This window comes from Vicia villosa, unplaced genomic scaffold, assembly GCF_029867415.1.
Source record: "Vicia villosa cultivar HV-30 ecotype Madison, WI unplaced genomic scaffold, Vvil1.0 ctg.003070F_1_1, whole genome shotgun sequence".
Lineage (NCBI taxonomy): Eukaryota > Viridiplantae > Streptophyta > Magnoliopsida > Fabales > Fabaceae > Vicia > Vicia villosa.
In genome coordinates, this window is record NW_026706106.1 from 87793 (window position 1) to 159881 (window position 72089).

Below are 72089 nucleotides of genomic sequence, written 5' to 3' on the forward strand. Positions count from 1 at the left end.
AGATTTGGCCGCAAACTCATCACTCTCCCAATATTTAAGAAGTTCCCGAAAGATTTCTTCTCCTATCCAACTAGGACGGATGCCATGAAGTTCCCAACGCTTTCTAACACGTCGTAGCATGTCAGAAAGTCGTCTTGCAGTTCTGCCATAATAATTTTTTTTAATCTGTCTCTCTTTCATTGGTTCCCACACACATTTTTCCTGCATTAAAAGTAGATAAAATAAAAGTTAGATAATTGTAGTGAAAAAGTTATTTAAATAACAATAACTTAAACAATAAATTAAGTATACCTGAAATTTCGCAAACCAATGATCTCTATCATCGCCCTTAACATCTTTAAAAGTCTTTATAAGCTTTTTATAATTCTGCTGAATTATATAACTTATAACTTTGGCAGCAGTCCGACTCGGCGTGAATCTAAACAACATTAATTGAATTAACATTAATTATAAAGTTATAAAAAATGGAAATGTATACTTAAAAAAAATTGATAAATAAGAAACTTACGAGCTTCCTTCGGGCCTAATAAAAAATCTCCCGTCAATGATATGAATCTGACTCGGATCATCATCCCCTCGAAGATCACTCCCATCCAACTGATCATCCGCAGTCTCATCCTCCGCAGTCTCATCCTCCGCCTGATCATCATCCTGTGGGGGCACATGTGGGGGATGTGGGGTGGGACCAGTCTGTGTGGGAGGTGGAAAACTAGATCCTCCAGTCTGCTGGAAAGATGAGGGACCAGTCTGTGTGGGAGGTGGAAAACTAGATCCTCCGGTCTGCCGGAAGGATGGGGGCACATGTGTCTGCTGGAAGGATGGGGGCACATGTGTCTGCTGGAAGGATGGGGGCATCTGTGTCTCCTAGAAGGATGGGGGCATCTGTGTCTGCTGGAAGGATGGGGGCATCTGTGTCTGCTGTAATTTTTGGTAGCCCACAAACTTTGTCCCATACAGCACCTGGTGACAATCGGGGCGGAGGCATATCTGTTACCTGTTTGTCTTTTATGAAATTTGTCTTGTTCTTTCTATACGGATGATTTTTTGGTAGAAATCTGCGGTGACAGTCAAACCACGAGCTTTTCCCCCCTTTATCCAACGTAAACGCCTTCGTCTCTTTCATACAATGCGGGCAACCCATTCTGCCATGTGTACCCCAACCAGACAACATGCCATATGCTGGAAAGTCGTTGATGGTCCACATCAAGGCAGCTCGCATAGTAAAATTTTGTTTACGTGATATATCATAAGTCCATTCTCCACCAATCCACAACCTCTTCAAATCATCAATTAAAGGTTGTAAATACACATCAATTCCGGCTTTTGGACTCGAAGGTCCTTGAATGACGCACGTCAAAAACATATATGGTTTTGTCATGCACATCTCGGGAGGAAGGTTGTAAGGGGTTACAATAACTGGCCAACAAGAATACGCACTTCCCGACGCTTGAACATAAGGAGCAAAACCATCTGAGCATAATCCAAGCCTGACATTTCTAGGTTCTGCGGCAAAATCAGGATGTATTCGATCAAAGTGTTTCCATGCCTCGCCATCAGATGGATGCCGCATAGTGTCTGGACTTGTTTTGTTTGTATGATGCCATGTCATCTGACTTGCACTGTGCATTGAAACAAACATTCTTTTTAACCTTGGAATTATCGGAAGATAAAACATGGACTTTTCTGCTACACGGTCTTGATTAGTGTTAATGGCTCTACTGCGAACTTTATATCTTGGACTCATACAAAATTTGCATTCCTCCAACAATCCATCTTGAGTACCAAACTCATTGTCATAAAACAACATACAACCATTAATGCAACAATCAATCTTTCTTACTCTTAAGCCCAACTTCGACACCAACTTCTTTGCTTCATAAAATGTTGTAGGTAAGTTGTCTTTCATTTCAGTTGAGTCCAACATCATTTTTACAAAGAATTTCAAACACTGATCAGGAACATTCCAATTTGACTTGGCGGCCAATAATCTCACACACATTGATAACTTGGAGTCAGACGAACCGTCAAACAACGGCGTATTCATCTCATTCAACAATTGATAAAATCTCTGCGCTTCTTCGTTCGACATCTCTTCCCCATCACAATCTTCAGGTTGATCATAGGTCACATTCACACCAAAAGCATCCTCAACCATGTCATCGATCTGATTAAAGTTTTCCTCATATTTAATAGGCGGTCTTTCCTCATATTCCATTGACGGACGACTACTTGAAGCATGCGTACTGCTAGTGTCTGGTACGTTACTCGGCAATTTTTCACCATTATACGTCCAGACCCAATAATTTTCCATGAAACCCCTTCTATACAAATGCCTGACCACTTCATCTGGGTCACTAATTATAGGTCTACATTCACATTTAAGACAGGGACACCTAACTCCTCCTTCGCTTCGACAACATTCTTGAGCAAACGCCCACGTGATAAACCCGTTAACTCCTTCTATAAAATTGGGTTTAAGTGCACGTCTTCCTGGTTCCACTCAATCGTACATCCAACTACGATAATACAAATAATATTCCATACTGCACATATATCCAATCATTCTCTTTTTTAGTAACAATAATTAAACATTTACTTATATCAACTATAAGTAAATAATTTTCTACAATATAATTTTCTAACAATATATACATTCTAACAATATATACATTCTATAACAATCTAAAAATATTATATACATTCTAACATTCTAACAATATATACATTCTAACAATAATACATATTATATATAATATTTCCATTTTTTAAAATCTATAATTATAATGACATTCTAAAAATTATACATACTATAAATAATATTACATTCTACAAAATTATTATATAATCACATAAAAATTAACATTCAATAAATAATATACATTCTAAAAATTAATCTATATATATACATACTACAAATAATATACATTCTAATTATTATAACATTCTATTAATTAACAAACTATAACAAATTAACAAATTATACTACAATTTATACTACAAACTACTACAAATTATAACAAACTATACTACAAATTAACCTATAATCACATCAAAAAATAAATAATACATACTATAAATAATACAAACTATAACAAATTATAACATATAACACAAATTATAACAAATTATAACAAACTATAGCATATATATATATATATATATATATATATATATATATATATATATATATATATATATATATATATATATATATATATATATATATATATATATATATATATATATATATATATATATATATATAAAATCAGAAAAATCACATAAAAAAAATCATCTAAAAAAACATAAAAAAATCACAAACTATAACAAATTATATATATAATCACATAAAAAAAATCAGAAAAATTATATAAATAAAATTGAAAAAAGCATACCTTAATGAAGTTGAAGAATGAGTGAGTTCTTATACTAGAATCAAAATCAAAAATCTTCACCTACACATATTAAATCAAAATCAGTTTCTTAACAAAAAAATTAAAAAAAAAATGGACAAGAACAAGTGGAGATTGGTTGCATACCTGAAAATGGGAGATTGTAACAAAAATAGAGGATTGAAAATGGTGGATTATGGAGGAAGTGGAAGAAGAGAGGAAGAGGGTTTGGGGGAAGAGGAAGAAGAGAAAACGCAGAAAGGGGGTTTTGGGAAGAGGAGCAAGACGCGAAGACCTATATCAATATTAGCGACGTGATTTTCACGTGTCTAGGTTGCGAAGTGAAAATCACGTCGCAACACCCACACAATAATTAATGTGTCAGTCAAACTGTTGGCGTGGAATTCTAAACACGTTTGCGACGTGAAACACACGCCGCAACAAAAAAATATGAAAATTTGAAATTCCCCCCTTTGGAATTCCCCCCTTTGTCAGACTAATTTATCTGTTTACATTTTTCTTTTTTTTTATTTAAAGGTTGCGACGTGTTTTTCACTTCGCAACTTTTTTTTTAAAATTAAAATTTCTGACACCCCATGTGCCAACGTTGGCTTTATTTTTTTATGATTAAAACCTGATAGTGACGTGATTATCACGTCGCAACTCACTTTTTGGAGCCACGTGATAATCACGTCGCAACATTACGTGGCTACATCCAACTTTTCTTGTAGTGTATGTCAAAATTGTTACAACACATAATATACCCTCAAATAACCTTGAATCCAAAGTACACCCAAACTAAGTGCATTTTGTAAAAACAAACTTGAATCCTATATATAGCCTCGGAGTCCCACTTCCATCACTAAACTAAGCGATGTGGAACTTAGAAGAACTTTCAATCCTATATATAGCCTTGGACTCCCTCTTCATTCACAAAACTAATCAATGTGAGACTTCTTCAAACATGTATATTTTCAATCAACTAAACAATCTCCGCCTTGATTGAAAATAATACATAAGTTTCCATTGTCTTCACCGACAATCATACACCATCAAAAAAAGTATCAACATGTATATTTTTAACCAATCTCAACAATCTACACCTTGATTGAAAATAATACATCAAATTCCAGTGTCTTCACCGACAATCATACTCCACCATAAAAAGTATAGTTACTTGAAGCTACACCACTCTAAAAAATTTCACATTGTCTTCACCGACAATCATAGTTTTAAAAACTATCATACTCTCTCATGAAAAATATATTTCACTTGATGCTAAACCACTCCAAGAATTTCACATTGTCATCACCGACAATCATATACTTTATCATAAAGAATAAATTTCACTTGAAGCTAAACCACTCCAAGAATTTTCACATGCCGAAAACTAGGTTGAAAATTTATGGTGTAACTTCCTTGTTGGTAGGAAGCTCTTCAACCACCGACATAATCTTGAACCTTGTGTAATCTTGATTGTAGCAACACATCTTTGACTTAAACTTTCAACAAGTCAAAAAACAGTTCTTCCATAAATTTTCTCACTGCCCTTCATTTTTTGATGTGGAAGAACAAAATAACAACACAAGAGATTAACGTGGAAACTCCAAAACCGGAGAAAAAAACACGACATAATATACCCTCAAATAACCCCAAGTCCCTAATACACCCACATAAAGTGCTTTTGACTGGTGCATCTTGTAAAAAAAAACTTGAATCGTATATATAGACTTGGATTCCCACTTCCATCACTAAACTAAGCGATGTGGGACTTAGAAGAACTTTCAATCCTATATATAGCCTTGGACTCCCTCTTCATTCACAAAACTAAGTGATGTGAGACTTCTTCAAACATGTATATTTTCAACCAACTTAACATTCTCCACCTTAATTGAAAATAATACATACACATCCATTGTCTTCACCGACAATCATACTCCACCAAAAAGAGTATCAACATGTATATTTTCAACCAATCTCAACAGATATGATGAAATGAAAAAATAAACTGTAACCATGTTTTCCACTTCCATTGCATCAGTAACCATGTTGTTGATGAAGATGATGTTGTTAAAGAAAATGATGTTGTTGTGTGGATGGAGAAGAATGATGAAGTAGTGTTGTTATTATGTCCCACGTCATTTAATTTAATGACAAATAATCAATGTTTATAAAGCTAATCCAGACAATGTGTTTGAGTTTAAAAGTGAATGTGTAAACCAAAAGGGCTAGGCCCGTAATATTTCTTTAAGTATTAATTATTAATAATTTACTAGTTAAATAATAAAATAACTCATTCACATCCCAATCATTACTGATATGTTAGTAAAATTGGAGGGGACCATCAAAATTTCATATTTTAAATAAAATTGGAGAGGTATCATGAAAATTTTAAGTGAGGTAAAGTTTAGAAACTTAAAAACTAGATTTTAAAATAAGGAGATTAAAATTTGAAAAACTTAAAAATAGAAGGAGAAAAGTGTATTTAAGCAAAAAAAAATAATAATATACATTTGTATTTACAAACGTTTTTTACCTTTACACATTGGAAAATTGAAATCTTCCCGCCTTATATCTATTGTACAATTCAATTAGAAAACAAAAAGTCTTCCACCCTCATATTTCAATTTTCATTCCACCATGTTGTTCTATAAAGTCAATCATCAAACTGATAGCTTCTTCAGTTCCTAGACTGTCAGGTCCAGATAAGATCTATAAGAAAGTATACATTACACATACAAGAAAGTACATTATCAAATAAATCAAAGTTAATAATCATTACCCAAAAATTAATAATCATTACCAAAAAATTAATAATCATGTTGCTTACACAAATGAGTAAAGAATCAAAGTTATGGACAATTTTGAAAATACCGGCTTGGAACAAGGATAATTTTCCTTTAAAGCAAAACTGGAGGCTGAATATTATATCTGTCATGATACCTATTCAAAATTTCAAATACCGGCGTAATGAACACGTGTCACTATATAAAAATATATGATATTCCGGACATATTACCAATATATATTATTATTTAGCAGAATTGTATTGTACCTGAATGCATTTGACGAGTGACCTCAATATTATTGTAGTAACAACCCTATCAGTTTCCTGCATATGTTTTGAAATGACAAGAAATAACTCGATGCATAAACTAACAAAATAAGACGTTAGAAGGATAACCAAATACCTTCTTCAACAAGTCAACCACAGATCGCACAATGAAGAAAGTCCGATAACTTTTAATGTCATTATTTGTGTCTCCTACTTTAAGTGAGAGTAACAGGTTTGGAAGACCTAGAAACAGAAGGTGAATTAGTTTATCAAAAATGGCTTAATCACAAATTTCAAGATTTTAAGCTGAACTCGAAAAATTTAAATCTATATTAGCAGTCTTACGAATTTGAAAGTTAGAACATTCAAGAAAGCGCACAAATAATATAACAACCTAAACATTTAAATACATGTTTTATTAGTCACATGTTTGTGTTTTAGGTAGACACAAACTTCAGATCTATCAAACCAACCTTGCTTATGTGGGGGGGAAAGTTTATAGCAGACCGAACAGTATCTGGCCCAACTTTCCTTACAAGATATACCATGCATTCTAGATATTTGGCAAGGACCAACAGTCTAGATAAACTGTACTTATTAAACACAATGACTTTCAGTGCTTCCATTGTTGTATCGTAATAATTTTGGCGAAAAGTTATCTGCATGCAACAATTACATATCAAATCACATTAGGTTAACTGTTTACCTTTCAAAGCATATAAATTAAAACAGCAAAAATAAGCAATTCTGTACTAACAGAGGTCAAGCAGCAAGCGGCATTAATATTTTGTACCTGTACATGGGCACAAGAGTAACTTCTAATGAAGGGAACTAGTTTAGCCAGTAACTTCTTGTGATACAGGTCATTCATTAATAGTTCCTTATATTCAGTCACACACTTAATTGCATGCATAGTAGCGCAAAGTACTCGGGAGTCCAGATCATCTAGTGATTTAAAAACCAAGATTCACAACTTGGTCAAAGTACTGCACTATGTCCTGTGGTGGCAAAAGGGAAGAGAGAATCATATATGAATGAAATTGTTAGCATCATAATTTACATGATATGCATGAAATCAACAAAAAATCATTTTTTGGCACTATTTATGCAGAGAAAAACTTGCAGTTGCAACCACACATCATGACACCTATGTCATGATTAGGTTTTACATCTCCCACAACTGTAATTGCAGCTGCAACATAATTGTTTTCCTAGTTCCGGCAGCACACGGCAAGTCTCCGATTTTCATGATATTAAGGATCACAGCGCAATACGACTGCAGACCTGATTCAAATCCTTTATCACGATATACCCTAGCTCGCATGGCATGATAACAATAATGAAGGGGAAAAGAGTATGATTCTTCTCAAAACAATGTTCTACAGAGCAGACATAGAAAAATTACATGACATGATTGCTCTTTCTATAAACAAGAGACTTTAAAGCTCATTCAATAAATATACATACCACACTGATGTTTCTCTCTATGATCCAACCAAAGGCAAGCATTGCTGCATGACGGAGGCGCCAATCAACATGAGATGCATAGTGCATCATTATCGTCTCAGTTTCCGTGGGAACAAACACACCTTCATCCCCATCTAAAGAGAGTGAATCGAACAAGAAGACCCCATAGTTGAAAGCATCTGTCATCCCACAGTCATCACAATCCTTATTGTCATACCAAAGAGGTTCATCATCATCATCAACACACGACAAAAGGCTTAAAGTGTTAGAAATTCGGTATGATAATTCTGGATAACTTCGAAGAATCGTGTTCCTACACTTTTCGAACAAAGTATTTCACCCTATTTTGGCATGGGTTCACGAAATCTTTGTGGGGATTATTCTCGAAGAGCAATCTGTTTCTAATAATAGAGAACATATCAGGAATGTAGAGAGGAAGTATTATTTTCGTGTGCCAAAATCGAGGCCAAATGACTCCTTATATAAGAGATCAATAACAGAAACCGAAAAGACACACCTATTCAGAAAAAACAGTCATGTCTGTTGGGAAAGGGTACCCCGACGGGGCGCTGCCCCGCACCCCGCCAGAGGCTCTTCCCCTTGGACCCCGACGAGACGCTGCCCTGCACCCCGCCAGGGGCTACGCCCCTTGGAACCCGATTTCAATTATTCGTATTCAATTACACGTTTGGCTTGACGAGCGTGCACTCCGCACTACCCTAACTCGTTTCAAACTTAACGCATAATTGCATCGGCCTATAGTAAATCACATTACTACCAAAATACATAGATGATACTAAAATCACCAACATAAAGAAACTGCAAGTACCCTCCTCATTTCCTCATGAGAAAGATTCCCAATCATATTTTCCATCTCTTTCTTATCCACCGCATCAAGCTCCTTGAGAACGTTAACTGCAACAAGCAACAGTTCCTCGCTCACATTTTCTATCTCTGCTACTCTAATCATGCACCAAAACACTTCACCGTGTTTCCCCTAAAAAATATAACCATCTTCCAGCATTACTAAATCCTTCAAACGTTTAACCCTATCCTCCGGAACCTCTTCTTCCCCATGTTCATCAATGATACTCAACAAAATCGGCAAGAGAATGTCACGTATTTCTGTTCTCCGAAGACCTTTCGACAGTACCATCAACGAATTCGCTACATTGTATGCCAATTTCTTCAATTCCCGATCCATCGAGTATATCAATTCCAAGATGTTTGAAAAGACGAGATCAAACCTCCCTTGATTCAACCAGAACTACCTATTTTTAAAAGCATTCCCTGAAAGCTCCGTTAACAATAAAAGCCCTTTCTTAATATTCGATTCCGCTTCTCCAGAAATGCAATTGCAAGCATACTGAAGAAGCTCTTCCCAACTGCCGAGAGCAAACTGATGCAACCTATCAACGAGGATGTCAATCATTTCGCATAGCGAAGGAAACACAATTTCTTCAGATTCCACCTTGAGTGAATAAAGAAAAGGCTCTTTGAGTTGAACCAAGATAAAGGAATGCATTGAACTGTTTAGCCCTTTAGGAAGAACTTCAAGAATAAGAGAAACGATTTGCATTCGCGTTCGAAGAAGAGGGTGGAGTTTAAGGATTTTGGCGTGCTTGAATCAGAATGCATTAGGGTAATTGATCGGTCACCATTTTACACTCAATTTCATCATGAATTCGACACACGATCGTCATGTTTGGTAACACTTTGTGTTTGTTTTCCAATGTTTTCTTTAATTTATCTAGTTATAAGTTTATTTGTTTGAAATTTGTTTTTGTGTCGTTCTCACTGTCAATTAGGTGCTTTTGATCTTGTTTGTTAATGGTTTTAGGTTAGCTTCCGATTGATGGAAGATCGCATGTCCAAGAGGTGTGCAAAAAGGAAGCAAGAAGCAAAAAGGAGCAAGGAGGGAGAGGCGGACACGGTCTGACCGTGTCACCTGACACGGCCGTGTCAGGCCTCCTGAAGAGTGGTACCCCTAAGACCAGAAGCTGACACGGTCTGCCCGTGTCAAGTGACACGGCCGTGTCAGCTGTGCGGACAAAATTTCTGAATTTTTGGTTTTTCCAATTTTTAAAGTTCCAGGGGCAGTTTGGGTATTGCAGCTGAGATCTGAAAACCTAGAGGGATTAAAAGAGGATTGAAAGACAAGGAGAAGAGACTTTTTATTGTACGAAAGAATTCCAGAAGAGGGCAAGATAGCTTTATCAAGGTTTTGGAAGACGAAGAGATTCAACGGTGGACACCATTGAAGATCAGAGTTCTCCTAATCTTTGTAAATGTCTAAACTTTTTGATTTTGGTTTCTTGAATATTATGAGAGGCTAAACCCCCCAATGCCAGGGGGTGTCCCTGATTTTAATTGTAATGACTATGATCTACGTATTTCTTTAATCAAGTATTCATGTTTTGCAATTTAACTGTCTAATGTTTTTATGCTTTCTTTGTTGGACAAACAAAGATCGATCTGCGGTTAACAATTCGTAGGACTATGATTGTTAAGGTTTTTAGACAATTGAATCTGAGATATCACCTAGGACTAGGGATACTGTAAGGTTATTTGAATATTCTTGATTATTTATATCTTTGGTTCACAAACCTTTGTTTCTAAGGACTTAGGCAATAGGATTGCAAACCAAAAGGTTTTCACTAAGTGTTATACCCCAAAATTGTCCCGCATCTTTTTTCAAGAAGACTTCTATCTAAAAATTAAGAGTTTCATATAATCTTGGATTTTTATCCCATAAACATCCTGATTTATGAATACTTGGTTTTTAGAATTTTTTTTCTTATACGATATTTTGGCTCGCTGTTGAATTTATTCTTACACAAACGCCAAGTACTGTTTATTACTTCACACACGCTATTTATTTGAGATTTATTTACAGATAAATAGTACTGACGCAATTGGTATAGAATTAAATCTTTTGCAGGCGCAGAGTCCGGGGACTCAGACTGTACTGGTAACAAGTAAATTATTATTAATTTTTGTTTCCCACTAATTTTTGTACTATATTCCATTATTTTCAAAATCTTTTCCTTTCTTTTCAAATCTCTTTCTTTCAAAAATCAAATCCTAACTTTATTCTATACATCTATCTTTTTTCCAACACTATCATACACTTTCTTTCAAATCCTACTTCCACTCAAATTTTCCTTTTGTACGGAATCACTTCATTCCCCAACGTCTCTATCTTTCTTTTCATTCTATAAATACCTCTCATTTTTTCCATAAAATCTCACATCAAATTCTAATTCATCTCTCAAATTTCTACTTCATATTCATTCTCTCTTCTTCCCCGGCAAAATGGCGAAGCGGATGGAAACGTGTTTTCTTATGGTCATCACTGTCGTGGTGGTAATCATGTCCTTCTTCTGTCTGCATAGTCCTAAAAAATGTGGACCTGGGTTGTTTACACTCCCAATCATCTATATGTTATTATTTGTAGCATGGGTTATTAATCGTCACTCTTAAAGTTGTCGTATCTTTTATTTTTTAATAATAACGTACCGTTCACTCATCGTACTGTTCATTATAGTATGTAATATTTGTACTGTCAGTATTAAATATCGTACTATCTGTCGTACTGTTGTTTAAATATTAAGACAATATTTTGTGTGTTTTCTGCCAGTTAGATATTTATTTTTCTGTGCATTAAATGTTTTTCAGGGTTATTATCGGTAATTTTGCTCGCATACAGTATATATTATTTATTTATTACGTCTGTGTTTTTTTAACAAGTCATGTAAATAAATTTTCACCATTAACATAACAAAAAACAAAAAAAAGAAAATTAACTTTAACTGTTGAATTTTCACCTTAACTGCTATATTAATACCTGAACAGTCAGTTGACAGTCAAACCCGCTGACAGTGCAATTCTCCGTGTTTTGTACCAGCAATCAAATCAAACTTTTGCATTTCAAAATTCCAAGATTTTTGTTCTAGAAGTCTTATGAATATCACATGATTAGCATAGACTCAGCACTGCACAAAAATCAGGTATGCTTAACTGTCTCCTATACAAACAGTCCCTAACTAGGGTTTCTTGTTTTTTTCAGGAGAACAAGTTTTTGAGACCTCAAATGGATTTCATGGACCTCCATATATCTCAAAGTACCACCATACAAAATAAACACTCAAACACAATCCTTAAGCATCACTGAATCTATTCCAATCAGTTTCAAGCTTTGAAACTCAAAAAATCGAGCTCTATAGCTCACGTTTTGTTCAAACATAAATCACTTCATACCTGATCATTCATGCATTCTTAACAAGATGTAGTCATATATTTGGATTTAGTTCATTGTTCTAATCGTTTCTGGATGATTAATTGAAGTTTGAACGTGTATCCATGAAGATACCATTTTAGGGTTCTTCAATTCAATTTTAGGGTTTTTCTTAAAAGGAAAAATTAGACAAAATTAAGGGCATGGTTGAATTCAGTGAATCATGATGAATCAAATGGACAGGTCGCGAAAAATTTCTATGCTTGTTTACCCCTATTCGCTATTTTGCAGGGATGAGTTTCATCTATTACAGCGCTTCTAGGCAAAAAACGCTGTTAAAAGTATTGGCTGGAGGTTGAAGACGAAGGCGTGGCACCATCTGATTGGCCGGTTTGAAAAGCGCGCGTTTTGTCTTATTATTGGATCCGGTGCTTCGCTGACTAGACTGTTGCCATGTGCCACGCATCTTTGTCCATCATATCATTTTAATTATCTAATCTAACGCTTTTTGACCTGCAGGTTCACCATAGACCCTAGGGGTTTGCCACACATGATCATTATTTTATATATTTTCTATTTTATTTTATTTTCTTTACAAAATTAATTTAAAATAGTTTCAAAAATCAAAAAAATATAATAAAAATATTTTTAGGTTTCTAAAATAATCTATTATTTTTTGACATAAAATATTTTATTTTTTCTTAAATATTAAAATATTTTGTATAATTAATTAGTATATATTTATATATTTTCTTTTTAATTATTTTAACTAATCAAAAAATCAAAAAAAAATGTTCTTTATATTAAATATAGTTTATATATTATAAGCTAATTTTGTACATATTTAGGACAATTTTCTCTTTAAGTTTTAATTATTTGTGCAATTATTTTTATAATTATATGATTATTTAACTTAATAATTTCAAAATCAATTTCAAAAATTCCAAAAAAATTAGTTTTGTTTTAAAATTAATTGACAAGCATTTTGAACATATTTTAAACTTAATTTTTAGGTTTAAATTTTATTTCTACCTTTTTTCTCATTTTAATTAAATTAATCATGCATTAATTCTAATTAAAATCAATCATCAAAAAATCCAAAAATATTTCTTTTATTTTCTTGCAATTTAAATTCCTAGATCAAGTGTATAGGTTGTCAAATTCATGTAAATAGCATAGTTTACATTTCCCGCACAATCGATGTAATAGCGTAGATTTACTTTCCGCATTTTACGTTTCCACATTTTAATTTCAGTACATATAAAACTGCGTGTATGTCAAAGATAAAAAATTGAAGCGTTAGGTCACTAACTTCAAAGATAAAATATCTGAATCAAAACACAAATCACACCTGCACCTCTTAGGGTAATCCCTCTTTTACTCTTTTCAAAATCAAAATCAAATTCTATTGTTTCAAATGCAAAATCGAACTTTCGTTTACATCCGGTAAAAGGAGAATTTTCTAAAGGAAATAGGAAAAGACCTTATAACTTAGGGTAGACCTCCTAATTGCTTGCTCAAATCAAAACAAACAAATGTCTCATATATCATTGTTTTTCAAAATAAAACTTTCAAAAAAAGACAATACTTGGTATATATCCAAACAAGGATCATTACGAAGTTAACGTTCTTTTTTTCAAAACATCTTTTGAAAGATAAAACACTTTGTATACATCCGCACAAGGATCATTACAAAGTCAATTTACAAAGGTATTTGAAACCACATACAAGCATTTCAAGGCAAGAGAAAAGTGATTCAAAACAAGTGAGCTAAGCAAATTAAGAGCCCATGGATAACCATGGATACAAAGGGTGCTAACACCTTCCCTTTGTATAACCTACCCCCTTACCCAGAATTTCTTAAAGGTCTTTTTTCTGTTTCTTTTATAAACCTTTCCTTAATTGGATAAAATAAAAGTCGGTGGCGACTCTCTGATTTTCAAAAACACAAAAGCAGAAAGAGAAGAGTCAGTTCGTGTATCTCTCCACGAGAGGTACGGTAAAAAACCGAGGGCGACACTAAGGACTTAGGAAAACACCCTTAAGAACAAATAGTTGCATCTCATGAACTTGTTGAAGAGATCTTTTTACAGAGTCATTATAAGGCAAATCATACACCTACCTTGGCATTACTCTAAATTTATACACAAATGTCCATTTTAATTTCAGCTTATTTATTCTAAGTTACTTATTTCATTATAATAAAAGAAACACTCCTATGCTATTTTGTTTAATTGACTAGTTACAAAAACTTGTATTTCCCACGCAATCCTCGTGATCGATACTTGGGGTAAAACCCATTATTACTACATCGGTGAAGATAGTACACTTGCTATTTTTCCGATCAAGTTTTTGGCGCCGTTGCTGGGGATTGCCAAAATATAAGTTATTTTTCAGTCAGTTAAAATTTTATTTCTTTTGCAAAAATTTGATATTTATTTACTTATTTATTTTTATTGTTCACTCCCAACTAATAACTGTCTAATCTTGTATGTGAGGAAAGGCCTCATCTGAACTTCTTTTTGACGCAGAACCCGAAAGATTATTGCGAGCACGACTCCGAGAAATTAAGCGAAAAAGACTAGCATCAAAAGAAGAATCACCTGTAGTTTCAGAATCAGAAGACGAAGAAGTAATATCTATTCAGTCCGAGCAGTCAGATTCTAAGCCTGAAACTATGGGAGCTGATCCACCTCCTCCAGAGAGACTTTTAGGTGATTATGGAAGGGATAATGCACCGCTGGGAAGAATGACCATAGTAAATCAACCGGTTAACGTGGCACACTTCCAACTACATCCTTTCACTATCCGTCAGTTAGAAACTAAGCCTTTTGCTGGAAGAATAAATGAAGATGCAAATAAGCATTTACAGAGATTCCTCACCACAACAACATCATTAAAAATAGAAGGCCATTCTGAAGAAGCCAAGAGACTTGTGATGTTGCCATTTACTTTATCCGAAGATGCGGAAGAATGGTTTTACTCATTTCCAGCTGGAAGCATCACAACATGGCAACAGATGGAAACCGCCTTCTTGAATGAGTATTTCCCTGCTTCAGTCTTCATTCGAAAAAGATATGATATCGTAAATTTTAAGCAGAAAGAAGGGGAATCGCTGGGAGATGCATATAAAAGTTTCAAGAGGTGTTTGGTTGCATGTCCTACTCATAACATGGACCCAACCGAGTAACTGCAGACTTTTGTTAATGGTCTCCGACTTAAGACAAAACAGCTTATTGATACTGCTGTCGGTGGCTCAACAAATTTTTCAACAGCCACGGGTATCAAGAGAATCATAGAAGCTATTTTCGCTAATGAGCACATTGAGTTACATGACCGTGCAATGAGCCAACCGGAAGGTAAAATTGATTTGAAGCTTGCTGATCAGGTATTTAAAATGGAAGAACAAGTCGCGGCTGAAGTAGAAAGAAGATTGAAGAAGATGAATATTAGTGAACAGAAAGTAGCACAAGTTGAGCCAGTCGCCTCAGTTGTTTGTGAAATATGTAGTGGACCGCATTTTGCGATGCATTGTGTGGCAACGCAAGAACAGGTGGAGCAGATTCATATGTTTAGGCAAAATAATCCATATGCCAATACATATAATCCAGGTTGGAAAAATCATCCTAATTTCGCATAGAAGGACCAACAAGGAAACGTTCAAAAGCAAGGACCAACCCAATTTCAATCTCCAGCTCAGTCACAACAATATAGACCTCCTCAACAACAACTTCCTTACCAACAACAATTTCAACACCACCCGTAACAGTTCCAATCTCAAGCGCCTCAACAATTTCAACAACAGGTACCGAAGAAAGCAGATTGGGAGATCGCTATTGAAAAAATGGCAGCTCAAAATTCTCAATTCCAAGAAGAAACAAGGAGCAATCTGAGGAACACAGGAGCATCAATCAAAAATCTGGAAATTCAAATGAGTCAGATTGCACAACAAATGACCAACACTCAACCACATGGGGCTCTACCCAGTGCCACGGTTACAAATCCCAGAGACAACAATCATGTGAACGCTGTGATTACCAGAAGCAATAAATCCAATGAAAAACCTGAGAAGAATTCTGACGAAGAAGATATGTTGATTGAAGTGGATGTAGAGATTAAAGAGAACGAGGTTGTAAGTCAAGAGGTCAAGGGGGATGAAAGGGTGGTAAAAGAAAAAGTGGTTACACCTAAACCGACGGTTAAACTCCCTTTCCCCACAAGAAATAAGAAGAAAGAACAACATGAGAAGAATTTTGAGAAGTTCTTAGAGATGTTCAAGAAGCTTGAACTGAACATTCCCTTCTTAGAGGCACTTGAGCAAATGCCAACCTATGCATAGTTCTTGAAAGATATTATCTCAAAGAAGTGGACCATTGAGAGTGATCCGATTATTCTAACTGAAACTTATAGTGCTATTTTGCAGGGCATGAAGATTCCGGTTAAAAAGAAAGATCGAGGTTCAGTGACTATTCCATGCACCATTGGTGATAGGTCTTTCAAGAAAGCTCTTATTGATTTGGGAGCAAGTGTAAGTCTTATGCCATTATCCATCTACAAAATTGGGGATAGGTAAAGTACAAGATACACGAATGACACTTCAGTTTGCCGACCAATAAGTGAAAAGACCGTACGGAGTGGTAGAAGATGTGTTGGTGAAAATCGACAAGTTCGTATTCCTTGTAGATTTTGTTATTCTAGAGATGCCCGAAGATGAAGAGATACCAATCATTTTGGGGAGACCATTTTTAGAGACCGGGAGATGTTTGATCGACATAGAGGAAGGTACAATGACCTTGAAAGTTTATGATGAGGAATTAAAGATTGATGTGCGAAACACCATGAAGTACAAAGATGACATTGCCACAAGTCAACACATTGAGGTAATTGATCAAATTTGTGATGAAGGAAATTCTTTGACAACACAACAATTACCGTTGGAGAGAGTTTTGAGCTTATCAATCTTTGGAGAAGAGGAGGCAGTTGATGAAAAAGATAGTGAAGTTCTAGCCATGATGGAAAAAACATCATTTGTCAAAAATCCTCGCCAAAACCGATGGGAGGAGCTAAGGCAACCATTAGTGGAGGAAAGAAAGAGATGAACCAAAAAAGGGGGCTGAACTAAAACAATTACCGGAGAACCTCAAATATGTCTTTTTAGACACTGAGAGTAAATGCCCGGCCATCATAAGTTCTCACCTTGAGTTCCTTCAAGAAGATAAACTTGTCAAAGTGCTTAAAAAGCATAAAAGCGCTCTTGGATGGTCCATTAAAGAGTTGAAAGGAATAAGTCCAACAATTTGCATGCACAAAATCCTCATGAAGGATGATCACAAACCAGTTGTCCAGCCTCAACGACGACTCAATCCAGCGATGAAGGAAGTGGTTAGAAAGGAGGTGGTAAAACTTTTGGACGCAGGGATGATCTACCCAATATCTGACAGTTCATGGGTGAGTCCAGTTCATGTGGTTCCAAAGAAAGGTGGAACTACCGTTGTTAAGAATGAGTTGATTCCCACAAGGACAGTTACAGGGTGGAGAGTCTGTATTGACTACCGAAGACTAAATCTGGCAACAAGAAAAGACAACTTCCCGTTGCCTTTCATCGACCAGATGTTAGAAAGGTTAGCGGGTCATGACTATTATTGTTTCCTCGATGGCTACTCGGGGTACAATCAGATAGCTGTTGCACCTGAAGACCAAGAGAAGACTGCATTTACATGCCCTTTTGGTATTTTTGCTTATAGAAGAATGCCATTCGGGTTATGTAATGCCCCGACCACATTTCAAAGATGCATGCAGTCTATTTTTTCCGATATGCTTGAGAAGCATATGGAAGTATTCATGGACGATTTCTCGGTTTTTGGTAAGTCTTTTGATAATTGTTTAACTAACCTTGCTCTTGTTTTAGAAAGATGCCAACAGACCAACTTAATCCTCAATTGGGAGAAGTGTCACTTCATGGTGCATGAAGGTATAGTCTTGGGCCACAAAATTTCTCATAAGGGGATAGAAGTTGATCAAGCCAAGATAGAAGTCATTGCAAAATTGCCTCCTCCCCTGAATGAAAAACGTATCCGAAGTTTCTTAAGGCATGCGGGTTTTATCGTAGGTTCATAAGAGACTTCTAAAAAATAGCAAAACCTTTAACTACACTTTTAGTTAAGGACAAAGTTTTTATTTTTGACAAAGAATGTGCCGTAGCATTTGATACACTAAAGCAAAAATTAGTGTCGGCACCAATTGTTGTAGCCCCGGATTGGTCTCTACCTTTTGAGATCATGTGTGATGCAAGTGATATTGTAGTGGGGGCGGTTTCGGGACAACGTAGAGAAAAATTGTTACATGTTATTTACTACGCTAGTCATGTGTTGAACCCTGCACAGATGAACTATGCAACTACTGAAAAGGAGTTGTTAGCGGTCGTTTATGCCTTTGATAAATTCAGGCAATATTTGTTGGGTTCTAGAGTCATTGTTTATACTGACCATGCTGCCTTGAAGTATCTTTTTGCTAAACAGGACTCTAAGCCAAGACTGCTAAGGTGGATCTTACTCCTTCAAGAGTTTGATGTAGAAATTCGTGACAAGAAAGGGTCTGAGAACACTATGGCCGATCACTTGTCTAGAATGTCACCTATTGAAGACACAGAAACCACGTGCCCAATAAAGGATGAGTTTGCAGATGAACATATCCTCGCTGTTATTGTAGTACCTTGGTTCGCCGACTATTCGAACTATTTGGTAGGTGGTATTATCCCTGATGATTTTGACTATAACCGTAGAAATTTTTTTTATATGATTGCAGGTTCTACTTGTGGGATGATCCTTTCTTATACAAAAAGGGTCTCGATGGTTTGATTAGAAGATGTGTGCCCGAGGAGGAACAACGAGATGTGCTAAAAGCATGCCATGACTCAGAATATAGCGGACATTTCAGTGGTGATAGAACGACTGCAAAGGTCTTACAATCGGGTTTATATTGGCCCACATTATTCAAAGACGCTCAAAGCATTGTGAAAGAATGCGACAGGTGTCAGAGAACGGGGAATATTTCAAAAAAAAAATCAGATGCCTCAGAAGGGTATACTTGAAGTGGAGTTGTTTGATGTGTGGGGTATTGATTTCATGGGACCTTTTCCACCATCATATGGGAAGAACTACATCCTTGTAGCGGTGGACTACGTCTCTAAATGGGTTGAAGCAGTTGCTCTTCCTACAAATGATGCCAAGGTGGTGGTGAATTTCCTCAAGAACAACATATTCTCCAGATTCGGTGTCCCCCTGTAATACGGTAAACTGACTTTATTTGAAATGTGCAGATAGCAAGAGTCGCCACCGACTTTTATTTTATCCAAATATCGGAAAGGCAAAAAGAACAGGAAAGACCTTTGAAAGATTTTGAGTTCGGGGGGTAGGTTATACAAAGGGAAGGTGTAAGGCACCCTTTGCATCCATGGGTATCCATGGGCTCTTAATTGCTTAGCTCACTTTGTTTGTTTGAAATGTTTGAAAAGATTTTGAAAAAGAACTTTAGCTTGTAAATAAGCGTAGTCTTTTTGAAAATATTCTTTGAAAAGAAGTAGGAAAAGATTTTGAATTTTGAATTTGAATAGAGCAAGCAATCACGAGCACCTACCCTAAGTTTGAAAAAACGTTCTTTTAGCTTTTCGGATGAAAGGATCTATCCATACCATAAGAGGGCAGGAAGTCTTTCAATTGGATGTGCGGGTTATCGAAGGGTCGTCGTGGATAATCATTCGCCACAAGACTATCCCTACCATGAAGAGGGCAGGTAGTCTGAGGGAAGGATATAATAGTCATTTAAGCAACAATAAGGATACCTTAGCAATCGAAGGGACTATCACCATTTAATCGAGGGACGAGATCATATTTATCGTAGGCAACTCGAAGGGACTATGATCTTTTATCGGAGGGACTATGATGATTTGAATTTGTAGGCAGCATATGCTAAGGTATCCCTACATCCGAGGGACTTGACTATTTGATCGAAATTGAAGGCAACAGGCAACAAGAGAGGTACCCTAAAGGTGAGTGTGTGCAGCAAGCATGTGGGTTCAGTTTGAATATTTATCTTGTATTGTTATGAACTACGTTTAATTATTAGTTGTCACTCCCTATTTTACTAACCACGCAAGTAATATCATACAAAAAATAAATTGCGGAAAGTAAATGTTCTATGCTATTACATTTTATGGGATGGGGGATACAAGATAAAACCCGGGGGAATTGCGAGAAAGTAAAGTGCGGAAAAATAGAGGCCTAATTACTATTACATCCAAAAAATGTGCAACCTATACACCTTCTAATATTTAAATAACAGAAATTAAATAAATAAATAGGTAAATGGCATAATTAAAAAGGAAAATTAAAATGAAGGCAGAATTAAATAAAAGGCAAATGATTTAAATAAATAATTAAAAAAACATGCGACATACATTAGAATGGGAGATGAGAAGAGAAGTTCGCGAATAAGTTTGTTTAGAAAAATCAGGGTTAAAAGCCTTATGGGGAAAGCCTAAGCCTGTAGTTAGACAACTCTTACATTATTGAGACAAACCTACCCTACAGGTTTCTTTCCCTTAGTTATCTATAGTTTTTAAGGTTAGAGGAAAAAACCTAAACACACTAATTTAAATTATACCTAAAAATTAATCAAAAATTAGTTAGCCTAAAAATTAACCTAAATCAAATATTATCTAACTATCCTAATCTAAATTCAAATTAAATCTAAAGATAAACCTAATTATATTATTCTAACTAACCTAAGTTAATAAATTTGTTTTTATTATAAATGGTTTTTATTTTATTTATAAAATAGATATGTAATTAGTTTTCCTAAAAAAAGAAAACAAACAAACAAAGGAATAAAGCAAAATAAATAATAAAAAAAATAGAAATAGAAGAAACCTGGGCGCTGGGGATTGAGTGTGACGCTCCCTTGAGGCTACACCATGGGACTGCCCGCTGTAACCTTCGGATTTGGCTCTGATGAGATCCAAGGGCAAGAGACGAGGGCGCATCATGAGTCCTGGTTGACCGTGCGTACAGGATCCGTGGTTGAATAATTGCCAAAATAAGTGGCGTCGGAGAGGTTCGAACCCCTGCCACTATGTTTGAGTTATTCACGTTACCAGCTGGGCTGAAGATTTTTATTATAAAAAATGCAATCGGAATAAAATAAATATAAAGAAAAGAGTCAATAGAAAGAAGTCAAACAATCCAGCGCGGATCCCACTAATGCGACGACGAGCCAATTGTGGGAGGAGAGAGAGAATGGAACAATTGATCATCAAATGAGACAGCGCCACGCATGGTCAGCCCTTCAACGAACACTGTTCATTATCTTCTTCACTCGTACCTGCGACTTTTCTTGCGGAAATTGCCACGAAGTTTCCTGCGGATTTTGCTTGGAGTTCGTCTTCTTTGAACCTGCGAATCTGAAACACATACAAGCAACGTTCCAGACAATCACCAACGCGCCCAGATTTATTATTCACCTCTTTACGGCCACAAAGGTGTAGTTTTCTGGGCTTGAATCGCCCTATAAGCATGAATACGAAAATACATAACCTTGTGCCCTAACCATGGTGCCTTACGTTATGGACTCCCAAACTCTCATGTGATGCATTCATCCTACCCTAAACAAACTCAGTAACACATTAGCACCGTTAGTTCTTAATAAAACGAGAGATAAACGCGAAAACGAAAGTTATTCATACATGAATATAAAAACAACGTGAGGTACACGTTCCATGTTGTTTCAACCATGTCTCACGACCTCTACCTCCTTTTTGACGCCTTGGGAGATGATTAGGATGGTCCCTCTGACTTGATAACGGCTGCAACCATCAATATCATGTGCCCTAATTTTTGAACTTTATGGAGGCTTTGAAACCCTTGTTTCCATGGCTGCAAAACGTGTCCCCATGCATTCTGAACGATTGAGTATATATATTGGAACTTTAGGTGAAACATTGGGCTTGGACCTTATCTTCTTAGGTGACTTGGAATTTTGAAGAAAATATTATGTAATTCCTTCTAAATTTGGTCAATACCCCTCCCTAAGTGTGATGGAACGAATTTGGATCTTATTGTATGAGTATTTGGGCCATTAGATGATTAAAATTGGATCCATACAATTTATCTTTATTATTTCTATAATTTTACTTAATTTATTTAGCTTTATAATAAATAAAAATCCAAATAAATTAATTAAAGGTCATAAAAATATGAAGACAAAATTATAGGTCCCTTTTTATGTCACAAACATGTTTAGGATCCAAAACCCAGGCCCATTGAATCAAAAACACAAAAATAAGCAATTAGGGTTTCACACTTTTCTTGAGAATCGATCAACTTGTACGAGCCATAACTCATTCAATTTTTATCGTATGGAGATGATCTAGGACTTTTTGGAAAACCCAAGATGTCTTCTACAAGCCACTTTGGAACATATTTTCCATATGGAGGTTTTATCTTGAAGATATGGCTCCTGACAAAAAACTGCTTTTTGCGAGCTCCTAGAAGGACATGTAATGTATTGGCTCCTATCTCTTAAATGGTGCATTTTTGGACTTGGCATGTGAGAGACAAAGTTGTAAAGAATTCAATTTCCTTCAAAATGAGCTTTGGATGGGAAATTTTTGATGTTCCATGTGAAAGTTATGGCCGGTCAAAGTTCTGTTGACTTTCTTCTAGAAAACCCTAATTTAGAAACTTTTTGTTTTGTTGATTTTTGATCTTTCCTTGATGAACTATGATCAATTCTTGATCAAATGGTGAATGATACTTCAATATGAGGATCTTGACAAAAAATCAGGAGTTTTGACTTTATTTTGACCACAGTTTGACTTTTAGGTCAGTCAGTCGATTATTGATCGTTTGGGTCATTGAGTGAGCAATCTTTTGAATCAGGACTTGAAACTTGTCATAGGGATGATGTGAGACATATTGAGCCATATGAGATGCCTTGGGGCCATTGATTCACTGATTTTCCTTTGGGTAAACCAAACCCTAGTTTTTGAGCTTTGCATAGGAGAGTGTGTCTTGGAGCTTTGTGTATTGATTTGACTTTGTATACGAGAAATAGTATGGGCAAATTTTGGGGTATGACAGCTGCCCCTGTTCAATTTTCTTAAACCTGAGGATATAGAATGGTTTGTATACCAGTCGGAATCTGAAGGTGGAAGATGATTGAACACTAGAATACCCAAGAATTTGCCCTAGCTGCTGATGAAGGGACTTTTGTCGGAGATGGGCTTGAAGATGCCATCCAGTAGGTCATGCATTTGAAGTGTTTGAGAAGTAGTTGTTTGAGTGTTGATCGTGTCATTACTGTTCGTAGTAAATGAATTAGATCTTTGAGAGTTTGATCGTGTCAGTACCGTTCGTAATACCTGAATTAGATCTTGGAGATATGATCGCGTCTATACCGTTCGTGATAATAGAATTAGATCTCTTGTCGTGTCAGCACCGTTCGTGGTAACCGAATTAGACTTTAGAAGCAGTTGATCGTGTCCACACCGTTCGCGATGATGGAATTAGATCTCTGAGATTTGATCGTGTCAGCACCGTTCGTAGTAACCGAATTAGATCTTGGGGAGATAATCGTGTCTACATCGTTCGTGATGATAGAATTAGATTCTCTTGTCGTGTCAGCACTGTTCGTAGTAACTTAATTAGACTTGGAAGGTCAGTGATCGTGTCTACACCGTTCGTGATGATAGAATTAGATCTCTGAGAGTTGACCGTGTCAGTACCGTTCGTAGTAACCGAATTAGATCTTTTGTCGTGTCAGTACCGTTCGTAGTAGCTGAATTAGACTTAGTTGGTCATTGATTGTGTCTACACTGTTCGTGATGATAGAATTAGATCTCTTGTCGTGTCAGTACCGTTTGTAGTAACTGAATTAGATCTTAGGAAATGGTTGATTGTTTAAGGAACCGTCTGAGGTATCGACTTAAATTTGAAGGTAGATTGTTTAAGGAACCTTCCGAGGCATCGACTTAAATCTGAGGGTAGATTGTTTAAGGAACCGTCTGAGGTATCGACTTTAAATCTGAGGGTAGATTGTTTAAGGAACCGTCTGAGATATCGACTTTAAATCTGAAGATAGATCATTTAAGGAACCGTCTGAGGTATCGACTTAGATCCGAAGGTAGATCATTAAGGAACCGTCCAAGGTATCGACTTAGATCCAAAGGTAGATCATTAAGGAACCGTCCAAGGTATCGACTTAGATCCGAAGGTAGATCATTAAGGAACCGTCCAAGGTATCGACTTTGATCCAAAGGTAGATCATTAAGGAACCGTCCAAGGTATCGATTTAGATCAGAAGGTTTTGAAGTTGTTTATTTGACTGCAGCAGTAACCTGAAAAAAAGTAAGGTTAGTTTTTTATGCCATGTCATGATGCATGTAATGCGTTTATGTGACGGGATTCTCAAAATAAATGACAACCTTGCATGTTATGTACGCATTTGTCGCGATGCATTATGTATTATGTATGAACATGTATGCAATTGTATGAACATGTTTATGATTTATGACGTATGACTATGATTTATGCTATTTGACACATCTTGATTGAGAAGGTGGATCTCCATGTCATTGTAATTTTGATGTTTGATCTTATCTTGAAGATGCTCAGCTGGGGATTTATGATTTCTGCTTGGGGATGATCAGTAACTTGATGTACCCTGATTGGGAATTAGAGATATTAATACACCATGTTGGAGAAGAGCAAAGTGTTGGAGAACCGGTAACGTTGAAGGTGTAAACTCTGTTGGGGAGTCATGTCTTTGTCGGGACGAGTATGTTTGAAGATGATTACTCTGCGGGGATATGATCTTGTGAACCCGGCTCTATGGGGAGACATGGGCGTCTTGAAAGTTTCCCCCAGTATTATAGTAACTACCATTCCTGGATTTGATTAGGACACACCACTGAGTATTGATCAAGATGTCTAACTGGACTTGCATAGGCTTGCCCCTGGTAGTAGGGACTTTGGAAAGATTTGTCTCGCGAGGACTTTATAAGATGTGCACTATGGGTGACATGCCCCTAGTAATCATAAACTTAGGATGATGCCCCTGATTGTTTTGGCATCCTTGAGGGATTCTCAGAATCTTGACTTGATTGCCCCAGATGGATCAGGAAATAGTTTGAAACCCACTTGGGATGTATGCCTTCAATTGTTTGGCGTTTGAAAGATTCTTGGAATCTTGACTTGGTTGCCCCGGATTGATCGGGAAATAATATGAAACCCACTTGGGATGTACGCCTTTGACTTCTTGGCATTTGAGAGATCCTTCGCTTCTTGACTTAATTGCCCCAGATTGATTAGGCAAAACGTGCCATGCCCCTTGTATACGTAGGAGACATTGCTTCTTGGAGTAATCTGTGTTGGTCGGGATAACTTTGAGTCATTAGCCATACCATGTGCAAATTCTTCCTGATGCTAACATTTGAAATTATGTAGCAAAATATGTTTAATAATGAATTCATGAGATGCAATGCATACGTCTGTCTCGAGTTTTTAAAAAACATTAAAACAAGAGATGTAAAAGCGCGATATTTGTAAAGACATGATATTTGTAACAACGTGACATTTGTAAAAATGAAATATCAACTAAGCATTTTTGGTAAACCTAAAGGAGTCGGGATACCTTTTTGGTGACAGTATGCTTTCGAACTAACCATGCTTCAATTAGGACTTTCAAGGGTTGTAACGTGGCTTGGTTCACGGTTTAAGAAACAAAGGATAAAGGCTCAAAATTTGATTGTACCCATCCCCTTCGTGATGATCTTCAGTCCTAAGCTCAGCTAATTCAACTTATGCATTCAGGTTCCAAGAGACTTTTTGGATTTGCACCTTTGATAATGATAATGGCTCACAAGCAAAGAGAAATTTTGAGATGACAGTCACTTCTTCCTTTTGGTAGTCACAACATTGTGTTGTTCAGGAATTTATTAACTTCTCTTTTTTTCATTTTTTTGATATCCCTAACTTTTGCCTGAACTGTCTATTTTGAGCTTACAGTCAGCGGGATGCCTTGATTTTTGCCTAAGTCATCTTTTGATTTTTGACTTAGCAGGCTTTTCTTTGTATATATGTTTTTTCATTTTTTTTCTTTTTCAAAGATATTGACTGCCTCGCTTAATGATTGATGAACCATCATTGGCTTTTGATTGACATCTCCAACACTTCTTTGATGTGTGCGGATGAACGCTTGTGGTTGAAACCTTTGTTGAAAGGTGTACCGAGTGATTCTCTTAAAATAGAATGCACAGGTGTTACCCCAGAACTTCGACTTACCAATAAATGGGCAACTGGGGCTCAAAATTGGTAATTGGGCCTCAATTTGGTAAAAAGGCCCTAAATTGGTAATTGGGCCTCAATTAAATAATTACATTGCCATTTGGGTCGAAGTGGTTCGACTAAGTAATGCTTAGTAGTCGAAGCTGTTCGACTAGAAAGATTATCAGAGGCTTCAGCGTTCGACCAAAAGTATGCGAAGACTTAAGAATTTTGCTGCAGAAACTGAAGTGGAAGTCGAGAGGTATTAGAATTTAAAAGGAGACGGTTTTCAGCAGTTACGAGAGACGCGTGGAGGTCTCATAGTTGAAGATCTTGCATGTCGAAGACACGTGTTGACTGATCATCACTCAACCGTTATTAGTAGTTATTTTATCTTTACTATTTAAGCAAGTTCCATAGGAACAGTAGAGGGGTCCGCATTTTCTACATAAACACAAGTAAACTCAAATCTCTATGCAAAAATGAGTAAAGAGTGCAACTTTGGAATGTACGTATGCGTACCAGTTTAATTAATGCAATCATTTTACGTTATATTTCATCTTTCAGTGCACATTTACTGCACTTTTATTGCTTTTATTTACTTTAAAGCCTTTAATTTCAGTGTTTACTTTTTCTTTAAAGTCACTGTTGCATTCAGTACAAACCAGATACACATAATATAACAAAATAAAGCAATTAGTCCTGGAGTATTCTAGTTGATTCCGCAAAAGTAACCTTTAAAAAGGAAACTAGCGCTTGTTTACCATTTTTCTAGGTAAACAAATTGGCACACCTGGTGGGACACGTCAATTGCTGTTTGTTTTATATTTGTTAGTATAATAGTTATGTATGATATTAAGAAGTGGTCGGAAATTAACTAACATGGCTGAAGTTAATACAAATGATTCTGATCTTTTTGGAAATCAAGGGGATGTTCTGACCGGAACAACACCACAAAATGCCGCAAATTAATCCCCAGTTAGAACCACAAATACTGGTGGATCGACGGTAGCAATATTGGTATCATCACCAACGAATGTACAGTCACCTTTAATCCATTACGACCGCCGTTTCATGGAATGATGCCTCCACCAGGTTTTAACCCTCAGTTTGGAATGCCCACGTCTATGATGCAAGGTTTGCACACAAATCCTTCATTATATTCTGACAGCATGATGGCTACAAGCACATCAAATCCAGGGGGTCGACCTATAGGCATAGGATACAATAATCAGGCTTTGCCATCTCTAAGTACTACGTCAATGTTGTCAATTCGACAACAAATTGACGAAAGCAATCATGAAATGGTAAACGCTCTGACTCAACAAATGGGAACTATTTTTACTCCCATGATAAATAACACGAATGAAAGTTATGAAATATTGGCTGGACAAATGGCCAGAATTGCAGATTTCTTTGGAGCGCCCCCACAACCAAACCTTTCGACTACTCAAGGGTCGAATGTGAGCGGGGTCGAACCTATAGGACAAGGAGATCAAATTGAGCAAGAGGTCCCTAGAATAGTACAAATGCATCAAGATGCTGACCAGGTTCTTAGGAACATCCAGCAAGATGTCAATGTTGGACACAATAATATCTCTAATGTAGTCGAACAGATTTTAGTTCAGAATGGAATAAATGTAGGTTTGCATAGACCAAATTTCGTTTCCCCGTTGTCAGAATACGTAAGGCAAACAGAGTTTCCTAGGGGGTGGAAAGTCCCAAAATTCACCAAATTTGCTGGTGATACTGGCGAGTCGACGGTCGAACATATTGCTAGGTTCCAGACAGAGGTTGGAGAAATAGCAAACAATGAAAATCTAAAGATGAAGTATTTTCCAAGTTCTTTAACAAAAAATGCATTTACTTGGTTCACGACCATATCTCCCCAATCTTTGTTCTCATGGAACCAATTAGAACGATTGTTCCACGAACAATTTTATATGGGATAGTCGAAAATTAGTTTGAAAGAATTAGCTGGAGTTAGGCGAAAGGGTACAGAACCAGTCGATGACTATCTAAACCGTTTTAGATTACTGAAAGCTAGATGTTTCACACAAATTCCTGAACATGAGTTAGTCAAAATGGCTGCAGGTGGGTTAGATTATGCCATAAGGAAGAAATTAGACACCCAGCATTTGAGAGATATGGCACAACTGGCAGATAGAGTACGCCAGGTCGAAAGGCTAAAAGCTGAAAAAGCCAGAGTTAGTAAATATCATAAGAAAGAAAAGATAGCTTATGTTAATACAAGTGAGTTCGACTCTAATAGAGATAGTGAATACGAAGAGGGAGAGGTCAACGTGGCTGAATTAAAGCCAGGGCCACCATATATCTGTAAATTGCTCAAGCCCTCAAAAGATAAAAATCTGATTGAAAGTAAAAATGAAAAATTTTCTAGTAAAACGTATTCATTTGATATAACAAAATATGATGAAATATTTGATGTGTTGGTTTCTGATGGGCAAATCATAGTACCCCCAAGACTTAAAAATCCTCCTCTTGAACAAAAGAAAAAAAGAGGATTTTGTAAATTTCGTAATTTCTTGGGTCATAAAACTTCTCAATGTGTCCTTTTCAGGGATTTGGTGCAAAAAGCTTTGAAAGAAGGAAGGCTACAGTTTGGAGAAAGGCCAAAGTCATCAATGCAAGTAGATACTGATCCTTTGCAAGTCGAAGAGGCTCACTATACTGAGCTTGCTGATGTGATGATGGTCGAGACTACTGATGGTTTCGTTAGAAAGCAAAACGGCGCTACTGATGGCAAAGTTTTGAACATGGTTTATCCTGAACCAAAAGAAAGTCTTTTGAAATTCCTTGAGAGATGCCAAAATAACAACTCTCAAGTTGGATTATGCCCAAGGTGTGATGCTGTTTTCAATGTTGATGCTGCAAACAAAGTGAGGTTCGACCCTCGTCGAGGCAAGAATCGTCAATTCATGTATACAGGAGAAAACAGTGGTCAAAGGGCTGGAGAATACAGGAAGATGTTTGAAAAACCAAGGACTTTTCGTCCCAAGACGGATGTCCCTGAAGACAAATGGGTGAAACCCATTAACTTCAGAGGTAAACGTCCAGAATGGTAGATTCAAGGCGCTGGAACCAATGCTGAAGGCTCTTGGACTGATAGTGGATCCAAAAGAAAAGATTACATATCTCCGAATTACAAAGGAAAGAATCCCATGACTCGAACGCAGTGGAGGCGTTACCAAAGAAGTCATAAGAATGGACAAGAAGGTTCGAAAATGGTGCAGGCAGGATTTTCTCACTATCAGTCAAAACCTTTTCACAGGAAGTTAACTGAGGAGCAGGCTAAAATAGCAAATGAAAGATTAGCTGCTGGAATGATACTGGGGAAGAAACTCATCAAAGAGTTAGTTGATGATGATGCTCCGGCTCCCAATACAGGGAACGAGCCTGAATATTCTCCACTGTCGGACGAAGAAGTTGACGACAACTTTGACATAGAGACAGATGAGTTGTTGATTGACTGTGGAATCGTCTCAGTACTTCCAGCAGAGTTCGACAGGGTATCTGAGGTATCTGAGAACGAAGATGATTTTCTTCCTGACGAGAATGTGGAAGAAACGCCTGTCTGTTACTATGTAATGGGGAAAGGAGTGGTAGAAGAACAAAAGGCTGTGTTTGAGAGGCCAGGTCAAGGGATGAAGTACCACTTGAAACCCCTATTCATCACGGCAAAAGTGGATGGGGTACCGGTAAACAAAGTGTTTGTCGATGGTGGAGCTGCCGTGAACCTAATGCCTTACTCCTCCCTCCAGAAAGTGGGAAAGTCTGATAAAGACTTAAGACCCCATAATATGGTACTGTCGAATTATGAGGGCAAGACAAGTGGAATACTTGGAGTAATTCAAGTAAAACTAGCTGTTGGTTCGACTGTCAGGTCAACCATCTTCATGGTGATCGCATCTCAGGCAAATTTTAAATTGCTCCTGGGTCGGGAATGGATCCATGGTATTGGGGTAGTTTCTTCCACCTTACATCAGCGTGTGGCCATTTGGAGACCAGATGGTATAGTGGAGAATATTGAAGCTGACCAAAGTTATTACAAAACTGAAAGTGGTCGCAGACACTTCGACCAGCATTTGGCAAATGTAGCTCCTTGCTACAAAGCAGAAGATGTATATCCTTCTGATGAAAGTGTGTCTAAGTATCTGAACTTAGACCCAAATTATGGTTTCATTTGGAATAAAGAAGATCCTAATGAACCATTGAATCAAGAAAGTCCTCCAGAGCAGAGGACAACAGTCAAAGATGATGACCACTGAGTCAGAATACCTGGCTCGAATAACGGCTTATTTGGCCGAAAACAAAGAAAGAACGACTTTAGAAGCAGAACTAGAGAAAAATATGGCTATTGAGGCCATGATGGTAAAAAATGAAAATAATCAAGAAGTTGATCACCAGGTCGAAAGATTTGATGGAATATACGATGACGAGCCTTTAGGTTTCGAAATGGATCCAGCAGGATCAGTAAAAAGAATACAAGCTCAAGATCCCCTGGAAGAAATCGATCTGGGTGATGGAATCAGTAAAAGGCCTAAATATGTAAGCACGAAGCTTGCGGGTAATCTAAAAACCAAGTTGATTCGACTCCTAAGAGAATACAAAGATTGTTTTGCTTGGGATTATCATGAAATGCCTGGTTTGGGTCGACAGGTGGTGGAGCATCGACTACCGTTAAACCCAGGTAAAAAACCTATCAAGCAGCTTCGTAGAAGGTTTGCGCCAGAGGTTATGGAAAAAATCAAAGTAGAAATTGAAAGATTGCTGAGAAGCAAGTTTATTCGAACTGCGAGGTATGTCGAATGGTTAGCTAATATAGTGCCTGTCATAAAGAAAAATGGTAGCCTTCGTATATGCATAGATTTCAGAGATTTAAATAAGGCTACCCCTAAAGATGAATATCCCATGCCGGTTGCTGAAATGTTAGTCGACTCCGCAGCCGGATTTGAATATCTCAGCTTATTAGATGGATATTCAGGTTATAACCAAATTTTTATAGCTGACGAAGATGTACCTAAGACGGCGTTTCGATGCCCAGGTGCTTTAGGAACTTATGAATGGGTAGTAATGCCCTTTGGTTTAAAAAATGCTGGAGCTACATACCAACGAGCCATGAATTCCATGTTTCATGATTTTATTGACAAGTTTATGCAGGTTTATATTGATGATATTGTAATAAAATCTAACTCTGAAAATGGTCACTTAGACCATCTTCGACAGTCTATTGAACGAATGAGAAAATATGGGCTCAAAATGAATCCTTTAAAATGTTCTTTTGGTGTACATGCAGGGGATTTCCTGGGCTTCGTGGTTCACAAGAAAGGCATTGAGATAAACCAAAATAAGACGAAAGCAATCTTGGAGCTAAAGGCGCCAGAAACAAAGAAACAACTCCAGTCATTGTTGGGGAAGATTAATTTCTTGAGGAGATTCATATCAAATCTAAGTGGCAAAACGAAGATATTTTCACCACTTGTGAAGCTCAAGAATCAAGATCAATTCAAATGGGAGCAACAACATCAACAGGCATTCGACCAAATAAAAGCTTATTTAACTAAGCCTCCTATTTTGTTACCCCCCAATAGGACAAAAAGTATGAAATTGTACATAGCTGCATCAGTCTCGACAATTGGGAGTATGTTAGCCCAAGAAGATGATAATGGCGTCGAAAGAGCTATATATTATCTAAGTCGAACCCTAGTAGATGCTGAAACTAGGTATAATGATATTGAAAAATTATGCTTATGCTTGTATTTCTCATGTAACAAACTTAAGCAATATATAAAGCCTGTTGATGTGTATGTGTCCTCTCATTTTGATGTTATTAAACATATGTTGTCTAAACCAATTTTGCATAGTCGAATTGGTAAGTGGGCCTTAGCGCTAACTGAATTTTCCTTAACATATGTTCCTTTAAAAGCTATGAAAGGACAAGTTGTGGCTGATTTTATAGTCGACCATGGTTTAGTCGAGTTGTCTGTAAATTAAGTCGAACGAACTGACTGGAAACTGTTTTTTGACGGTTCTAGTCACAAAAATGGATCAGGCATTGGAGTCTTGATTATTTCTCCCAAAGGACTTCCAACAAAATTCCATTATAAATTGAAAGATGTATGCTCTATTAACGAGGTCGAATACGAAGCCTTAATAACTGGTTTGAAAGCCTTAATAGACTTGGGGGCAACTCGAGTTGAAGTTCGAGGTGACTCTGAGTTGGTAATTCGACAAATCAAGAAAGAGTATAAATGCATAAAAGAAAATATAATAATGTATTATGCAATTGTGATACGCTTATTAGAAAAATTCGAATATGTTGAGATCTTGCATGTACCAAGATCTAACAATTACATTGCCAATGAATTGACACAAATTGCTTCTGGGTATAGAGTTTCTAAAAACAAGTTAGAAGATATGGTCGAGATCAAGAATAAAGAAACCCATGAAGTGTTAGACAAGTTAGGTCAATTGTCGACGTCAAAATTCGAGGGGGTAGGTGATAATGTTGAAAGTAAAGTTGAAAGTAAAGATTTGTATGCCTTGGAAATTTTTGCAATCGACAATATGACTGATGCTGATTGGAGAAACCCATTGGTCCAATACCTAAATAATCCAGTAGGAGGAACTAATTGAAAGATTAAATACAGAGCTCTAAACTATGTGATATTAGGAAATTATTTATACAAGAAAACAACTGAGGGTGTATTGTTGAAATGCTTAAGTGAAGCTGAAGCATATTTGGCCGTGCCAGAGGTTCATAGTGGTGTTTGTGGAGCTCATCAGTCAGGCCATAAGATGAAATGGCTGTTGTTTAGACAAAGGTCTATATTGGCCGACAATGTTAAAAGATTGTATCGAATATGCAAGAGGGTGTCAAGAATGTCAGAAGTTTTTAGGCATTCAACATGTTCCAGCCAGTGAATTGCATGCCATTGTCAAACCTTGGCCTTTTAGAGGATGGGCTTTGGATTTAATAGGAGAAATCAAACCTGCATCTTCTAAGCAACAAAGATTCATTTTAGTAGGAATAGATTATTTTACTAAATGGATAGAGGCAATCCCACTAGTTAATGCTGATCAAGAAGCAGTGATTAGTTTCTTACAAAAACACATTATCTACAGATATGGGATTCCAGAAACTATTACTACTGATCAAGGATCAGTTTTTGTCGGTCGAAAGATGCAAGCTTTTGCAGCAGAGACAGGATTTAAATTGCTAACATCTACTCCATATTACGCTCAAGCAAATGGTCAGGTCGAAGCTGCTAATAAAGTTATTATAAATTTGATAAAAAAGCATGTGGGAAAAAAACCAAGAAATTTGCATCAAACACTCGACCAAATCCTTTGGGCTTGTCGGACGTCACCAAAGGAAGCAATAAAGACTACCCCATTTCGTTTGACTTTTGGGCATGATGTTGTGTTGCCTGCAGAAATTCATCTACAGTCAACAAGAATTCAACGACAAAACAGTCTTTCGTCTGACGAATACTGGAATATGATGCTAGATGAATTAGTAGAATTAGACGAAGAACGATTAATAGCGCTGGATAGGTTAATAAGACAAAAGGAAAAAGTGGCGAAAGCTTACAACAAGAAAGTCAAAGAGAAAACATTCATGGTAGGTAATTATGTATGGAAATTTATTTTACCCATGGATCAAAGGAATAAGTTATTGGGTAAATGGTCCCCAAGTTGGGAAGGACCGTTTAAAATTTTGCAAGTGTTTTCAAACAATGCATATGAAATTGAAGAACTAAATTCAGATGGTCGAATCTTGAGGATAAATGGTAAATATTTGAAAAAATATAAACCTATACTTCAAGAAATTTGCATAAGAGAATAAAAACTAAGAGATTATATTAAATGGCCAAAACTTGGCCAATCATTACAAAAAGTTCCTTCATAAAATGCATTGTTATTACAAAATATAACCAGCCAGTCGAAAACAAAATTACAGAGTTGGAAAGTTGTTCCTAAAATAGGCTAACTTGGCTGACTTAAAGTCAATCTTAGAATCAAGTCGAGAGAAATTTTGCCTAAGCTGTCGAATGCTGCTTTCCAACTTGAGATCATTTTCACCATGACCAAGTCCTTTCAAGACTTCTTGGTTAATAACTTCAGGCGAAGGGATCTCTTCAGTTTGAGCCAAATTGGTTTTCTCTTGTTCAAGATCTTGAATCTTCTTGTTGAGGTCATCAATTTGAGCCTTGTAACCAGCAATCTTGTGGTCGATCTCTCCCTTTTTATCAGAAAACTTTAAAGTTTTCTCCTGAAATTCTTCAACTTTTTTGGTCGAAGCTGCACTGGCATCCCATTCCCTTTCCATTTCACGCTCTTTGTTCTTGGCCTGACGTGTAATATTCTTCTTCGTCATAAGGTCCCTCCAGAGCTGGTCGAAGTACGCCTCAAAATCAAAGAAGAATTGAACAACAACTGCTGGAATAGAAGCTTTGATTAGTAAGTCTAGGATCTTACGAATCTCTCCACCAAGATGTTCAGAACTCTCCAGAACAGCGAAAAACTCAGGTTCGTTCAGATGGGCTTTCAGCTGGCATATAGCTTCGACAAGAGAAGCATCAATCTCAGCATCAAGATTGGTCGATTGAGCAGGAATCTCAAAAGAATTTGGTCGCAGCTTCTGAAGTCGAAAGAGAGCTTCTAAAGGATTAGTCTTCTTCAAGTCTAGAATTTCCTCCTGGCTAAGAGAACTATTGGAGTTAGAATCGTCAGCAATGAGATTTGGTTTTGACTGAGAAGCTGCATTATGTTCGGGTCGAGGGACATCTTCAGCATTTTTTGTGATAGGAATCTGTTCGACGATGGGTTGGTCCTGAGGATCTGTTCGACTTCGACCTAGAGTGTTAGCCAAATCAGTGTTGCTTCCAAAAGCATCAGTCCTTTGAGGGCTAAAAGGATTGGAGTCAGGAGTAGCTTCAGCAGTTTTTTCAGCAACCTCGACAATTTTTTCCTGAGTATGGTCGACAGTTGGTGCATTCTATTCAAGAAAAGTGTTAGAAAACAGAGATATTGAAAGAGATATATTGGAAAAGAATGTTAAGTCACCTCAGTAAGAATTTGAGACGAAGAAATTGTTGGAGTTGTTTGAGGTTCGACAACCACTTTGGGAATGTTTTTAATAATCTCTCGTTTCTTTGATGGAGTCGGAAGCGGGGGTCGTGAAAAAATGTCACTATCTTGATTCGGTAGAGAGGTAGTTTCTTCTAAGTCAGCAGAGACTATCAACTAAAGAGAAAAATGACAATTAACAAAGGTTGAAATAGTATTGATGGAAGAATAAAGGTCAAGACAAATACCTTTCTAACAGTTTTATTTTTCTTGGTGGTGGTGGTGTTCGACGTACTGGGACGCTTTCGACCTGATTTAGAAGCAGAGACTTCGACTTGAGTGGTAGGATCAGGCCCTGAAAGGTATAAATTTGAAATTAGAACATTGCTATTAACAATAAGGAAACGAAAGCAAACAAAAATACTTACTTATCGTAAGTTGATCCTCCAACTTGTCGAATGCAGTATTCAGTTTCTTGACAAAAGAATCTCCGTCAAAAAGCTGGTTATATTCAGACCACCACTCACTAAATTCTTTAGTGGTGAAATAGGAGTTTTGGAAGGTAAATGTTGGGTGTTCCAAAGATTGTCTGTTGTGAAACTTTAAACAGTCAAGATGTTGACGAGCTACGAACGGTCGACCAGAATAACAAATGTCATTGGCATGGAAATACAGGCTTTTGGGCAACATTTGACTTAAACCAAATTGTCGAGAGACCAAATTTGGTTGATAACTTACAAACCCATAGCACTTGCTTGTCGACTCAATGCGATGAGAGAGAAGTGTTGGGGTCAGAAAAGCAGCCCAAATAGCATTTAGTTGAGCTCGAAGGGTTGGAGTGTTCCCAGGGAAAACAACTTTAAACCAAGATGGCCCAAAACATCTGTTGGAGAAAGGGGCCATTGAAGCAATGAATGTTCTGCATTCAGAAAAAACCTTCACATACTTAATAAGGTTGGTCCTGTTGGATTCATCTTGAGGGGTTTGGAAAGCGAGTTTGACACCTTCGACCCTCCTATCATACATGACCTCCAGAACAGAGCGAGAGACAGTATAACCAACATTTGACTCGAAGGTGGCATTCAACCAATGTTGTAAGAGCCAATAAGGTCCCGACAGAGATAGCTGTTTTGGGGTTTCATGAAGGCGTTTGATCCTTAAAGATGCTAAACCCAAATTATGATAGAGAGAAGCAAGGAGAAGCTTACCTAAAATGACCTTTCGACCTTCATGAATTTGGATAGACAAAGGTATGTAAGATTTAGCAATCTGAACTGATCCTGGACAAAATAGATAGTATGAGAGCCAGTAGGTGAGGAAAGCAACATGCTCTTCGTCAGAGACTTCTTCTGTCGACTTGTCATAATGATCTTGCATATATTTGGTGATGGTAGCGTTGGTGAAGTTGAAATTCATTTCTGTTGGAAGAGTTGGGTCGAAGAGCTCACCCAAAGGCGAAAGCCCTGTGATGGCAGCCACGTCGAAGAGAGTGGGAGTCATCATTCCACAAGGAAGGTGGAAAGTGTTGGTCGAACCTTCCCAGAAAAATATTGAGGCAAGTAGCATTGGAGGACAAACCCTATGACCAGTTCTGGATAACTGTATGACGTCGAAGATGCCCAATTCTTCCCATCTTTGTTGCTTCTTTGCCTGAACTTTGTTAAGCCAAGCCAAGTATTCCTTGTTGCCAGGAGCTGGAGTCGAACGAAATACCCTAAGCGAAGGGTCCATAAACTTCAAGTCGAGGATACGTGGTTTGTCGAAAGCTACAGGCATGGTGGTTTGGAAACAAGGAAAGAAACCAGTGGTTTGCTCTGGGTGGCAACGATGGTCTGGTAATGGCCCTTAGAAAGCCATTAATTTATCAGTAATCTGAAAAGGGATTAACATCTGGTTTTGCCAGATGATGGCTTTGGCTTCAGTAATGTTGGGTTGAGGAATGAAATCTAATCCTTGTTCTTCTTCTTCACGGGACATAATAAACCCTAAAGGGTTCGCACCCGTAGCGTATACAGTGGTATTGGTGGTTGTAGCTGCCATTGTTGTGTATGAAAGGAAAAGAAGAAAATGGGTAAAAGTTAGAGGAAAAGAGATGGTTCTTTCTGAAACGTTGAGAAGAGTTGAAAACGAGGAGAAAGAAAGAAAAAGGAGAAAGAAGCTGTACATATATATAAGCTGGTGGTGACGTCATCATAAATCGTGCAAAAAGAAGTTGTGAAATCAAAGGTCATGTCAAAGAAACACTTTGAAAACTGGTTTCAGAAAGTGGGAGCAGTTATAGCCCATTACCTAGTGTTTAGGTAATAATTAGTGCCTGGGAAAATGAAATGTAATCATGGCGTAATGGGAAGTAAGGAAGTCGAAACCTGAGAAAGAACTGAAACACCATCTTTCCTCTTTCCTAAAGTTAGTCGAAAGAAGTCGCTTGGGGGGAAATTTGTTACCCCAGAACTTCGACTTACCAATAAATGGGCAACTAGGGCTCAAAATTGGTAATTGGGCCTCAATTTGGTAAAAAGGCCCTAAATTGGTAATTGGGGCTCAATTAAATAATTACATTGCCATTTGGGTCGAAGTGGTTCGACTAAGCAATGCTTAGTAGTCGAAGCTGTTCGACTAGAAAGATTATCAGAGGCTTCAGCGTTCGACCAAAAGTATGCGAAAACTTAAGAATTTTGCTGCAGAAACTGAAGTGGAAGTCGAGAGGTATTAGAAGTTAAAAGGAGACAGTTTTCAGCAGTTACAAGAGACGCGTGGAGGTCTCACAGTTGAAGATCTTGCATGTCGAAGACACGTGTTGACTGATCATCACTCAACCGTTATTAGTAGTTATTTTATCTTTACTATTTAAGCAAGTTCCATAGGAACAGTAGAGGGGTCCGCATTTTCTACATAAACATAAGTAAACTCAAATCTCTATGCAAATATGAGTAAAGAGTGCAACTTTGGAATGTACGTATGCGTACCAGTTTAATTAATGCAATCATTTTACGTTATATTTCATCTTTCAGTGCACATTTACTGCTCTTTTATTGCTTTTATTTACTTTAAAGCCTTTAATTTCAGTGTTTACTTTTTCTTTAAAGTCACTGTTGCATTCAGTACAAACCAGATACACATAATATAACAAAATAAAGCAATTAGTCCTGGAGTATTCTAGTTGATTCCGCAAAAGTAACCTTTAAAAAGGAAACTAGCGCTTGTTTACCATTTTTCTGGGTAAACAACAAGCAAATTAACTGAGAACTACCCTGCCCCAGGTTATGATCAAGGGTTTTAATTAGTACAAGAAAGAAACTTCTACTCCTCAGGCTCAAAGGGGTTGACGAGGGATTAACATCCTTATATCTCCACTGTTTAGGAATTGAAACAATGCCTGTACATCGTCAGCATAGTCCGTTCAAAAGCATACTGTATGAGGTTGCGGTATCGCTTTCGTCATCCTCCCTCAAAAGGTGTACAGCTTTACCAGGAGTTGAGTATCATAAAACATATGCAAAGTAAAGATGCAATTTAGATGAGTGATAGTGAAATAATTTTTTCAAGACAAACATATGCAATGCACTGATGATGATTATTAAGACAGATAATGTCTATCATGAGTCAAATGTTTAAACAATCAGAAAAGAAACTTGCAAATGAAAGTAGATCTAATGATCCAAAAGTTCATCTGTCTAGACGTCAATCAGTCCTGTCATGATTAGGCATAGGAGCGGTGATCACCATAGGAGTTTTCAGGAGGGGTGAATTTGATTTCCCCATCATCGATCAGATCTTGAATCTTATTCTTCAATGTTCGGCAATTGTTTGTGTAATGTCCAGGACTGTTGGAATGGTACGCGCACTTCACATTGAGTTTATAGCCAGGAGTGGAGGTGTTAGGATTCTTAGGAGGGTCTCTCAGAGTAATCAATCTGATCTTCAACGGATGTTATAATGCTTGAGCCGACGACATATTGATTTTGGTGAATTGACACTTAGGTACGTCTGGCTTGCGTCATCGTTGTGGAACTGGTTGGAATAACTTCCAGAATGTTCATCTGATTGGAACTTTCAGAATGTTCAGGGTTCGAGCTTCCGGAATGTATATCTGATTGGAATGTTTCAGAAGTCTGGGGGTCAAGCTTCCAGAATGTTCATCTGATTGGAACTTTCAGAATGTCCGGGGTTCGAGCTTCCGGAATGTATATCTGATTGGAATGTTTCAGAAGTCTGGGGGTCAAGCTTCCAGAATGTTCATCTGATTAGGATTGACTTGTTGGTGGTATTTGTCTGACTAGTTGGTCGACCTGAAAGGAAAAGTTAGTTTTATGCGATGTTTATGAATGTAGATGCAATGTTCAAGGATCGTTAGGAAATTTAGTTTGCGACATTAGGAAATGATTGGTCACCGCTTTGTCTGAAGAATCTTGGTCTTTGTCTTTGGATGTCCTTCTTTGAGAATCAAGCTCACCATATCGAGTGGGTCATCGCCTCTGATTCAAGATATCTCTGAATTTGAAGGTACTTGGCTAGAGGAAAATAAATCCTCTTGCCCCTTGATAGGTACTGAGCCTTTGAATTGGAAGGCATAAGGCCAAAGGAAAATACATCCTTTTGCCCCTTGATAGGTGCGGTGTCTTTGATTTGGAAGACAAATGGCCAGAGGAAAGTAAATCCTCCTGCCCTTAGATAGGAATTCCGTCCTTGATAAGAGCACGTGAAATTGTGCGCCCTAAACTCCTAAGATCCTTGAAAGGGTTAGTTATGATGTTATGATGTCATGCAGATACAATGCATTAAATAAAGCATAAGGTCAAATTGTCCTACAGGCAAAATCCTACAAGAAAGTTAAAGCAAGGTAATGAGGACGAAATGTCCTACAAGCAAATCCTACAAGGAAATAAAAGGTTAGAGCATAAGGTAATGAGGACGAATTGTCCTACAAGAAAATCCTACAAGGAAATAAAAGGTTAAAGCATAAGGTAGTGAGGACGAAATGTCCTACAAGCAAATCCTGCAAGGAAATAGAAAGGTTAGATAACAATCAAGTCACACAAGAGTCCTTAAGTTTAAAGGTTTGCATGAAGTATGACCAAGTAACTACCCTTCCCCAAAGGTACTTCTAAGGATAAGGATGATATCAGCAACGGGTTCTACCAAGTTACTCAGAATTGTCAGCCCCTCCAAAGAACCCTCGAACATGGTACATGCATACCACGCAATGATACTTTGAGAGAGAACCTATCTGAGTTGTAGTATCGGGTAGCGACTATGCCCTTAACATGCATCAAGAGTAGTCCCCCCACTACGTTCCTAAAGCTTAAGATGGGTTAAAGGTGACTAAAGGTCCTTGAGCTCCGACGCACACAAAGATACATGCGTAAACCTCTCTCATGCAAAAGAGGTACACAATAACCAGTGGAGGCCTAACTCAAGCGCGAACTTCATTTTGACCAATCCCAAGCATGCACAAGGGAGGTTTCCATGACTATGCCGCTCCTATCTTAAGGTGCACTCGAATCCGGGTGTAGGATTCATCTTCCATTCAATACCCAAAACAACCTTGAAAAATAAAGCTAGCAAACAAACAATTATGTGATTCTAAACTTTAAGGTAACCCCTCTTTTAATTCGAAAGCGTCCCCAGCAGAGTCGCCAGTTCTGTAATACGGTGAACTAACTTTATTTGAAATGTGCAGATAGCAAGAGTCGCCACCGACTTTTATTTTATCCAAATATCGAAAAGGCAAAAAGAACAGGAAAGACCTTTGAAATATTTTGAGTTCGGGGGGTAGGTTATACAAAGGGAAGGTGTAAGGAACCCTTTGCATCCATGGTTATCCACGGGCTCTTAATTGCTTAGTTCACTTTGTTTGTTTGAATTGTTTGAAAAGATTTTGAAAAAGAACTTTAGCTTGTAAATACGCAAAGTCTTTTTGAAAATATTCTTTGAAAAGAAGTAGGAAAAGATTTTGAATTTTGAATTTGAATAGAGCAAGCAATCACGAGCACCTACCCTAAGTTTGAAAAAACGTTCTTTTAGCTTTTCGGATGAAAGGATCTATCCATACCATAAGAGGGCAGGAAGTCATTCAATTGGATGTGCGGGTTATCGAAGGGTCGTCGTGGGTAATCGTTCGCCACAAGACTATCCCTACCATGAAGAGGGCAGGTAGTCTGAGGGAAGGATATAATAGTCATTTAAGCAACAGTAAGGATACCTTAGCAATCGAAGGGACTATCACCATTTAATCGAGGGACGAGATCATATTTATCGTAGGAAACTCGAAGGGACTATGATCTTTTATCGGAGGGACTATGATGATTTGAACTTGTAGGCAGCATATGCTAAGGTATCCCTACATCCGAGGGACTTGACTATTTGATCGAAATTGAAGGCAACAGGCAACAAGAGAGGTACCCTAAAGGTGAGTGTGTGCAGCAAGCATGTGGGTTCAGTTTGAATATTTATCTTGTATTGTTATGAACTACGTTTAATTATTAGTTGTCACTCCCTATTTTACTAACCACGCAAGTAATATCATACAAAAAATAATTTGCGGAAAGTAAATGTTCTACGCTATTACATTTTATGGGATGGGGGATACAAGATAAAACCCGGGGGAATTGCGAGAAAGTAAAGTGCGGAAAAATAGAGGCCTAATTACTATTACATCCAAAAAATGTGCAACCTATACACCTTCTAATATTTAAATAACAGAAATTAAATAAATAAATAGGTAAATGGCATAATTAAAAAGGAAAATTAAAATGAAGGCAGAATTAAATAAAAGGCAGAATTAAATAAATAATTAAAAAAACATGCGACATACATTAGAATGGGAGATGAGAAGAGAAGTTCGCGAATAAGTTTGTTCAGAAAAATCAGGGTTAAAAGCCTTATGGGGAAAGCCTAAGCTTGTAGTTAGACAACTCTTACATTATTGAGACAAACCTACCCTATGTTAGAACAAGATTTGTTCTGATCAATTATCTTAGTTTTGATGATAACAATAATATGAATTTTGCTTAAGATAATATGGTACTCTAATCCAATGCAATTTCCCTTTCAGGAAATATATATAAAGAGTACGCATAATTCAGCGCTCAGAAGCTTTGTCTCAAAGGGTTCAGCATGCAACATCAGAACATGGTCTGGCAAGACATCAGAAGATGGTCGAAGCAGAATCAGAACATGGGTCTATGGAAGCATCAGAAGAACATGAGATCAGAAGCACTGAAGCTCAGAAGATGGTATCACGCTCAGAAGCACTTCACGGTCAGAAGATCAGAAGATGCTATGCACCAAGCTGTTTGACTCTGATGATATTCAAACGTTGTATTCACAAACATCAGATCAGAAGAAAGTACAAGTGGCAAGCTACGCTGACTGACAAAAGGAACGTTAAAAGCTACTAAAGGCTACGTCAGTAGACACAGCGTGAACAAGGCTCGAGGTAGTTGACAAAAGCGTATAACATTAAATGCGATGTTGTACGGAACACGCAAAGCATTAAATGCATTCAACGGTCATCTTCTCCAACGCCTATAAATATGAAGTTCTGATGAGAAGCAAGGTTGACGATTTTAACGATTCTGCACCAAAACAACTTATATCAAACTTGCTGAAACGCTGTTCAAATCAAAACTCAGAATCTTCATCTTCATCAAAGCTCACTACATTGCTTTTGTAATATTTTAGTGAGATTAAGCTTAAACGATTAAGAGAAATATCACAGTTGTGATTATCGCTTGTAAGAAGCATTTGTAATACTCTTAGATTGATTACATTAAGTTGTAAGGAACTAGAGTGATCGTGTGGATCAGAATACTCTAGGAAGTCTTAGGAGTGAACTAAGCAGATTGTAACTAGAGTGATCGTGTTGATCAGTAGACTCTAGAAAAGTCTTAGAGGGTATCTAAGCAGTGTTCCTGGAGTGATCAGTGTGTGATCAGAAGACTCTGGAAGACTTAGTTGCTGACTAAGTGGAAAACCATTGTAATTCGTGCGATTAGTGGATTAAATCCTCAGTTGAGGTAAATCATCTCTGCGGGGGTGGACTGGAGTAGTTTAGTTAACAACGAACCAGGATAAAAATAACTGTGCAATTTATTTTTATCTGTCAAGTTTTTATAGCTACACTTATTCAAACCCCCCCTTTCTAAGTGTTTTTCTATCCTTCAATTGGCATCAGAGCGCCGGTTCTAAGGTGCAAGCACTTAACCGTGTTTAGAAAAGATTCAGGAAGAGAAAAACGCTTCAGTAAAAGATGGTTGATGAAAGTGAAAAGTCTACACCTACACCTGCATCTACATCTGGCTCTGCTGAGCAATACAACGGTAACAATGGTTATACTAGACCGCCGGTATTTGATGGTGAAAACTTTGAATACTGGAAAGATAAACTGGAAAGTTACTTTCTGGGTCTAGATGGTGATCTATGGGATCTTCTGATGGATGGTTACAAACATCCTGTAAATGCCAGAGGCGTAAAACTGACAAGGCAAGAAATGGATGATGATCAGAAAAAGCTTTTCAGGAATCATCATAAATGCAGAACTGTTTTGCTGAATGCTATCTCTCATGCTGAGTATGAGAAGATATCTAACAGGGAAACGGCCTATGACATATATGAGTCCTTGAAAATGACTCATGAAGGAAATGCTCAAGTCAAGGAGACTAAAGCTCTAGCTTTAATCCAGAAGTATGAAGCCTTCAAGATGGAGGATGATGAAGACATTGAAAAGATGTTTTCAAGATTTCAAACTCTTACTGCTGGATTGAGAGTTCTTGACAAGGGATACACCAAGGCTGATCACGTAAAGAAGATCATCAGAAGCTTACCCAGAAGATGGGGTCCTATGGTGACTGCATTCAAGATTGCAAAGAATCTGAATGAAGTTTCTCTGGAAGAGCTCATCAGAGCCTTGAGAAGTCATGAAATAGAGCTGGACGCAAATGAGCCTCAAAAGAAAGGTAAGTCTATTGCATTAAAATCTAATATCAAGAAATGCACTAACGCTTTTCAGGCTAGAGAAGAAGATCCTGAAGAATCAGAATCTGAAGAAGAAGATGAACTGTCCCTGATCTCCAGAAGGCTAAATCAACTCTGGAAGACCAAGCAAAGGAAGTTCAGAAGCTTCAGAAGTTCAAAGAAATTTGAACGTGGAGAATCTTCTGATGACAGAAGATTTGACAAGAAGAAAGTCATGTGCTATGAATGCAATGAGCCTGGACACTACAAGAACGAATGTCCAAATCTTCAGAAGGAAAGTCCCAAGAAAAAGTCTCATAAGAAGAAAGGTCTTATGGCAACCTGGGATGAGTCAGAAGATGACTCAGAAGATGAGCAGGCTAACTGTGAGCTGATGGCGACAGAAGATGACGGATCAGAATCTACATCAGAATCAGATTCTGAAGAGGTATTTTCTGAACTTACTAGAGATGAGTTAGTTTCCAGTCTAACTGAACTACTGGAACTCAAGTCTCAGATTAGTCTCAAATACAAAAAGCTGAAAAAGCAATTTGAATTTGAAACAAAGAAGCTTGAGTTGGAGAATTCTGAATTAAAAGAAAAACTTTTAAATTTATCCAATAATGTTGGATCTCCTTCTGATTCAGAAAAATCCACTCCTAGTCTAAACCATATTCTGAAAGAATATGATTTAAGTTTCAGGAAGTTCTTATCTAGAAGTATTGGCAGAAGTCAGCTAGCTTCTATGATATATGCTGTGTCTGGAAACAAAAGAGTTGGCATTGGTTTTGAGGGTGAAACCCCATACAAACTTGAACCTGTTGATGAAATGAAAATCACATACAAGCCATTGTATGATCAGTTCAAGTATGGCCACTCCCATGATATTAGGCACACTTCACATGCTCAAAGCTTTCACATAACACACACCAAAAAGCATGTGACACAACCCAGGAAATATCATGAAACTCACATTAAGAATTATCATGCTGTTCCTCCTATTGCTTACAATGTTAAACCCAAGTTCAATCAGAACTTGAGAAAATCTAACAAGAAAGGACCCAAGAAAATGTGGGTACCTAAGGATAAGATTATTCCTATTGCAGATATCCTTGACTGCAAAAAGGACAAAGCACAACATGTCATGGTACCTGGACTCTGGATGCTCACGACACATGACAGGAAGAAGGTCTATGTTCCAAGACCTGGTGCTTAAGTCTGGAGGAGAAGTCAAGTTTGGAGGAGATCAGAAGGGCAAGATAATTGGCTCTGGAACTATAAAGTCTGGTAACTCTCCTTCCATTTCTAATGTACTTCTTGTAGAAGGATTAACACATAACCTCTTATCTATCAGTCAATTGAGTGACAATGGTTATGATATAATCTTTAATCAAGAGTCTTGCAAGGCTGTAAATCAGAAGGATGGCTCAATCCTATTTACAGGCAAGAGGAAGAACAACATTTATAAGACAGATCTGCAAGATCTTATGAGTCAGAAGGTGACTTGTCTTATGTCTGTTTCTGAAGAGCAGTGGGTCTGGCACAGAAGATTAGGTCATGCTAGTTTGAGAAAGATTTCTCAGATTAACAAACTGAATCTGGTCAGAGGACTCCCTAATCTGAAATTCAAATCAGATGCTCTTTGTGAAGCATGTCAGAAGGGCAAGTTCTCCAAACCTGCATTCAAGTCCAAGAATGTTGTGTCTACCTCAAGGCCATTAGAACTCTTGCACATTGATCTGTTTGGCCCAGTCAAAACAGCATCTGTCAGAGGGAAGAAATATGGATTAGTCATCGTAGATGATTATAGCCGCTGGACATGGGTAAAATTCTTGAAACACAAGGATGAGACTCATTCAGTGTTCTTTGATTTCTGCATTCAGATTCAATCTGAAAAAGAGTGTAAAATCATAAAGGTCAGAAGTGATCATGGTGGCGAATTTGAGAACAGATCCTTTGAAGTGTTCTTCAAAGAAAATGGTATTGCCCATGATTTCTCTTGTCCTAGAACTCCACCGCAAAATGGGGTTGTAGAACGAAAGAATAGGACTCTGCAAGAAATGGCCAGAACCATGATCAATGAAACCAATATGGCTAAGCATTTCTGGGCAGAAGCAATAAACACTGCATGCTATATTCAGAATAGAATCTCTATCAGACCTATTCTAAATAAGACTCCTTATGAATTGTGGAAGAATAGAAAGCCCAACATTTCATATTTCCATCCTTTTGGATGTGTATGCTTTATTCTGAACACTAAAGATCATCTTGGTAAGTTTGATTCCAAAGCACAAAAATGTTTTCTTCTTGGATATTCTGAACGCTCAAAAGGCTACAGAGTATACAATACTGAAACATTGATCGTAGAAGAATCAATCAATATCAGGTTTGATGATAAGCTTGGTTCTGAAAAACCAAAGCAGTTTGATAATTTTGCAGATTGTGATATTGATATATCAGAAGTTGTTGAGCCAAGAAGCAACGCATCAGAAGCAGAGCTTCTCAGAAGAAAAGAATCTGAAGATCAAGTATCAGCTTCTCTGGAGGATCTAAGTATTTCTGAAGAACCATCTGTCAGAAGATCATCCAGACTCATCTCTGGTCATTCAGAAGATGTCATTCTTGGAAAGAAGGATGATCCAATCAGAACAAGAGCATTCCTTAAGAACAATGCAGACTGTCAATTAGGTCTTGTATCTTTGATCGAGCCAACTATTGTTGATCATGCTCTAGAAGATCCAGACTGGATAATTGCTATGCAAGAAGAACTGAATCAGTTTACAAGGAATGATGTTTGGGATCTTGTTCCTAGACCAGATGGATTCAATATAATTGGTACAAAATGGGTCTTCAGAAACAAGCTCAGTGAGAAAGGTGAAGTGGTAAGGAACAAAGCCAGACTGGTGGCTCAGGGTTATAGTCAGCAAGAAGGGATTGATTATACAGAAACCTTTGCACCAGTGGCCAGGTTAGAATCTATTCGTCTATTAATTTCATTTGCCACTCAACATAACATCACTCTTTATCAGATGGATGTCAAGAGTGCCTTCTTAAATGGTTATATAGATGAAGAAGTTTATGTCCATCAACCTCCTGGTTTTGAAGACTCTATGTCTCCTAATCATGTTTTTAAACTTAAGAAATCATTGTATGGATTGAAACAGGCTCCCAGAGCTTGGTATGAACGCTTAAGTTCTTTCCTTCTGGATAATGGTTTCACTAGAGGAAAAGTGGACACTACTCTCTTTTGTAAAACCTTTAAAAGAGATATTTTAATTTGTCAAATATATGTAGATGATATTATTTTTGGAACATCTAATGCTACACTTGGAAAGGAGTTTGCTAAGTCTATGCAGGCTGAGTTTGAAATGAGCATGATGGGAGAACTCAAGTATTTCCTTGGAATACAAATAAATCGAACATCAGAAGGAACGTATGTTCATCAAACCAAGTATGTGAAGGAACTTCTGAAGAAGTTTAATCTTCTAGACTGCAAAGAAGCCAAAACTCCTATGCATCCAACATGCATCCTAGGTAAGGATGAGGTAAGTAAGAAGGTAGATCAGAAGTTATACAGAGGTATGATTGGATCTCTTCTATATCTGACTGCTTCTAGACCTGACATTCTGTTCAGTGTTTGTTTGTGTGCTAGATTCCAATCAGATCCTAGAGAATCTCATTTAACTGCTGTTAAGAGAATTCTAAGGTATCTGAAAGGTACTACTAATGTTGGCTTAGTTTACAGAAAATCTAAAGAATACAACTTAGTAGGATTCTGCGATGCTGACTATGCTGGAGACAAAATTGAAAGAAAAAGTACTTCAGGAAGTTGCCAATTTCTTGGAAGTCATTTGATCTCTTGGTATAGCAAGAAGCAAGCAACTATTTCTCTATCAACAACAGAAGCAGAATATGTCGCTGCTGCTGGTTGTAGTACACAGATGCTCTGGATGAAGAGTCAGTTAGAAGATTATCAGATATTTGAGAGTAACATTCCTATATTCTGTGATAATACTTCTGCTATATGTTTATCTAAGAATCCTATTCTTCATTCAAAAGCTAAACATATTGAGATTAAACATCATTTCATAAGGGACTATGTTCAGAAGGGTGTTATATCTTTAAACTTTGTTGATACAGACCATCAATGGGCTGATATCTTTACAAAACCCCTGGCTGAAGATAGGTTTAAGTTCATTCTGAAGAACATCAGTATGGATTTATGCCCAGAATGAGAAGATGAGAAGTTCTCATGTATGAGTATCTTCTGAAATGAAAATGGATTATTTTTTATATCAGAAGTTCTGATTGAAATCTTTTAGAAATTATGATTCGGTTATTACTAACGTTTCATTGTCTAAGTTGATTCAGAACCTCTTCTAAAGCAAAACAGCTGTTACGTTTTATCTCGGGATGGTAAACCTGTCGTTACTATTCATGGATAAGCGTGCGTGCAGTTGAAGGGACACCGACCATAGGTAACTGTGCTAGTCACCTCATTTGTCTTTATTATCTCTCCTCACGTCACGTAACATTAAATGCTATTCATCATTCGTTTCAGTTTAGTTTCTTTTAAATACTCTTCAAACTCTTCTCTTTCCCTCTCATCTTTCTCTATCTCTTTGCATTCCTCATCAAGTTTTTCTCTCTCTCTCTTCCGTTCTCGTCTCCTGTTCAAACAAATTTTTTTTAAAAAAAAAAAAAAAAATCCTAGCTCAAACCTAGCGTTCACCCTAAGCCTGTTGAAGATCTATGACTCAAAGGCGACAGATCTCTGCATATCTCGGGATGGCTCTCCTAATACCTCTCAAGTCAGACCTCTTCTTTGATGTTGTTATCAACTTTCACCCAAAGACAGAAGACTTTCTTGAGTTATGGGAGGAGGTTAAGAATGATATTCTTGACTTCTATGTTGAGGGAAAGCCCCGTTTGCAACATTAGCTCTCTGTCTGTGAACTCTCCCTCACTTCCTCCTTGGTCTCTGGGATCTCTCCTACAGTGGAGGTTCCAGTCTGGAAGACAAGAGTCCACAGGGATTCTTGATGGGTTGACACTGAGCGTGTCCTGCTAGGGTGCTGTTTTTAATTTTTGTAGTCATTTCCTCTTGGGATGACTTTTTATGTATTTGCTAGGAATGTTTCTCATCTTGTTAAACATAGGAACCTTTTGTAATATCTTTTGATTATCAATAAAAAGTTTCTTTGCTTTTACATTCCAGTGTTTTTATTTGTCGTTTTATGCATCTGAATCTTTTGAAATATTCTTTTTGATGTTATGACAAAAAGGGGGAGAAGATAAATGATAAATGATTTGATTAATCTATCAGTTGCTGGGTAAAGCTCCCACACATTCACTAACTAGAACTGCAAGTTCTACATGGTTTAAGTGTTTTGCAGGTATAAAGAAGTGAAGAGAATCTTCAAAGCAAACACAGAAGCAAAACCATGGAAACTGAAGCAAGCCGAGTGCTGTCAAGCTTCAGAAATCAGAAGCAAGAAAGAAGAATGAATCAGAAGCACTGATAATAGAATTTGATCCATATTTGTCTATTTGCTTTGACAAAATTCTATTTGCTCTGATATATTGTTTGCTCTGATACATATAATGTTATGGCTCTGATACACATAATGTGTTCAAACATATATTTTATGTTCTAACTCGTTCATGCTGACTTTTGTCGTTTAGTTTTTGTTCTGTAACATTTCAGGATGTAGAGATGCTCAGATGATGCTCTGGTACATTCAACAATGTTCTGATACAAATCTAGCATGAAGAGAGGTTGGTAGAAATTCAAGCTCTGAAGCTATCCGAGGGAAGCAGAAATTCAAAGCTGTGAATGTTCTAAAGATCCAGAAAACTCAAGTTCTGAAGCTGTCCTGAATGGAAGCAGAGATCAGAAGCTGTGAATGTTCAGAAGATCAAAGAAATTCAAGTTCTGAAGCTGTCCTAGATGGAAGCAGGAATCAGAAGCTGTGAGTGTTCTAGGGATCTAAAGAAATTCTAGTTCTGAAGCTGTCCTATGGAAGCAGAAGTCAGAAGCTATGAATTCTCTAAAGACAGAAGCTTATATGATCGTCTCTACCGAAATAATCAGGGAAGTCTTTTATTAAAGTTCTTCGAGTATTTATTTCAGGGGGAGATTACTTATCTCAGGGGAAGATTGTTAATCTCAGGGGGAGACATATTCATATGCTTATGCTATAGCTGTGTAATTTGTCTTTTGCCGTCTGTTCTTTCTGATCGCAAATTCATATCATTTATATATGTTTTTGTCATCATCAAAAAGGGGGAGATTGTTAGAACAAGATTTGTTCTGATCAATTATCTTAGTTTTGATGATAACAATAATATGAATTTTGCTTAAGATAATATGGTACTCTAATCCAATGCAATTTCCCTTTCAGGAAATATATATAAAGAGTACGCATAATTCAGCGCTCAGAAGCTTTGTCTCAAAGGGTTCAGCATGCAACATCAGAACATGGTCTGGCAAGACATCAGAAGATGGTCGAAGCAGAATTAGAACATGGGTCTATGGAAGCATCAGAAGAACATGAGATCAGAAGCACTGAAGCTCAGAAGATGGTATCACGCTCAGAAGCACTTCACGGTCAGAAGATCAGAAGATGCTATGCACCAAGCTGTTTGACTCTGATGATATTCAAACGTTGTATTCACAAACATCAGATCAGAAGAAAGTACAAGTGGCAAGCTACGCTGACTGACAAAAGGAACGTTAAAAGCTACTAAAGGCTACGTCAGTAGACACAGCGTGAACAAGGCTCGAGGTAGTTGACAAAAGCGTATAACATTAAATGCGATGCTGTACGGAACACGCAAAGCATTAAATGCATTCAACGGTCATCTTCTCCAACGCCTATAAATATGAAGTTCTGATGAGAATCAAGGTTGACGATTTTAACGATTCTGCACCAAAACAACTTATATCAAACTTGCTGAAACGCTGTTCAAATCAAAACTCAGAATCTTCATCTTCATCAAAGCTCACTACATTGCTTTTGTAATATTTTAGTGAGATTAAGCTTAAACGATTAAGAGAAATATCACAGTTGTGATTATCGTTTGTAAGAAGCATTTGTAATACTCTTAGATTGATTACATTAAGTTGTAAGGAACTAGAGTGATCGTGTGGATCAGAATACTCTAGGAAGTCTTAGGAGTGAACTAAGCAGATTGTAACTAGAGTGATCGTGTTGATCAGTAGACTCTAGAAAAGTCTTAGAGGGTATCTAAGCAGTGTTCCTGGAGTGATCAGTGTGTGATCAGAAGACTCTGGAAGACTTAGTTGCTGACTAAGTGGAAAACCATTGTAATCCGTGCGATTAGTGGATTAAATCCTCAGTTGAGGTAAATCATCTCTGCGGGGGTGGACTGGAGTAGTTTAGTTAACAACGAACCAGGATAAAAATAACTGTGCAATTTATTTTTATCTGTCAAGTTTTTATAGCTACACTTATTCAAACCCCCCCCCCCTTTCTAAGTGTTTTTCTATCCTTCACCCTATAGGTTTCTTTCCCTTAGTTATCTATAGTTTTTAAGGTTAGAGGAAAAAACCTAAAAACACTAATTTAAATTAAACCTAAAAATTAATCAAAAATTAGTTAGCCTAAAAATTAACCTAAATTTAAATATTATCGAACTATCCTAATCTAAATTCAAATTAAATCTAAAGATAAACCTAATTATATTATTCTAACTAACCTAAGTTAATAAATTTGTTTTTATTATAAATGGTTTTTATTTTATTTATAAAATAGATATGTAATTAGTTTTCCTAAAAAAAGAAAAAAAACAAACAAAGGAATAAAGCAAAATAAATAATAAAAAAAATAGAAATAGAAGAAACCTGGGCGTTGGGGATTGAGTGTGACGCTCCCTTGAGGCTACACCATGGGACTGCCCGTTGTAACCTTCGAATTTGGCTCTGATGAGATCCAAGGGCAAGGAGACGAGGGCGCATCATGAGTCCTGGTTGACCGTGCGTACAGAATCCGTGGTTGAATAATTGCCAAAATAAGTGGCGTCGGAGAGGTTCGAACCCATGCCACTATGTTTGAGTTATTCACGTTACCAGCTGGGCTGCAGATTTTTGTTGTAAAAAATGCAATCGGAATAAAATAAATATAAAGAAAAGAGTCAATTGAAAGAAGTCAAACAAGCCAGTGCGGATCCCACTAATGCGACGACGAGCCAATTGTGGGAGGAGAGAGAGAATGGAACAATTGACCATCAAATGAGACAGCACCACGCATGGTCAGCCCTTCAACGAACACTGTTCATTATGTTCTTCACTCGTACCTGCGACTTTTCTTGCGGAAATTGCCACGAAGTTTCTTGCGGATTTTGCTTGGAGTTCGTCTTCTTTGAACCTGCGAATCTGAAACACATACAAGCAACGTTCCAGACAATCACCAACGCGCCCAGATTTATTACTCACCTCTTTACGGCCACAAAGGTGTAGTTTTCTTGGCTTGAATCGCCCTATAAGCATGAATACGAAAATACATAAGCTTGTGCCCTAACCATGGTGCCTTACGTTATAGGCTCCGAAACTCTCACGTGATGCGTTCATCCTACTCTAAACAAACTCAGTAACACATTAGCACCGTTAGTTCTTATTAAAACGAGGGATAAACGCGAAAACGAAAGTTATTCATACATGAATATAAAAACAACGTGAGGTACGCGTTCCATGTTGTTTCAACCATGTCTCACGACCTCTACCTCCTTTTTGACGCCTTGGGAGATGATTAGGATGGTCCCTCTGACTTGATAACGGCTGCAACCATCAATATCATGTGCCCTAATTTTTGAACTTTATGGAGGCTTTGAAACCCTTGTTTCCATGGCTGCAAAACGTGTCCCCATGCATTCTGAACGATTGAGTATATATATTGGAACTTTAGGTGAAACATTGGGCTTGGACCTTATCTTCTCAGGTGACTTGGAATTTTGAAGAAAATATTATGTAATTCCTTCTAAATTTGGTCAACACCCCTCCCTAAGTGTGATGGAACGAATTTGGATCTTATTGTATGAGTATTTGGGCCATTAGATGATTAAAATTGGATCCATACAATTTATCTTTATTATTTCTATAATTTTACTTAATTTATTTAGCTTTATAATAAATAAAAATCCAAATAAATTAACTAAAGGTCATAAAAATATGAAGACAAAATTATAGGTCCCTTTTTATGTCACAAACATGTTTAGGATCCAAAACCCAGGCCCATTAAATCAAAAACACAAAAATAAGCAATTAGGGTTTCACACTTTTCTTGAGAATCGATCAACTTGTACGAGCCATAACTCATTCAATTTTTATCGTATGGAGATGATCTAGGACTTTTTGGAAAGCCCAAGATGTCTTCTACAAGCCACTTTGGAACATATTTTCCATATGGAGGTTTTATCTTGAAGATATGGCTCCTGACAAAAAACTGCTTTTTGCGAGCTCCTAGACGGACCTGTAATGTATTGGCTCTTATCTCTCAAATGGTGCATTTTTGGACTTGGCATGTGAGAGACAAAGTTGTAAAGAATTCAATTTCCTTCAAAATGAGCTTTGGATGGGAAATTTCTGATGTTCCATGTGAAAGTTATGGCCGGTCAAAGTTCAGTTGACTTTCTTCTAGAAAACCCTAATTTAGAAACTTTTTGTTTTGTTGATTTTTGATCTTTCCTTGATGAACTATGATCAATTCTTGATCAAATGGTGAATTATACTTCAATATGAGGATCTTGACAAAAAATCAGGAGTTTTGACTTTATTTTGACCACAGTTTGACTTTTAGGTCAGTTAGTCGATTATTGATCGTTTGAGTCATTGAGTGAGCAATCTTTTGAATCAGGACTTGAAACTTGTCATAGGGATGATGTGAGACATATTGAGCCATATGAGATGCCTTGGGGCCATTGATTCACTGATTTTCCTTTGGGTAAACCAAACCCTAGTTTTTGAGCTTTGCATAGGAGAGTGTGTCTTGGAGCTTTGTGTATTGATTTGACTTTGTATAAGAGAAATAGTATGGGCAAATTTTGGGGTATGACACCCCCGAACACTCATAAGCGATGAAGGTACTCATTTCTTGAATAAGTTGATGGAGAATCTGCTGAAGAAGTATAATGTGAAGCACAAGATTGCAACAGCTTACCACCCTCAGACTAGTGGTCAGGTAGAGGTATCGAACAGGCAAATCAAGCAGATTCTCGAAAAGACTGTGAGCGCCTCAAGAAAATATTGGGCTATGAAGCTTGACGATGCATTATGGGCATAAAGTGCTGCATTCAAAACACCCATAGGCATGTCACCCTATCAGTTGGTTTATGGTAAAGCTTGCCATTTGCCACTTGAGCTTGAACACAAGGCATTTTGGGCTTCTAAATTCCTCAACTACGATATGGTAAAAGCCGGTGAGTCCCGTATCCTTCAACTACATGAGTTAGAGGAATTTCGAGATCAAGCTTATGAAAATGCAAAGATGTACAAAGAACAAACAAAGAAGTGGCATGATCAAAGAATCATCAAGAAGGACTTTTGGGAAGGACAACTAGTGTTGTTGTTTAACTCGAGGCTGAAGCTGTTTCCTGAAAAATTGAAGTCAAGATGGTCAGGGCCGTTTGTTGTAAACAAAGTATTTCCACATGGTGTGATTGAAATTAAAAACCAAGCCAATGGGGACATATTCAAAGTAAATGGACAGAGGTTGAAGCCCTACTATGTTGGGCAGGAAGCTGGATCAATTGATCATGTGCGTCTCACTTAATGAGGTGGACGTCCGTCGAGCCATGCGACGTTAAACGAAGCGCTTAGTGGGAGGCAACCCACTATTTTTGTTATTAACAATTTTCTTTGTTTATTGTTTTTGTTTTGTAGGTTGTTTTTGAAACACGACTATCAAGGAGTGAAAAGAGCAGAAAACCCAAAACAGAAAAAAAATTTTGAGCACAGTGCCTGACACGATCTGGCCGTGTTGGCTGACATGCCCATGTCACACTGATTAAAAATTTTGGAAGGAAAAATTGGTTTTCCAGACCCGGACACGGTCTGACCGTGTGAGCTGACACGGCCGTGTCACTCTGGGTTTATTTTTTCAGAAACAAAATTGGATTTCCAGACTCGGACACGGTCTGACCGTGTCACCTGACACAGCCGTGTCAGCGAGTCAGATTTTGAATTTTTTTGTTTTGATTGTGGGTCCCGCACGCCCCACACACCTAAACCCTATTTTTCCCTTCTCTTACTTCACTTTCTCTCTTTCTTCCTCTTTCTTCCTTCTCCTTCTCCCACAAAAACTTACCTCCTCCATTAAACCTCTAACATAAACCTTCATCCACCACTTCAAAAATTCATTTTTCCCCACACCCACTTCACAAAAAGTGTTCTACTCGTCACCCTCCATCTACCTACGGTGACCGTTTTCGCTAACTCGCAATTTTAATTTTTGTGAAATTTTCAGGTACCCAAAATTCCCCCGAAGAATGTTTCTAGACGAAGGCCAACCGAGGATGGACCTTCAAGACCTCCAACTCGACCACGGAGGAATGTTGAACCGGTGGCTGAGCCGCGTAACGAGAATACTCATGGGTTCACCTTCACTCACCCCGCCCATGAAGTCCGGTATGCAAAACTTAAGGATCGACGGTTAATTCCGAACAGGTATATGTGTCCCTCTACTTTAGCTGAATTGGGTTTGTCTGAGGATGTTCATAGACTGTTGAATAAAATAGGGTTGTTAGATTTTATGTTGCGTACAACACCTACTTATGAACGGATAACATTAGAGTTCTTGAGTACAGTGGAGTACGAGGTCCATACGGACTGGGAAAGAAGACTCCCTATGTGTACCGGTGCCATCACTTTTCAGTTGTTTCAGACTCAGCACCGGTTAACTCTAGAGGAATTAGGTGCTATCCTTGGTATACCCGTTGATTGACCGGGAAAATTGCCTAGTAATTTTGTACTCGGAAGGTTTTGGGCTAAGATCACAGGAACTGAATATATCCCTAAAGACGCGAAAGCTTCCCGGATTCATAATCCATGTTTTCGTTATGTGCAAAAATGCTTAGCCTATTATATGTTTGGCAGGGGTGACAGTCAGGGCGTTATCTCGCAAACTGAGCTTTTTCTTATGTCATCTATGATCTCGGACACTCCGGTTAATGTGGCGGCTTTTGTGGCTTGCCATTTAAGCAAAGTGGGAAAAGCAGTTTCTGGTGACATTTGTGTTGGGGGTATCATCACTCAAATAGCTAGATTCCTTGGTTATGACCCGATGGAGCATCATCATGAGCCCGTCGCAGGTATGACTAAATTAGATATGCTTGTTTTGATTAACCAACTTGTGATACAGATGAATGGCACTACTTACGAGTACAAAGTTGGGAAAACGGTGGTTATGACTCTTCCAAACCCTGACCAAACTTCCACCCTCAGCGAGGAGAATTGGCGCTATCGGGAAATTTTTAGGAGCAATTATCAGTTTCAGCGGAATGAAGAGAGTGAACACCTACAAGGAGATACATGTCAATCATCACAAGGTGGTTACCAATCTTCATCTTTCACAAGTGAAGAATGGAATTGGATTCATGGCGAATTCGCCGATCTCAGAGGTGAGCAAGCGCGCCAAGGTCTGGAGTTACACCGTCAAGGGGCTGAACAAACCCGTCAAGGCGTGATGATGACGGAGATGCATAGCATGATGCAACAATTGATGTTGCATTTTCCTCCTCCTCCTCAGTAGGATGTTCTGTAAGTCCTCTTCGGCAAGTACGAAAACATTGGGGACAATGTTTAGTGCAAGTGGGGGAGGGATTTTATCAGTATTTTTTTCTTGTTTTAGTATTTCATTTTAATTTGTTTTTGTCTGAAGTTTTCTTTTTTTTAGTTGTATCAAAAGTGTAACAGGATGAAGATTGGTGTCGAAGGCATGAGTTGATGAGTGGTGAATGGAGGGACGACACAACCAAAAGCTAATGTCTCAAGGCACTTTGGAAGTAGATGTAACCGAAAATGTCGGACGCAACATGGTGAGCGGAATTGAGCAGTTGAGTGACGAAATCAAGCCGGAAAGAGAAGTCACACGGCATGGAGGGTGTGCGGAAGCTGCAAACTTAACCTACCTTGTGAGGATTATAAAAGGCCAAACACTTACAGAGATCACCATAAGAGTAAAATCAGGTATGTCTTTATCTCCCTAATTTTGCGTCTGTCCTACCAACATAATACAGTTGCAAAGTCACACAAGAGGCAGTTGTTTGTTTTCTTTTCTTTTCCCCTATCCTTGTTTTCCGCCATTGTTGTTTTGTTTATTGTTGTCATATCCCTCGTTTACCCCGTTGAGCCATTCCCCCTTGTTTTGTCGGGTAGCACTTATCGTTTTTTTTCCTATCCCAAAACCGTGTGAAAATTGTAAGTTTGGGGTGGTTTATATATAAGTATGAAAGTTAAGGGGCAAGTGTGCAGAAAAATAAACAAAAGAGAAAAGAGAAGTGGGTGAACCACACACAAAAAGAAAAAAAAAAGAGAAAAAGAAAAAGAAGAAACCCCCCACACATGCATAAAAAAAAATGAGTACCCCAACACTCGAAATTTCGGTGAAAATAGAGAGTCTAAGAAGAAACCCCCCACACATGCATAAAAAAAATGAGAAAAGAAACATAAGTGCAGAAAAACCCATTGAGTACCCTTTCCCTGTTTATCCAACCTCCACCTCAGTCCCATTACAAACCAAAAAACACTCAAATTGTGTGAATTCCTTTTGGTGTAGTGGAAGTAGGATGTTCGCAAAGTCAAGGGTTGATATCGCATATTATGATCTGAGCGAAAAACACTTTAACCAAGAGAGAATTTGTGAGAAGTGTGACAAGTTTGCAGGTGAAACACATCTTGATATGAAGTGTGATGGGCAACAAGGCGCGATGAGTCCCAAAAGCTGACTCAAGGAAGAGATTCAAGTTGCGAATGATATCGGCTATGTTGTGGTACAAAAGGAAATTCAAGGTGACCTTTGTTTGTTCGCTTGCATCGCTTGAGGACAAGCAATGAGATAATTTTGGGGTTGTGATCGGTCACCATTTTACACTCAATTTCATCATGAATTCGACACATGATCGTCATGTTTGGTAACACTTTGTGTTTGTTTTCCAATGTTTTCTTTAATTTATCTAGTTATAAGTTTATTTGTTTGAAATTTGTTTTTGTTCTGCTCTCATTGTCAATTAGGTGCTTTTGATCTCGTTTGGTAATGGTTTCATGTTAGCTTCGGATTGATGGAAGATCGCATGTCCAAGAGGTGTGCAAAAAGGAAGCAAGAAGCAAAAAGGAGCAAGGAGGCAGAGGCGGACACGGTCTGACCGTGTCACCTGACACGGCCGTGTCAGGCCTCCTGAAGAGTGGTACCCCTAAGATCAGAAGCTGACACGGTCTGCCCGTGTCAAGTGACACGACCGTGTCAGCTGTGCGGACATAATTTCTGAATTTTTGGTTTTTCCAATTTTTAAAGTTCCAGGGGCAGTTTGGGTATTGCAGCAGAGATCTGAAAACCTAGAGGGATTAAAAGAGGATTGAAAGACAAGGAGAAAAGACTTTTGATTGTACGAAAGAATTCAGAAGAGGGCAAGATAGCTTTATCAAGGTTTTGGAAGACAAAGAGATTCAACGGTAGACACCAATGCCAGGGGGTGTCCCTGATTTTAATTGTAATGACTATGATCTACGTATTTCTTTAATCAAGTATTCATGTTTTGCAATTTAATTGTCTAATGTTTTTATGCTTTCTTTGTTGGACAAACAAAGATCGATCTGCGGTTAACAATTCGTAGGACTATGATTGTTAAGGTTTTTAGACAATTGAATATGAGATATCACCTAGGACTAGGGATACCGTAAGGTTATTTAAATATTCTTGATTATTTATATCTTTGGTTCACAAACCTTTGTTTCTAAGGACTTAGGCAATAGGATTGCAAACCAAAAGGTTTTCACTAAGGACTTAGGAAAACACCCTTAAGAACAAATAGTTGCATCTCATGAACTTGTTAAAGAGATCTTTTTACAGAGTCATTATAAGGAAAATCATACACCTACCTTGGCATTACTCTAAATTTATACACAAAAGTCCATTTTAATTTTAGCTTATTTATTTTAAGTTACTTATTTCATTATAATAAAAGAAACACTCCTATGCTATTTTGTTTAATTGACTAGTTACAAAAACTTGTATTTCCCACGCAATCCTCGTGATCGATACTTGGGGTAAAACCCATTATTACTACATCGGTGAAGATAGTACACTTGCTATTTTTCCGATCAGTAATGAAGTGCGAATGGTTTGAAAATTGTCATTAACGTTTCTTTCTTGGTTTCAGCGTATTCATCAACTGCTTCTTGCAGCAGCGAGAGGTCGATGAGTTCGAGTAATTTTTCCGCGTGTTGTTGAAGTTCCAAGTTGTGGATGAGAGATTTGTCTTGGGCTTCTTCAATGCGCCTTCTCTTGAAAACTCTTTCTTCCAAGTAGTTGCGCGGTGGCGGGTTTATATCGGGCTCGATGGGATCGCGTAGGACAGATTTTGGCGGAGGTTGCAATGGATGCTTGTGAGTTGAGGCGGAGCTAGATGTTGACGCCATTGTTGAGAACAAGTTGAAAATTCTTCGATGGCGGATTTTGGAGGGAAAAGTAGTTGACCCAGGTCAGCGGGACCCCAGCCAGGGGCTCTGCCCCTTGGACCCCGACGGGGCGCTACCCCGCACCCCACCAGGGGCTCTTCCCCTTGGACCCTGAGGGGGCGCTGCCCCGCACCCCTCCAGGGGCTACGCCCCTTGGAACCCCGTTTCAATTATTCGTATTCAATTACACGTTTGGCTCGACGAGCGTGCACTCCGCACTACCCTAACTCGTTTCAAACTTAACGCATAATTGCATCGGCCTATATTAAATCACATTACTACCAAAATACATTGATGATACTAAAATCACCAACAACTCCCCCCATTTTAGTATAATCCTTGATTTACTTACAGGTATAACGATCAAACAAATGCATAGACGAAAATGTCTTGCGATTGAATTTTCATCTTAGTACAAATACACATTCCAAATACTAAAAAATCGGGGTGTCACAATGATTGAACCCGTCAATCCATTTGAATATCTGAAGATATAGTACACATATGTTTCTTACAATACTCTACTATTCATACTTGACACCTTACAAGCCATGTGTCCTTATCCATTAATAAGCATATAGGAAGCCAAGTCCAAGCTTCCTGAAGCGGCAAAACTTCATGCTCACATAGGTGATCCTTTTAATCTTGCACCTGTATTTGCAATTTTTCAAAAGAACCATTAAGAGGATATACTTCAACCTAGCCATCACTTGCAGGTCTGAGCACATACCTTGGGAAGATAAACACAATTGCTCCAATATTTAACTATGATCTTTCCACATTGAACTCTGCTTCTAACGTTGTATTAGAAGGGAATTGGGTATACCATAGCTAATATTTTTAAATGGACTTTAATCCCATCCCAATTACCGACTTCTTCACTAAGTCTCTAGCTAACCCCTTCGTCAAGTCGTCAGCTAAGTTTTGTTGCGACCGAACAAACTCAATAGATATCACCCCATTCATGATTAATTCCCTAATCATACTATGTCTAATACCCAAATGTCTAGACTTTCCATTGTATATTTGACTATATGCTTTAGCCAGTGTGGCACTACTATCACAACGAATATAAATTGGTGATATCGGTTTAGGCCATATCGGAATCTCATATACCATGTTCCTTAGCCATTCTGCTTCTTTACCAGCATCAGCTAATGCTACAAACTCAGATTCCATTGTGGAACTAGTTATACATGTTTGCTTCTTGGAAGCCCATGAGATGGCACCTCCCCCAAGCAAGAATACCCATCCACTTGTAGAGGATGAATATTCAACATTATTTATCCAACTAGCATCCGAATAACCCTCTAAGACCGAAGGAAATCCCATATATGACGATCCATAATTCATAGTATCCTTCAAGTACTTTTCATACCCCAATTTTTGACCTAAGATACCATCTCATATCATATGCATATGCATCATTTGCATCTCTAACAAACTGTATAGCTTGTGTTTGCTACTTGTGACTCAGCAAGGTTTAATTGAGAAATCATTCATCAGTACAAGCAACAATCAATTATGGTTTTGTTCTCCCTTCATCTCAAAGGAACTATCTTCATCAACAATCAACATTTGGTCCTCAGAGATTCATTTCAACAAGCTCAAAGGCTCTGAATTAACCAAATTAGGGTTTTGACTGAAGTTAGCATACTCCTGATTTTTGCTCAGGATTTGACCTAATGACTTGGGACATGATCTCAAGACCCCAAGAACATCATTTTGACCTAATCTATTGGCTCAAAACATCTCCTACACAAGGATTGATCAACAGTGAAGTTTCAAATCATCAGATTAGGGTTTTGAACTATCAGGGACTGAAATCAGGGATCACATTTGGGAAACCCTAAAAATCCCCAGGGAGTCAATCAAAGGTTTCAATCATCTTCAAATAATCCCTATGACAATATCCAATGGAAATTACATCTCAATTCAAGACCCACAGTCATCAATTTCATCAGGTCGACAATTAGGGTTTTTGACCTAATTCACTTGAACAACTGACTTTTTAATCAGAACATGGTGCCACAACTTAAACAATGACTCATGGTCCTCCAATAACTCAATATGATCCATTCATACCACTCATTTGGTGAGGATATCCTGGTTCATTTGAAATCTCCAGAAACGCGATTCGTCTGAAAAAGTTAACTGTACAAGATCACCATTGACTTTTGGGGAATTTTGGTCAACCATGACTTTTGAAGTTTTGATTCATCAATATATGATATATGAAGTCATTTTATCAAGAAAAATCAAGAAAATCAATCAAGAATCAAAAAGTCAAAAGTTTGACTTTTATACTTAAAAAAATTTCTAAGTGTTTTTCAATGTTTTTTTCCAAACTTTGGAAGGGAATAACTCAAAATTTCACCTACAAACTGAAAAAAACTTCCAACATGAAAGTTGTAGATTTTGATCCAATGAACAACTTTGTCACATATAATGATTTTCCAAAAGATCAACCATTTAAGAGATATGGAGCTTCAAAGTTGGTATCTTTTGAAAATTTCACTTAAAATCTCACTTTCTTCAAAATTCATGGAACTTTTTCACCCATTTCCTTAAAGGTCTTGAAGAAACTTTCAACTAGGGTTTTGAAGTGTGTAACATGAACTTTCCAAAATATCCAAAAGCATGAAAAAATATGGAGCATATCTATGGTTTTGAATTTTGACATTAGTAACCATTATGCTTGAATTTTCACCATTTTTCACTAAGTTTCATTGCTATATGGCCTCTAAAGCAAGTAATGACACATCAAAGCAATAATTAAAAGATATTTTCTGATTTGAAGATCAGAATGGAAGAGGATAAGAAGCTTGGAAGAATGACCATGGTTAAGTTACTTTAACCATTTTGCATTAAATGTAAAAAGATTCCATTTTATCTCTTAAGCCAAATCATCACTCCTTGATCAACTTGCAAAGGTCTGAGTTCAGAACTCTTGGCCTATAAATAGAGGTTCAAATCACTCTTCAAAACACACCAAAACCTCACAAAAGATAGGTTTTCTCTTTCTTTCTTGAATTGCAAGTTTCTTAAGTTTCAAAGAGGTAGAAATCTCAACCTCTAAACCCTTGAAGTTCTGGCCAAGGTAATGCTTCTAACACTTCCTAAACATCATATGGAAGTTGTTTGATTCACTCACATACCCCAAAACACCTCAAATCTTAGAATCACTCTTCAACCTCCACATGAACATAAAATGAGCCTCATCATGTCAAAATCCATTCAAGCTCAATTCTGTCCAAACTAACACTTCCAACACCTCATATATGTCACATATTAACTATCCAAACACTCACATATAGCCTAAAACATCAGAATCATCAAGCTCGATCCTTACTCCAAGCAACTGCAGATCGGCTCCCATGGCTTTGCTCAGATGAATTCAGTTCACTCCAAGCATCCAGACATGTTCTATAATCATCATTGAAGCTATCCAGATCACTACAAAGAATCTGTAACACCCCTAGCTTGAAATTCAATCTCCAGTTTGGCCGTTTTTGAAGGTAAGCCTCATGAACTTCAAACTCATACTTACATGCATCATAAATGAAAAATTGAGTTGCCATCTTGTTTCTGCACTATCACTGATCAATAGCCCTCAATCAATTTCACAATTCATCAATCATACACGATTTCATGTTCAAATTCAGAATTAGGGTTCTTCGTGTTCATCACAAAATTGATCACCTTAGAGCAAAAATAAATAAATTATGAGGCCACCATCATGTTCCTCGTGAAAAACCGAGTCAGATAGACCCTTTACTTGATCAAAACAACACAATTTTAAAGATTTTCAAATTTCAGTTGGGGTTGTGTTCTTGGCGCGTTTTTTGGTTTGGAAAATTCAAATCCTTGTTTTAAAATATAATCAATTGAACGCGTGTGTATTACAAGCCACAAGCGTGGCTCAGTTGGCAAGTGTTTTGGTTAGTGAGAGTGAGGGCGTGGGTTCAAACCCTTGTGGAGACAAAACCTTTTTTTTAACACATATTTTCTTCATTTTTCTTCACAACTTCTTCAATTATTTTAACCTATCAAATTAATTCATTTTGACTTCATTTTTTGCACACTCTTTGTTTAATATATATATTTTATGAATATAAAAAAAAATCACAAAAAAATATTATTTTTAATACATTTTTAATTAGGTTTAAAATGACATGTTTTTAAGTGTTTTTAATACTTTAAATATTGTTTTTCACTTGATTTTTCAAACCTAATCACTTGTAAATATTTTGTGATCAAACCCTAATCATTTAGGTATTAATTAAGTATAATCTTTGTGTTTTTCTTAATTAAGTTGATTTCTTTCAAAACTTCAAAACAAACGATCGACGCTTTTCAAAACAAATCGCTTTCAAAAACCATTTCTTTTTGGTTCTCCTTTCAAAAAACTCTTGATTAAATATTTTTGGATTAATCAATTGATTTTCAAAACCTCCTGGGCATCCCTTATGGTATAAGCCCCATTCCTTTGTATAAATTTAGGTTTTTTTATTGTATAAATATACCTATCTTTTTATACTTCGATCGAATTGATTTTAACCCTCGAATAACAAGATCAGAATTAGGGTTTTTTCTTCAAGATCAAAATGGGCCTCTCGAATATTAGAGAGTGTAAGTCCCTTTCCTTTTTCTTTCAAACAGTAAACTTCTTTCAAACTTTCAAACTGTTTTCAAACGACGAAACCTTGCGTTTTTTATAATAAAACAATCAACCATGTTTTATAAAATAAAACATGGGCCTCCATGTAGGTATAAGTCCCATTCCCTTACATGAAATTAGGTATTTCATTGTACATACACTTTTTTTTACATACCTCGATCAATTTGTTTTTTTAACTTTGAATAATAAATCAAAAATGAAGGTTTTCTTTAAATCTTCCCAAAAATACCATGGGCCTCCATGTAGGTATAAGTCCCAAAGCCCCTTTGTAAATATTTGTTTACATAGCTTTGAATAAACTCAAGTGGGCCTCTCCCCGAGTATAAGTCCCAAGCCCTGTGTATACAAATGGATCATGCTTACAGGTATATTTCCTTCATAAACTCCATTATATACACACACCTTGACATATATATGTAATTGCTCATATTTGTTCATGTACTTGTTCATATTTGTTCGTACTTGTTCATATTTGTGATTGTGTTATATATACTTGTTCAACTTAGTACAACACTAGGTTCCCCATAGCCTTCTATTGGGCTTCGTGCAAAGAATCTCCCCTAGTTTAGGTTAGGACATAGAGTATGGTTTCCCAATGAAATCGCTCTAAGAGCTCAAACCAACTATACCATGCCTCCTCTTGGGCTTTGTACAAACGACTTGTCCCTCCCATAGCCTCCTCTTGGGCTTACAATGCAAGGACCCTCGATTGTCCCTCCCATAGCCTCCTCTTGGGCTTACAATGCATGGACCCTCGGATAGCCTCCTCTTTGGCTTCGTACAAGGACCCACGGGCTTCTTATAAGCATCCCCAATATCCAAAACAAATACCCTAGGAGATTAGACATTTTTCATCTCTATGATAGGAGTATCTCTTCTATATCATCACAATCAATCAATCAAAACTCTTTTTTTGCCACAAGGCTGGCTAATCAATCAAACTGTTTTGCCACCATACTGGCTGATTAATCAAAGTTTTTGTCACAAGGCTGACTTCATTGAAACTTTTGCCACAAGGCTGGCTGATTAATCAAAACTTTTTGTCACAAGGCTGACTTCATTGAAAGTTTTTGCCACAAGGCTGGTTAAACAAAAAAACATCTTTATCATTCTAAGCGCCATAAGTGGCACAGCCCAGGGCTTATAATGAAAAGATTTTCAAACAAAAATCAAACAGATGTATGTGATGATATAGACTAGATACATCGAGCATTAAGATGACATTTGTCTCTTATCCTTTGCTTCCACTAGCATAAGTGGGAACTACGATTGCTCTGACTTTCTCAACATCCCTTTGAGAATACGTAGGCACAAGGTCGTATCCTTGGCGAGCAAAACTTCTCTCTTAAACCATTCAAACCTTAGCACCCGTAGACCCCGAGCTACAGATGCTCTGATTCCCTCTAAGGGATATGTATGCAGAGGATCGCGACGATCTTTGCGAGCATAATTAAACAAACACCTTAGGTCCCACCTATTTCACAAGAACCTCCACCATAACATAGAATGAAAAACATAGCAAAGAAACCTATAGAGTACTATAGATACGTTGGGTGCTAATACCTTCCCTTCGTATAACCAACCCTCTTACACGGAATCTCTCCCCCACTTTTGCATTGCTTTTAGTTTTGGGCTTTGCATATGTTTTTTAGGTTATTGCAACTTTTTTCCTTTTCCTACTTTGGAAACAATAAAAAGTTTGGTCGAAACAAAAGAAAAATCATTTTTTTTAGCACTCGAGCCCAAAGAAGGCATCAGGTGTCTCATCCCAAAAAAGACACGATTTTTCCCCGCGACAGAAAAATGGCGACTTCACTGGGGACAAAACTTTTTATTGTTTCCAAAGAAAGGGTTATTTCTAATTGTTTTGTTTTTATTTCATTCTTGTTATATGTGTGGTTCTTTGGTTCTGTTACTTGTGTGATTCTGTTACAAGTGATACATTATGGACAAATCCTAACCCGGATTAAGTACACATAAGAATTAGGTGGAGGGTATAGTCATGTATGGCATACAAGGAGTCAGTCCTTAAAAAGTCAGCATGAGAATCCTTCCCGCTCACTGGAGGTTCCTTGTTGGTAGTATATGTTTAGCAAGTTTAGTTGCGAAGACATTATTGCTTTCATTGAACTGTAGAAGCTGAGTTGGCTGTAGAACCCATAACCCATCCTGGCCTTATTAGGTTGTGGTGCAGAAACTATTCAGGTGAAGACTTGGATTAGTTGTCATGCGGAGAACCACACTCAGACGAGTTTTTCTTGAGAATATTTCTAGCTCACAAGTTTAATTGTGCAAGCCGGTAATATCCGAAAGAAAAATGTAGACTCTGACGTATCAGTAGAACATGTTTTGCAGGTGATAAACTCTAGTACTATCCCATGTTTGGTTCTCTGACCTCATGCTCGTGACGCTGGACCTTTGAACCTGTGTGTACCATGTTTGTAGTACCATGTTTGCGTTACCATGTTTGCAGTACCATGTTTGTTTTACCATGTTTGAATATGTGGCATTCATGCATCCATGCATTCATACATTCATTAAAAAAAAATCCATCTTTTCAAAAAAAACACATGATTTTTTCCAAAAAATTTTTTAGAGAATTTTTCTTTGCAAACATTATAGGATTAAGTTATGGAGTGGGTAAAAAGGCATACCAAGAGGTACGGTTTCAAAGAGCCTAATGTGGAAAGACTGAGAGAGTTGGCATCTTTTGTACATGATCCTTCCGATTTTAGGAAAAGCCATGGAAAGCTTTTGCCTATCTTGAACACTCATGTTGATGAAGGACTTCTCAAAACTCTGGTTCAGTTCTATGATCCCGTCTACCGGTGTTTCACCTTTCCAGACTATCAATTGGTACCAACCTTGGAAGAATATGCCAATCTTTTGGGTATTCCTGTGTCTGACAAAATACCTTTCAATGGTTTGGAAGCCATTCCTAAGTCACCAGTCATTGCAGCAAGTATCCACTTGAAGAAATCTGAAGTAGAGAGTAATTGGACTACCAAAGGAAACTTTCCGGGCTTGACTTCACAGTTTCTAATAAAGAAAGCCTTTGATTTCATCGAAACAGGTAGCATGATAGCTTTTGAAGCTGTATTAGCCTTGCTCATCTATGGGTTGGTTTTGTTTCCCAACGTCAACGACTTTGTTGATATCAACGCCATAAAGATCTTTCTGATTGGAAATCCTGTTCCGACTTTGCTTGGTGACATGGATTTCTCTATTCATCACAGGAGTCGCCAAGGAGATGGAATTATTGTATGTTGTCCACCTCTTTTGTACAAATGGATTGTTTCACACTTACCTGAGTCTCCTATCTTCACGGAAAACCGAGAAGGTTTGCGTTGGTCTCAAAGGCTTATGTCTCTTACTAATAATGATATTCATTGGTATACCTTGGCTCGCTGCGGTACAGAAACCATTGATAGTTGTGGAGAGTTCGCCAACGTACCCCTCATTGGTACACAAGGAGGAATTAACTACAATCCGGTCTTAGCCCGACGACAACTTGGGTACGCAAATTCAGTTAAACCTGTTGGTCTTGCAGTGGAAAGCTACTTCTACCAAGAAGGAGAGGATCCTCAAGGGTTGAAGACAAGAATGGTAAGAGCTTGGTACGACGTCCGAAGAAAAGAAAAAGGTGGGATAAGAAATTGCATTGCTACGGACGCCTACACCTGCTGGGTAAAGAAAAGAGCAAGGGAGTTTCAAATGCCTTATGATTATGAAAAACCCATGTTCCCTGCAGTATCTCAACTGCCCAACATTCCCACTATAGAAGAATACCAAGAGACTTTGGCCAAGATGAGGTTAGAAAAAGACGCATGGGAAGAAAAGTTTCGTAGAACTGATGTGGAAAATAGAAAGTTGAAGAAAAGGGTGAAAGACCACGAAGAAACTCTCTATTATCAAGATGGATGGCTCATGAGTAAAGATGAGAAGATCCGTCGAAAAGATGCCGCAATCAAGAGGTACATCAAAGAGAGCAAGAAAAATCTTGAAGGTTCAACAAGCAACGCTCCGATGCCTGACAATTGGAAGAATGTTGTTGACAAACTGAGGGCTGAAAAGGCCGAGTTGAAAGCTTATTATGGGAAAGAAATCATGAAGCTCAAGCTGCATAACGCATTTGGTTCTTCGTCTGATGAAGATGCTTAGGATTGTTTAGCTTTTTATTTATCATTTGCTTCTGTAAGGAGCCACGCTCCAATGTTGTAACATTTCCCATTATCTCAATAAAAGAATAGTTTGTGTTCAAATGTTTGCAAGGAAATAATCTTTAAAATGTTTGGAAAAATCATAAACTTTCTTTTTGCATACATCATTCTGCATATCGAGTCTGCTGTATAGAGTCTCATCTTTTGGATCTTTCTCCAATAGATCGTCAAGCTGTCGCGTCTCAAAGTTTCTCGACCGCGTTCGCAATCAGATCACAGATACAATACTCGTTCAAGCAGAAGAAGATTAATGGAACACTCTGAACAAGAGAATATTGAGCTCCGTGGTACAGTGACCACCCTTCAAGAAAAGTTAGAAAGTCTCACTACTCTGGTTGACTCCTTAATGGCCGCACAGAATCAGCAGCCACCACCCAACAGTCAAGCAACAGTAACATCTGAAGTCACTACTCCAGTTTCTACAGTTGCGTTCAGCATTCCATCTTTCTCCATGCCAGAAGGTTGGGGCACACCTTTCAGCTTTGGTGCAGGTTTCCGCCATAATTTCTCTGGGGTTCAAACAACTACAACTGAAGCGCCTGCTACACAAGGTTCGGCGTTTATTCCACATTCAGGGGTAACTTTTTCCCAAATCACTATGGCACTTTCTCAACCCACTCTGACAGTTCCGACCCCTAAGGTTCACATAGTTCCTTATGGTGGCAATGAGATTTATCATGATCAAGATGATAGCACAAATCAGCGTAACCTTGTGGGAGATCTGCAAGAATAGTTTAACAAGATACAGCTAGAAGTTAAAGTTATTCGTGGGAAAGACTTGTTCAGGAAGAATACCCAGGAGCTATGTTTGGTTCCCAGTGTACAAATACCAGCTAAATTCAAGGTCCCTGTCTTTGAGAAGTACAAAGGTAGTTCTTGTCCACAAAGTCATCTTGTGATGTATGCCAGAAAGATGTCTACTTATGCAGATAATCATCAGTTGCTTATCCATTACTTTCAAGACAGTTTGACTGGTGCCGCACTGAAGTGGTACACAGGTTTGGATAACACCAATATTCGGACTTTCAACGACCTAGGTGAGGCCTTTGTCCGACAATACAAATACAACTCGGATATGGCTCCAGACAGAGATCAGCTCCGATCCATGGCTCAGAAAGATCATGAAGCTTTCAAAGAATATGCCCAACGATGGAGAGAAACTGCTGCTCAGATTAATCCACCGTTTAAAGAGAAAGAGATGACAAAGATCTTCTTGAATACTCTTGGCCTGTTTTATTATGAACGCATGATTGCTAGTGCTCCAAGTGATTTCACCGAAATGGTAAACATGGGGATGCGTCTAGAAGAAGGAGTCTGAACCGGACGTCTAACTAAAGAAGGTGGATCTTCAAGCGGAACCAAAAAATTCGGAAGTGGTTTCCAAAAGAAGAAAGAACAAAGTGTTGACATGGTATCCCAAGGGAGGCCAAGAGGAAATGTCAATCGTCAACAACAGATTGCTGCTATTGCGCCAGTCGTTAATACAGCACCAAATCCGGGATTTACCCCGCAGTTTCAACAACAACAGCCTCGACAACAGGCTCAGCAGTTTAACAACAATCAGAATCGTGTGCAAAGAGCTCCACAGTTCAATCCGATTCCAATGACTTACACAGAATTGTACCCTGCTTTGATTGAAAGAGGTCTTGTTCAAACTAAAGCACCACCACCAGTACCTGAGAAACTCCCATGGTGGTATAAAGCTAAGGTCTCATGCCCTTATCATCAAGGAGCACCTGGCCATGATCTTGAGCATTGCATAGCTTTGAAATATGAAGTTCAGAGGCTGGTGAGATCTAGTCTCCTCTCTTTCAGAAATCTGAATCCAAATGTGCAAGCAAATCTGCTGCCCAATCATGGAGGGTATGTTGTAAACATGGTGTATGGATGTCCAGGCCCATACTGAGTCTATAATATCAATTTCTCAAGAGCAGATTTGGTACAAATGCACGCCACTCTCTGTCAAGGGCAGAATTTTCGCCAGCATCACTACGGTTCCTGTAGCATATGTTGCATAGATCCTCACGGATGTTCGATTGTGAGAAGAGATCTTCAAGTTTTGCTATATAATGGTACTATTCAGATCTACAGAAATAGGAATGAAGATGAAGTTAACATGATAGGATGTTATCCGCATGAGCTTTTAGTCTCAGATATCAACTCGGAAATGCCTAAAGTTAACGTCATCGTTCCTCATTTCAACATGCCCGAGCGCATAGAAGTTACCTACAACAAGCCAAAGGTTCCTATTTCTTCTTTGATCATTTGTCTACCTGGACCTGTTCCTTATGACTCTGATAAGGCAGTTCCCTACAACTACAATGCAACAATGATAAAGAATGGACAAGAAGTTCCTTTACCTACTCTTTCATCTGTCGTAAACATCGCTGATGTGAGTCGAGTAACAAGAAGTGGACGTGTGTATACTCCACTACCTCCAAAGCAGCCTGTTGCTCCTGCAACCGGACAAAATCCTATCAATACACCAGTAGGGAATCCTGTGGAAACTCCTATCAGTAATACAAGCACTGATGTTGGCCAATCCAGTGGAACCAATGTCATTCTTGACTTTGATGAAATTTTGAAGCTTATCAAAAGAAGTGAATACAAGATTGTGGATCAGCTTATGCAGACTCCTTCAAAGATCTCAATACTTTCATTGCTTTTAAACTCAGAAGCCCACAGGGAAGCCCTGATGAGAGTCTTGGATCAAGCTTTTGTAGATCATGATGTGACTGTTGACCATTTTGATGGGATAATAGCTAATATAACAGCTTGCAACAATTTAAGCTTCTGTGATGAAGAACTCCCCGAGGAGGGTAAAAATCACAACCTTGCTCTACACATTTCTATGAACTGTCAGTCAGATTCTTTGTCCAATGTGGTGGTAGACACCGGATCTTCCTTGAATGTGATGCCAAAGACGACTCTTGCTCGTTTGTCCTACCAAGGAATGCCTATGAAGTTCAGTGGTGTAGTA

The 72089-nt window shown here is 37.8% G+C and overlaps 1 pseudogene; it reads right to left on the minus strand.

Moving 5' to 3' along the window:
• Nucleotides 1–6008: 6008 nt before the first annotated feature.
• Nucleotides 6009–60169, minus strand: LOC131640350 (uncharacterized; annotated as a pseudogene).
• Nucleotides 60170–72089: the final 11920 nt, after the last annotated feature.